Raw genomic sequence first — 72,089 nt, 5'->3', positions numbered from 1 at the left:
TAATAGCAGTGAGACACTTGTGTGAATATCAGAGTTGACAAGTAAATATAGTAAAAGCATCCAAAATTCAGAGTTACAATTACTTATGAAAATTTTGATTGTTTGGCTATGAATAAACCTGGAAAAATGTACAAAGCGCTTTAGGAGATGTAGTTCTGGCCCTTCCATTAATCAGAAGATTGCCAAGGTCTAAATATTGACTGGTTATTTGCTTTCCTCTTTTGGAGGATCTCAGAGGAATGGCTCTATAAAGAAAGCAATCTAGATTCACAAAATCTGGAGCTTGGAGTAAACATGAAATAAGAAAGCAATCCTTACTGAGTATTAAAAATCAATCCTTGTGCTAAAAATGAAATATCTGTCTCCTATATTAGAAAAACAAGACACAGATTTAGCTTTTTCACACATTTGCCATTAATTACACTTTTAAGTTATATATATGCTCTGAAATCCTAGTCATGAAATTCAAACATAGTAATTAAGTGAAATAGGTCAGAAACAAAAACACCAATACAATATATTAATGCATATATATGGAATTTAGAAAGATGGTAACGATGACCCTATATGTGAGACAGCAAAAGAGACACAGATGTATAGAACAGTCTTTTGGACTCTGTGAGAGAAGGCTAGGGTGGGATGATTTGAGAGAATAGCATTGAAACATGTATATTATCATATGTGAAACAGATCACCAGTCCAGGTTTGATGCATGAGACAGGGTGCTCAGGGCTGGTGCACTGGGATGACCCAGAGGGATGGGATGGGGAAGGAGGTGGGAGGGGGTTCACGATGGGGAATACATGTACACCCATGGCTAATTCATGTCAATGTATGGCAAAGACCACTACAATATTGTAAAGTAATTAGCCTCCAATTAAAATAAATCAATTAATTAAAAAAAGAAATTGGTACTTTTCAAGATTAAATCAATTCTGGTGATATTTTTCCATAAATATGTTTGTGCATGTTCCATAACTTTAAACTATATAAATACTTTTCTTAAGTATCCTCAAGTAATATTCCAAATGAATATATATTTGAAGGGTTTAAGCTCTTCTGTCCACATAAAAATTTATATAATAAATTATAAACACTTACCAAAATGCATATTAAGTGGAAAATCATAGTATAAATGGTAGATTTCAGTAGTGAAATATTCACACCTTTCATTCAAAACTTAAAGTGCTATTGAAGAGTTGTATTCCTTTTAACTTTTTTAATACATCTTTTTTCAAGCACAATATCATTTTCTTTGGTTATTAAATATTCATCAACATTTGTGGAATAGGATATACAACTTGCTGTGCATTGTCAATCAAATCTCTTAGCTACATATTATTGCTCTAAAGTGTTTATTGATATTAAACAAATTTTACTCTTATTTTACTTATTTTTTTCATATCTTTTTTACAAATAGATACTCATATAAAAGTGGATGAAAGTAAGATATTTTAAATAAGATATCTTAAATGAGATTTTGAATTTAAAACCGTTTCAGGCTATTAGAATAGCCTGAGAAAATTCATCTAGGAAGCACTTTTAAACTACGAGCAAAGAGTCTACCATTCCCACTCAAAGGACAGGGAGGCACCCCATCTTATCCATTCTCACATGTAAGCAAAATTTTTAAATTTGTTTTCTTTTTTTTGTTTTTTTTAAATGTATTTTTTTATTGAAGGATAGTTGCTTCATAGAATTTTGTTGTGTTCTATCAAACTCAACATGAATCAGCAATAGGTATACATTTATCCCCTCCCTTTTGAGCCTCCCTCTCATCTCCCTCCACATCCCACCCCTCTAGGTTGATACAGAGCCCCTGTTTGAGTTTCCTGAGCCATACAGCAAATTCCCATTGGCTATCTATTTTTCATAAGGTAATGTAAGTTTCCATGTTACTCTTTCCATACATCTCACCCTATCCTCCCCTCTTCCCATGTCCATGAGTCTATTCTCTATGTCTGTTTCTCCAATGCTGCCCTGTAAATAAATTCTTCAGTAGTATTTTTCTAGATTCTGTACATGTATGTTAGAATATGATATTCATCTTTCTCTTTCTGACTCTCTTTGCTTTGTATAATAGGTTCTAGGTTCATCCACCTCATTGGAACTGACTCAAATGTGTTCCTTTTTATGGCTGATTAATATTCCATTGTGTATATGTACCACAACTTCTTTATCCATTCATCTGTCGATGGACATCTAGGATGCTTGTAAATAGTGCTACAATGAACATTGGGATGCATGTATATTTTTAACCCTGGTTGCCTCTGGGTATATGCGTAGGTGTGGGATTGCTGGGTCATATGGTGGTATTATTCCTAGTTTTTTAAGGAATCTCCATACCATCTTCCATAGTGGCTGTATCAGTTTACATTCCCACCAATAGTGCAAGAGTGTTCTCTTTTCTTCACACCCTCTCCAGCATTTATTGTTTGTAGAGCTTTTGATGAGGGCCATTCTGACCGTGTGAGGTGATATCTCACTGTGGTTTTGATTTGCATTTCTCTAATAAAGAATGATGTTGAGGATCTTTTCATGTGTTTGTTAACCATCTGTATGTCTTCTCTGGGGAAATGTCTGTTTAGGTCTTTTTCCCACTTTTTGATTGGGTTGTTTGTTTTTCTAGCATTGAGTTTTATGAGCTACTTGTGTATTTTGGAATTAATCCTTTGTCTGTTGCTTCATCTGCCATTATTTTCTCCCTTTCTGAGGGTTGTCTTTTCACCTCACTTATAGTTTCCTTTGCTATGCAAAATCTTTTAAGTTTTATCAGGTCCCACTTGTTTACTTTTGTTTTTATTTCCATTACTCTATGAGGAGGGTCATAAAATATCTTGCTTTGGTTTATGTCATCGAGTGTTCTGCCTATGTTTTCCTCTAAGACTTCTATAGTTTCTGGTCTTACATTTAGGTCTTTAATCCATTTTGACTTTATCTTTGTGTATGGTGTTAGGAAGTGTTCTAGTTTCATTCTTTTACAAGTGGTGGCCCGTTTTCCCAGCACCACTTGTTAAAGAGATTATCTTTTCTCCATTGTATATTCTTGCCTCTGTTGCCAAAAATAAGTATCCATAAGTGCATGGGTTTATTTCTGGGCTTTCTATCTTGTTCCATTGGTCTATGTGCCAGTACCATAAAATCTTGGTGACTGTAGCTTTGTGGTATAATCTGAAGTCAGGAAGGGTGATTTCTCCAGCTAAATTCTTTCGGAGTGCTTTGGCTACTTGGAGTATTTTGTGTTTCCATATGAATTGTGAAATATTTTGCTCTAGTTCTGTGAGAAATGTCATTGGTAATTTGATAGGGATCACATAGAATCTGTAGATTGCATTTGGTAGTATAGTCATTTTCACAATATTGATTCTTACTACCCAGGAATATGGAATATTTTTCCCTCTGTTTATGTCATCTTTGATTTCTTTCATCAGTGTCTATAATTTTCTGTCTACAGTTCCTTTGTCTCCTTAGTTAAGTTTATCCCTAGATATTTAATTCTTTTTGTGGAAGAGGTGAATGGGATTGATTCCTTAATTTCTCTGTCTGATTTTTCATTGTTAGTATATAGAAATGCAAGTGATTTCTGTGTATTGATTTTGTATACTGCAACTTTGCAAAATGCACTGATTCAGTCCAGTTGCTCAGTCGTGTCCGACTCTTTGCGACCCCATGAATTGCAGCACGCCAGGCCTCTCTGTCCATCACCAACTCCCGGAGTCTACCCAAACCCATGTTCATCGAGTTGGTGATGCCATCCAACCATCTCATCCTCTGTCGTCCCCTTCTCCTCCCGCCCCCAATCGTACCCAGCATCAGGGTCTTTTCCAATGAGTCAACCCTTCTCATGAGGTGGCCAAAGTATTGGAGTTTCAGCTTCAACATCAGACCTTCCAATGAACACCCAGGATTGATCTCTTTTAGGATGAATTGATTGGATCTCCTTGCAGTCCAAGGGACTCTCAAGAGTCTTCTCCAACACCACAGCTCAAAAGCATCAATTCTGCGGTGCTCAGCTTTCTTCACCGTCCAACTCTCACATCCATACATGACCACTGGGAAAACCATAGCCTTGACTAGACGGACTTTTGTTGGCAAAGTAATGTCTCTGCTTTTAAATATGCTATCTAGGTTGGCCATAACCTTCCTTCCAAGGAGTAAGCGTCTCTTAATTTCATGGATGCAGTCACCATCAGCAGTGATTCTGGAGCCCAAAAAAATAAAGTCTGACACTGTTTCCACTGTTTCCTCATCTATTTCCCATGGAGTGATGGGACCAGATGCCATGATCTTAGTTTTCTGAACGTTGAGCTTTAAGCCAACTTTTTCACTCTCCTCCTTCACCTTGATCAAGAGGCTCTTTAGTTCTTCTTCACTCTCTGCCATAAGGGTGGTATCATCCGCATATGTGAGGTTATTGATATTTCTCCCGGCAATCTTGATTCCAGCTTGTGTTTCTTCCAGCCCAGCGTTTCTCATGATGTACTCTGCATATAAGTTAAATAAGCAGGGTGACAATATACAGCCTTGACGTACTCCTTTTCCTATTTGGAACCAGTCTGTTGTTCCATGTCCAGTTCTAACTGTTGCTTCCTGACCTGCATACACGTTTCTCAAGAGACAGGTCAGATGGTCTGGTATTTCCATCTCTTTCAGAATTTTCCACAGTTTATTGTGATCCACACAGTCAAAGGCTTTGGCATAGTCAATAAAGCAGAAATAGATGTTTTTCTGAAACTCTTTTGCTTTTTCGATGATCCAGTGGATATTGGCAATTTGATCTCTGGTTCCTCTGCCTTTTCTAAAACCACCTTGAACATCTGGAAGTTCACGGTTCACGTATTGCTGAAGCCTGGCTTGGAGAATTTTGAGCATTACTTTACTAGCATGTGAGATGAATGCAATTGTGCGGTAGTTTGAGCATTCTTTGGCATTGCCTTTCTTTAGGATTGGAACGAAAACTGACCTTTTCTAGTCCTGCGGCTACTGCTGAGTTTTCCAAATTTGCTGGCATATCGAGTGCAGCACTTTCACAGCATCACCTTTGAGGATTTGAAATAGCTCAACTGGAATTGCATCACCTCCACTAGCTTTGTTCGTAGTGATGCTTTCCAAGGCCCACTTGACTTCACATTCCAGGATGTCTGGCTCTAGGTGAGTGATCACACCATCGTGATTATCTGGATTGTGAAGATCTTTTTTGTACAGTTCTTCTGTACCTCTAGTAATTTTCTGATACTACCTTTAGGGTTTTCTATGTACAGTATCATGTCATGTGCAAGCAGTGAGAGCTTAATTTCTTCTTTTCTGATCTGGATTCCTTTTCTTTTTCTTCTCTGATTGCTGTAGCTAGGACTTCCAGAATTATGTTGAATAACTGTGGTGAAAGTGGACACCCTTGTCTTGTTCCTGAACTGAGGGGGGATCCTTTCAGTTTTTCACCATTGAGAATAATATTTGCAGTAGGCTTTCATATATGGCCTCTACTATGTTGAGGTAGGTTCCTTCTATGCCCATTTTTTGAAGATATTTAAGCAGAAGATATTAAGAAGAGGTGGCAAGAATACACAGAAGAACTGTACAAAAAAGATCTTCACGACCCAGATAATCACAATGGTGTGATCATTCGCCTAGAGCCAGACATCCTGGAATGTGAAGTGAAGGGGGCATTAGGAAGCGGCACTATGAACAAAGCTAGTGGAGGTGATGCAATTCCAGTTGAGCTATTTCAAATCCTGAAAGATGATGCTGTGAAAGTGCTTCACTCAATATGCCAGCTAATTTGGAAAACTCAGCAGTGGCCACAAAACCAGAAAAGGTCAGTTTTCATCCCAATCCCAAAGACAAGCAATGCCAAAGAATGCTCAAACTACTGCACAATTGCACTCATCTCACACACTAGTAAAGAAATGCTCAAAATTCTCCAAGCCAGGCTTCAGCAATACGTGAACCGTGAACTTCCAGATGGTCAAGATGGTTTTAAAAAAGGCAGAGGAATCAGAGATCCAATTGCCAACATCTGTTGGAACATCAAAAAAGCAAGAGAGTTCCAGAAAACATCTATTTCTGCTTTATTGACTATGCCAAAGCCTTTGACTGTGTGGATCACAATAAACTGTGGAAAATTCTGAAAGAGATGGGAATACCAGACCACCTGACCTGCCTCTTGAGAAACGTGTATGCAGGTCAGGAAGCAACAGTTAGAACTGGACATGGAACAACAGACTGGTTCCAAACACAGAAAGGAGTGCGTCAAGACAGTATATTGTCACCCTGCTTATTTAACTTATATGCAGAGTACATCATGAGAAACGCTGGGCTGGAGGAAGCACAAGCTGGAATCAAGATTGCCGGGAGAAATATCAATAACCTCAGATATGCAGATGACGCCACCCTTATGGCAGAAAGTGAAGAAGAACTAAAGACCCTCTTGATGAAAGTGAAAAAGGAGAGTGAAAAAGTTGGCTTAAAGCTCAACATTCAGAAACCTAAGATCCTGGCATCTGATCCCATCATTTCATGGGAAATAAATGGAGAAACAGTGGAAACAGTGTCAGACTTTATTTTTTTGGGCTCCAAAATCACTGCTGATGGTGATTGCAGCCATGAAATTGAAAGACGCTTACTCCTTGGGAGGAAAGTTATGACCAACCTAGACAGTATATTAAAAAGCAGAGACATTACTTTGCCAGCAAAGGTCCATCTAGTCCAGGCTATGGTTTTCCCAGTAGTCATGTATGGATGTGAGAGTTGGACTGTGAAGAAAGCTGAGCACTGAAGAATGAATGCTATTGAACTGTGGTGTTGGAGAAGACTCTTGAGAGTCCCTTGGACTGCAAGGAGATCCAACCAGTCCATCCTAAAGGAGATCAGTCCTGGGTGTTCATGGAAGGACTGATGTTGTAGCTGAAACTCCAATACTTTGGCCACCTCATGAGAAAAGTTGATTCGTTTGAAAAGACCCCGATGCTGGGAAGGATTGGGGGCAGGAGGAGAAGCGGATGACAGAGGATGAAATGGCTATATGGCATCACCAACTGGATGGACATGGGTTTTGGTAAACTCCAGGAGTTGGTGATGGACAGGGAGGCCTGGCTCATGGGGGTCGCAAAGAGTTGGACACGACTGAGTGACTGAACTGAACATAACTGACTGAATTATAAATGGGTACTGAATTTTGTCAGAGGCTTTTTCTGCATCTATTCAGATTATTCAGTTCAGTTCACTTGCTCATTCATGTCCGACTCTTTGCCACCCCATGAACCGCGGCATGCCTGGCCTCCCTGTTCATCACCAACTCCCGGAGTCTACCCAAACCCATGTCCATCGAGTCGGTGATGCCATCCAACCATCTCAACCTCTGTCGTCCCCTTCTCCTCCTGCCCCCAATCCTACCCAGCATTAGGGTTTTTTCCAATGAGTCAACTCTTCACATGAGGTGGCCAAAGTATTGGAGTTTCAGCTTCAACATCAGACCTTCCAATAAACACCCAGTACCGATCTCCTTTAGGATGGATTGATTGGATCTCCTTGCAGTCCAAGGGACTCTCAAGAGTCTTCTCCAACACCACAGTTCAAAAGCATCAATTCTGTGGTGCTCAGCTTTCTTCACTGTCCAACTCTCACATCCATACATGACCACTGGAAAAACCATAGCCTTGACTAGACTAAGTGAAATTAAAACAAATATCCAAAATTAGAAACCAAAGATGAACCCAAGAGAAATGGCAGTCACAAAATCAGGCAAATAGCATTTAAAATAATGAAATATACACACATACATGTACACCCACAAGCAAAGTCAAAACAGTCCAACAAAAATAAAGTATAATAGATTGACCCAGCGAACAAAGGAAAGCAAAAATTATATTTTCCAGTTAAGAACAAAACTAACTAAAGAATAAACTGGAAAACAAAACTAAAGCCAGGTGCCAAGTGGGAGATAAAACAATGAAAACAAAACTAACAAATATGTTGAGAGGAAAGGAAAGAAAGAAAAGAAAGAAAGAATAGATATGGAAAGTTAAATAGAGGTAGATGAAGAAGATTTATATCATTAAAGGTTAACTTCAAGGGGGAAAGAACAGTAGGAAAAGCAAACAAAGGAATAAATATAGAAAAAAATATAATAGATTTTAAAAAATTAAAAGTTAAAATAATAGAAAACAGAAGAAGAAAGAATAGAGAAAAAAGAGAAAACTTCACAGAACTGCAAAAGCCCAACATAGATGTAGATGTATATAACAAAAATAAAAAATGTGACTGAATATACACATATACATCTGTGTGCATGCTAAGTCACTTCAGTCACATCCGAGTCTTTGCGACCCCATGGATTGTAGCCTACCTGGCTCCTCTGTCCATGGGATTCTCCAGGCAAGAGTACTGGAGTGGGTTGCCATTTCCTCCTCCATATAGATATAGACCCATAAGCAATATCAAAACAGTCCAACAAAAATGAAATACAATAGATTGACACTGAGAACAAAGTAAACCAAAAATTATATCTACCAGGACAAAAGTAACTAAAGCTCAAACTGGAAAGCAAACCTAAAGCAAGGTGCCAAGTGGGGGATAAAGCAATGAAAATAAAACTAACAAATATGTTGAGCAGAAAGGAAAGAAAGAAGAGAAAGAAATAATAGATATACAAAGTTAAATAGAGGTAGATGAAGAAGATTTATATACAGTAAAGATTAACTGTAAGGGGAAAAGAACAGTAGGGATGGCAAACAAAGGAATAAATGTAGAAGAAATAAAATAGGTTTAAGAAATTAAAAATTAAAATTACAAAAAAGAGGAAAGAAAAAAAAGGAAGAAGAAAGAGAAAAGGAAAAAAAGGAAAACTCCACAGAATTGCAAAAGCTCAGCATAGAGGCAGAGGTTTATAACAACAATAAAAAGTGTGAGGACATGAGTTTGAGTAAACTCCAGGAGTTGGTGATGGACAGGGAAGCCTGGTGTGCTGCAGCCAATGGAGTCACAAAGAGTTGGACACAACTTAGAGACTGAACTGAACTGAAAAAAGTGTGACTGAATATACACATATACATATACACCCATAAGCAAAATCAAATAGTCCAACAAAAATAAAGTACAATAGATTGACCCAGCAAACAAAGGGAAGCTAAATCTATGTCAACCAGAACAAAACTAACTAAAGCACAAACTGGAAAATGAAACTAAAGCTAGGTGCCAATTGGGGAATAAAGCAATGAAAATAAAACTAAGAAATATGTTGAGACAAAAGAAAGAAAAGGAAGAAAGAATAGATATGCAACATTAAACAGAGGTAGATAAAGATTTATATATATTAAAGATTAACTGCAACTGGAAAAGAACAATAGGAAAAGAAAACAGGAATAAATGCAGAAAAATAATAATAGTTTTAAAAAATTAAAAATAAAAGAGAAAAGAAAAAAATAAAAAAACTCCCCAGAACTGCAAAAGCCCAACATAGAGGCAGAGGTTTATAACAACAATAAAAAGTGTGACTGAGAAAAGAAAGAAAAATAAAAAAAGCTCAAAAGCTTAATTAGATTTCATAGTGCCAATAAAATCAACAACTACAACGCAGCAGGGGAGGAGGGGCAGGAGGGGAAAAAAAATCCAAAAGAATCTACAGAGCAAGTCAAAACATAAGAATAATAAAAGTTTTTCTTGAGTCACTGCTGTCAGAGTCCTTTCCTTCGCTGGGAGTCATAGTCCACTTCACCTCCCTAGGATGCCCTCCAACACCTTGCTGATCTCTGGACCTGCTGTGTGGACAGTTCAGATTCTAATGTGGTCCTGCTGTGCTCTATGTTCTAGCCTCCAGTGTCCACAGCTATGAGAACTAGTGTGTTTTCTTTTGTGGGAGCTCTCAATGACATTTTATATATTCCATAGACACAGAGTCTGCCTAGTTGGTTGTGTGGATTTAATCTGCAGCTTGTACAGCTGGTGGGGTTTTGTGTCTTCTTCCTTAGCTACACTGCCCCTGGGTTTCAATTGTGGTTTTATTTACACCTCTTCTTGTGAGACATCCACTGGGGTTTGCTCCTAAGGCTGCCCTGGGGGACTTGGGTTTGCCCTTGTGAGGCCCAGGTGTGGAGGTGGTGTAGCTGCTTGGCTCACAGGGGTTCTGGCAGCATCAGGTTCTCAGGGGAATTGCCAGCTAGGGCCACAGGAAATATAGTGCTCTAGAAGGGTATGGCAACTAGTATTGGCCAATATGCTCCAGTATTCTTGCCTGGAGAACTCCCCTCCCCAACAGAGAAGCCTGACAGGCCCCAGTTTACAGGCTCACAAAGATTTGGACACTACCAAAGTGACCCTGCATGCATAGGTGCAAGACTTTATTAGCCTGTGGCACCTCTGCCCCAGTGAGAGTTGAGCATGAAGGTGGCACAGCTGCTTGGCTAGTGGGGATCGTGGTGGCACCAAGTATGCAGGGACATGGGCTACCTCCACCGCAGGAGTTATGGCGCTATCAGAGTCTTTTTTTGAGTCTCTTATAGCCACCAATCAGAAGGCCTCTTTGGCCAGTCTTTCTCTGGAGCTCTGCCCATTCAAGCACTTAGAGGGCTTCCTTGACCTGGGTTATTCTCTGTTGTCTGGCGCATCAGGTACATAGGGGGGCTCCTCTGCTGGGGTGCTACTCTGTAGATTGGCACATCAGGCACTTAAAGGGGCACTCTGGATGGGGGTCCTATTCTGTTGTTCAGTGTGTCAGGCGTTTGATGGTCCAGCCTCTCTATTGTTCAGCTGCCAAAGCTGGCATGTGGGGAGAGAGAGGCTATGGTGATGGCTCCACCCACTACTTGTGACTCAGCAGTATCTCCTTATTCCCATGACTGCCGGGCTTTCCTCCACAGGCAATTCCCACCATGATCTCCTCCCTCACATCCCCTTGATCTATCTCTCCACAGTCAACAGCAGCCCTCACCCTGGGATTGCTCCATAATCCCTAAACTCCAGCTCCCAGCCACTGTACCATCTGGGGTATGCATGGCTGTGGCAAGGACTATCTGATTCTCATTCCATTTAGGCTGCCACAGATCAGCTGTTTCACTCTCAGCCTTATATGTTTCTCCTCTGACTCAGACAGATGCCCCAATGTGGGGATACGACCCCTGCTTCGGTTCCCCCACCCGCCGAGGGCAGGTCCAGTCCTACTAACACTCCTGTTTTTCCCCTTAGTACCTTCGTCCTACCGAGTTTTGTGTGGTTCTATATATTCTTTTCGGCTGGTCAGGTACTCCTGTTGACTCTCAGCTGGTGTTTTGGACGCGCTTCTGTGTCTCAAGTTGTATTCCTGATGTATCCATGGAGAGAGATGTACTCCACGTCCACCTACTCCTCCGCCATCTTGTTCTCTAAACTTTGTTTTCTATAGTCTTTATGTTATTACTCTTTTTTTTTCATGACACCATTTTGGCAGTTATAAATCAATAATTCAAAAATTTAGCAAGCAGATAGCTCACTAAAATTCTTGACATCTAGGCTCTACCCCACACATATAGAACTGAAATCCCGAGTGTGTACGGAAGGAAGAGATGGAGAGGCATCACACTTCTTTATCTTTAATTAGGCAACTCTGAAGCATCCCATAGTTTGAGCACCATTTTTAGACACTTTTTACCTGTTTTCCTTTACCAAACTTGATATCCAGGGATCAACCTAGGATCCTTGATTACTCACTGTCTTCTAGAATGCAGTCACTTTGAGTCCTGTGCAAATATATTTACTCCTTGTACTTCATTCCTTAAATTTAACATCATGGCTTTCCTTCAATCAACAATTATCTAATTCTCTAAACTCATAAACTAGAAGACCTTCCCAGCTCTGGCTAACTTCCCAGTGTCTTAAAAGAATAATTTTATGCCTGTGGAATAATCCAATGTGATGATTAATTGGTGGACAATTCAGACTAGAAGGTATAGGAGAGATGTTTTATTTTAAGCTATCAAGTAATACATTTTAGGTCTTTCAGGACAGAATAGTCTATTTCAAGTTGTACAACATAAGCCAATATTAATGCTTCCTATTCTAGCTCAATCTTATTTCAGACAACCTTGACTCTGTCTTAGGTTTAGAGAACCACCCTCAAAATAAAATGGGAATTTTTCAGTAGGAAATTATAGAATTTAGCAGGTTTTATAAGACAATCAGGTTTATAAAATGAGGACAATTATTCACCTACCTTATGAAAATTTAGGGGTTTAAATGAGCTAAATTTAGTGTCTAGACATGGTCACATTTTATGCAATAACCAGGTTCTTTACTAAAGACATTCTCAGATATTTTTTATACGCTACTGTGCTTTGTGCTTAAGTGGGGTGCAGGGCATGCATCATTTTCTAAATAATTCTCAGCAGATTGCAGAATTTTCCCTACTTATTTGGAGAAACACAGTCTGGAAAAAGCCCCACATGAATCTTCTGTATTGCATAGACAATACATTCTCCATGTAGTCCAGAAAACATCACTCTATAAAATAAAAACTAAAGTAATCAACCTAAAGTGAAGGAAAACACAGTGTGCTTATGTCTGTGTCTGGATTTCAGTCATCAGTGGAAATTCCAAACTTTAACTGTTACAGTATAAGTTGGGTAGCCAAATACTATTTGGACAATGTTGGCTTAAAGAATATGACTTGTCAATATTTATTGCCCACTGTATTTCAGTATTAACTCTTCCGTGAAACTGAAAAAATCTTGTCACCCTATCACCCTCAGGAAAATACCTGAAGGTAGTTCAAATTATTTTGTGCCAATCCTCATTTAAAAGTAATCTGAAGGTTGCCAATTTACCTGGATTGCTATGTTGTGAATACTAGTTCATTTTATCAAACTTTTGATCCGTTGAAATATATTTTCCTGCCTTCTTGAAGCTAGGGATGGTCATATGACTTATCTTGGCAAATGATATATGAGCAGACTTATATGTAACTTCTGTACCAGAACTTCAAGAAATAATGTATGGATTGTGGTGTCCTTTTTGCCTTACATAGACTAGCAACCTTAAACATAATGCAGGCTCTGCAGGTCTGTTTCCCTGAATACGAATGACAAATACACCTCTATTGGTTCAATCACTGAAACTTTTAGCTTACTTTTTACTACAGAATAATCTGACTGACACTTTTTGATATTGGAAAAATGATATTTTTAAAGCTTGCTAAAATGTTCATTGTCCTAAGATTGCACTTTTATCTATCCACAAGATGAAATGTTAAGTCATTTCTGAACCTCAATCTAAGAACTAGATTATGAAATCAGTTAAAATTTTTGCAATTTATAGAAATCTGAGTAGCCAAACATCAATCTCTCCTCTTTAAATATTATCCTAATTAGGCAATGTATTCCATTTTTTAGAATAATTTACCTATAGCCATTTAAAAATTATACATTCACTTAACAGATATTACTTTTCAAGGATTTCGTTCTTGAGACCCTTTCCACTCTTAAAAATTACTGAGCACATCAAAGAGCTTTATATGTGAGTTATTGTTGCAAATAATACTGTATTCAAAATGAAAACAGAGCATTAATTAATATTTTATTTGGAGATAACTATAAATTTACATGTAAGAAACAATACAGAAAGATCTGCATACCCTTTCTATAGTGGTAACAACTTGCAAAACTATAGTACAATATTACACCTAAGATACAGATATTAATGGTCAAGATATAGAACATTTCCATCAGCATAAGGATCCTTCGTTACACTTTTATGGCTCCAACTACTTCCCACCCACTGCCACTGCCTCCTTAATTCCTGGAAACCATTAACCTGTTCTCTATTCCTGTAACTGTGACACCTCAAAGATGTTATATAAATGCAGTTATATAGTATGCAATCTTTGATAATTGGATTTCTTCACTCAGCATAAGATTTCATTCAGATTGTGGTATGTATCAAGAGTTCTTTTATGTTGTTTTTGTGTCTTTTTGTTTGTTTGTTTTTTTGAGGGGAAGCTGTTATTGCTGAGTTATATGAATGTGTCAGTTTATTTCACCATTTCATCCACTGAAGGACACCTTCTTTTTCCAGTGTTGTTTTTTTTTTTTTTAGCTCCTCAGACTTAGTAATTTTCATTGTTCTATCTTCAGGTTTACTGTTTCTTTCTTCTGCCAGCTCAAACATCCTTTTGAGTCCTTTTAGTGTGCTTTTCATTGTGGTTATTTTTTTTTTTTTTCAACTCACTAATTTCCTTTCAGTTTCTTTTTTAGGTTTTTTCTCTATATTGATATATCTGTTTCATTCATAAGTTGTTTTCTTGGCCTTATCAACATCTTTATTTCTTTAAGCATTTAAGACAGTTTTTTTTTTTTTTTTTAAGGTCATTGTCTAGCAGATATTCTATCGGGTCTTTTTCAAGGGCAATTTCTGTTGATTTTATCCCTTTCCATCAAATGGACCATTTTTCTTGTTTCTGTGTAGGTCTGACAATTTTTTCAGCTGCAAACAGAACATTGGAATCTAATAGTACAGCAATTCTGGAAATCAGATTCTCTTCCTCCACTATGGTTTGATGCGCTCTGTTTTTGCAATTTTTTTTTTTCAGTTGTTATAGCTACATCTGTATGGAAAATCACGCTGAAATGTAAACAGAAAGTCTTCTCAGGTAATTCTCTAATTCCTCTGTATATGCATTTGCTTTTGATGTCTTAGTTTTTTTTTTTAATATCTGGCTCCACAAGTAGAATAAGAAAAATGAAGAGGAGAGAAAGTGTTCCAGCTCTTAAATCCCCTGAAAGTCAATTCAGCTAGAGGAAGTGGGGCTTGTAACCATTGGATATAAAATGTAGCAATAATGCAGTAAGGTATAACAATGACGGCCACATTTTTTTCTGCATCTCCATTATGAGAAGGCAATGGCACCCCACTCCAGTACTCTTGCCTGGAGAATCCCAAGGACAGAGGAACCTGGTAGGCTGCAGTCCATGGGGTTGCTAAGAGTCGGACATGACTGAGAGACTTCACTTTCACTTTTCACTTTCATGCATTGGAGAAGGAAATGGCAACCCACTCCAGTGTTCTTGCCTGGAGAATCCCAGGGATGGGGGAGCCTGGTAGGCTGCCGTCTATGGGGCCGCAGAGTCGGACACGACTGAAGCTACTTAGCAGCAGCAGCCATTATGAGAAGCAGAATTCTGTATTCAAAAGACAGATTCCCAATATTTGGAGGACAGAATCTATTTGGTTCACCCTGGCTCTCCAAAGCTATGTACAAACTGCTCCTGAAATGCACACACAGCTGAAATGTGTGCCATGGGACTGTCGACAGCAGTTGGGTAGCTGCTCCTGTGCTGAGATCTGAAATTGGATGAAATTAACTACAGTTTAACATCCAATCCTTTCTTGAAAAGTGGCAAACCTTCAGTAGACTCCAGAGTTCCAAAGCAGTTATGTCAGATAGATTCTACCAGTGCAAATGTTGTCTAGATGGAAGACAGATTACTGGTACTTTCTACTGTGCCCTGCCCTCTTGCCAGAATCCTCTTCCCCGTTGCACTTATTTTTAAGCTCATTTTTATTTCAATTAGGAGAAGGCAATGGCAACCCATTCCAGTACTCTTGCCTGGAAAATCCCATGGACAGAGGAGCCTGGTAGGCTACAGTCCATGGGGTCGAAAAGAGTCGGACACGACTGAGCGACTTCACTTTCACTTATTTCAATTAGATCAAGCACTATTGTAACATTTATGAATAACCTATCTTATAACATGTCCTATAAACAATTGGTTACAATTTATTTATTCATTGTCACCCAGGAAAACTGTTACCTTCTTCATTGTTGTGACCTTAGCTAATCTGTCTTTATAATACCAGCATCTGTCATGAGGTAGGTGCCAGCCTAAAGGATGTTTATATTAACTTAATGGAAATGAAGAGACAATGTATATCATTTACTGCATGACCAACTCCTCGCATTCTAAAATCATAATCTTAAGAAAAAATACCTGTGAACTGATGAACAAAAGGATTTTATGTAGAAAAAAGGACATATTCTTTAGACTAATTAATTTGGCCAATCTAATTGATCTGCTTTATCTAAATAGCTTACGTGCACTTTCAATTTCCTGAATCATTCTTTGAGCTCAAGTCTCATTCTCCATCATTTAGACTATCTTTTCAATGCACTTATGCAGATTAGTAAATAAATTCTGTATAGGGAAAGATGAAGGTAAATCACACCAAAATCAAATAAATAAAGCGATGCACAAAAAGGCTGCAAAAATTTAAGGCAAAGGTACAGAGTCATGCTAACATTTCTCAGTCTGTTCAGAAATGAGGACTAATAACCAGATAACCCAACTATCAGATACAAGGAAAAATCTATTCCTGGAGTCAGACCAAATGTGCCACATTTGAGGCATCAACCAAGCATACAGGCACAAACAATTCTTCACTCTTGTGCTACTGCCATTAAATCCACAGTGACGTCCAGCCTGTGCTGGTACTTCACTTCAATACTGGCAATCATTCTGGCCCAGTTTTGGAAGCAAAACACAGATGAATCTCTGTCATACTATGTGGAAAAGAGGCTAAGAAACCTAAATTACAGTTATGTGTGTGCTCAGTCGCTTTAGTCCTGTCCAGCTCTTTGCAACCCTATGGACTGTAGCCTGCCAGGCACCTCTGTTCATGGGATTTTCCCTGGCAAGAATATTGGAGTGGGTTGTCATTTCCTCCTCCAGGGGATCCTCCCAACCCAGGGATCGAACCTGCATCTCCTGCATTTCAGGAGGATTCTTTATTGTAGAACCACCCCAGGAATCCACATTGCAGTTTGATTTACTCTAATTTGAGAAATATATACAATGTCAGTTGACTTATAAAATCTAATTATTAATATATCCAGAGGGATGGGATGGGAAGGAAGGTGGGAGGGGGATTCATGATGGTGAACACATGTACACCCGTGGCTGATTCATGTTAATGTATGGCAAAAATCACCACAATATTGTAAAGTAATTAGCCTCCAATTAAAACAAATAAATAAATTAATTAATATATATATATATTTCAAAAATATTTGCAGAGGAAATGGAAATAGGAATTGTAATAGGAAAGGGGGCTTAAATTTGTTGAAACCAAGTAAGAAAATAGGTATTAGAACTTTAAAAATGTTTTCCAAGACTTGTTTGGACTCTAGGATAGTACCTTGCTGGGTTTACTACTCAAACTGAAGAACTCATGCTTGAGGTAAATGCTTATTCATCTGCTGCACTTCAATTTGCTTTTCTCTTAATTGAGCTCAGCATGAGGTAAGACTGTACAAGCAATATGTATATTACCCTTTTTTAACTTTGACTTTTACAATACCTATTCCCCTGGAATCATTTTCCTGACCCTAGTGGTTGAGGAGGAATTAAAGAATAAAATAAACCAGTGCTCTAGGAAAACAAACAAAAAACAAACCATAAAGAACTTCTTAAGTGAACATGTTATCCTTTCTTAGCTTGCCAGGTTGCAATATAATGAAAAGGTGGTAAACTTCAGTGGATAGTGCTTCCGATTACCATTAAAAAGGAGCAAGATCACTTCTATTGGGGAGCAATCACTCCTTCAAATTTCTAAGAAAAATAAATAAATAAATACTGGTATTTATATTGGTGCAACACAAGACAGTCCTAAAAGTAACACACTTTCTGCTTTGACTGTATTTTAAGGTGAACCATTTTACACAGAGTTTGAACAAAGTATGAACTGAATGCCAGTTCTTACTCTGTTACTATTATAGTTCTTTTGAGCTAGAACCGTGATTTAGGGGAAGAAAGGCTTTTCTCTTATGGCTAATAAAATTATAAATAAATGCTAATATAGTTTTAAAATCCAAGCCCCCTTCTCTTTCATTTAACTTGTGTTTGTTTCCTACACCTGGTAAGCTTATTGTCAAAATCCTCAGCTAAAATTCTCTCAATTTCTGAAAAGCTAATCCAATGCTATGAGTTATTTAAAGACAACTGACATATCTTTTAGTATGAAGACAGTTGGTGAGAATTTTAAAATAATTAACTTTTAATCATTCATTATAATTTGATTATTTTTAAATCAAAGTTGATAGAAAAAATGTGGATTTCACATATCTTAGAGAACTGGTAGAAGTAGTGAGAAATCTCTTGTGCTATTTGATTCAGAAATCAATACATGTTAAGAGCAGTTCTGAGAAAAAATAGAATTTTAATATGTAAATATGGTTAAATTTGAAAGTATGAGAAAAAGCTTCATGATCTATGTTATTTTCCTTCTCATGGATAATCAAAAGTGATATTACAACTCATTATTACATTTATTACAGTTTTGAAAGAGGTACTTAGATAAACCCTTCATTTGTGAAATGAAATTAGATGAGGTGTAACTGTTCAGCCTGTCTTTTCAACTGGTAGATTCACATACACATGAATGGTGACTTTTTTAACACAAAATTATATGACTGAATTTTTCTGACCACTTCATTATTCAGTGATGCTATCCCTAGCTTTAGAACTAAAATCAACCTACTTAATGAATGCTTACTTAAATAGCAGAGCCATTATTACATATGTAACAGTTTGGAAATACTACATTACACTTGGAAAATGCCCAGCACCAGTGAATCAATTTTCTATCTGCTTTGTAAAAACAACTTCTGCTTTATTGCTTTTTGGAAACAGAATTGAAGCAATACTTCACAAAAGCCATTAAACAGAACTGTGACACAAAATGTAAGATCTAACCAAGCTACATAATTTCTCGATTTCTTTTGAATACCTAATGGCATAATGAAAACTGAGTAGACTATTCATGTGTTCACATTTTTAGTTATGATGTGTGATAGCCTCAAATTAAAAAGTTAATTTGTAAAATGAAACCGTGGTACAACTGAACAATCAACCTTATAAACAGTCTTTTGCTGAATAATCCAAAATTTTAATTGGTCAACTAAAGTAGCATTTAGCACTAAAAAATATAGAAAATTATCTATAATTAGAATCATTAACCCTGATGCTGGGAAAGATTGAGGGCAGGAGGAGAAGAGGACGACAGAGGATGAGATGGTTGGATGGCATCACCGACTCAATGGACATGAATTTGAGTAAACTCCAGGAGTTGGTGATGGACAGGAAGGCCTGGTGTGCTGCGGTTCATGGGATCGCACATAGTCGGACATGACTGAGCGACTGAACTGAACTGAACTGAAGAATCATAACACAAAGATGATTCTTCTATAGCAGCAACACATTAAATATTTAACCATGGGGAAAGAAAACAATTTCAAACTGGTGAATGAAGGGAAGATACTTTGGGGGCTCTTTACATTTGATTTTTTTTTTTTTTCAATAGTTCCTTTGGGACATAGCTGGAAATTTCATATTGTTAATATTGCCAAAGTTTTACCAGGGAAGAAAAAGAGCAGAGCCTTTGATTTTATCCCTTTCTAAAAGAACAACATAGATACTGGGAAAGTATAGGTTTATTAAAAATACATTAGTTTTATTACTTTGTCTAATATTTATATATTTTAATCAGAAAGAGATGTATTATGTTTAAGTTACATTTTATCACATATTGTATTTTCTAAAACCTTGCAAATATAATCAAGACTGGTGATTTCTTTCATTGCCACTGGAGCAGAGGCAGAAAGATTCCAAATAAATCAGCTATGTGGGTCTGTGGAGCATGTTAAGCACAGGCATACTGCAAGTATTAGAATTAGTGCCAGTCTTATATAAGCTTCCTTGTTCATCTTTGCAACTCCAGATTGTTGCCCAAGATTAAATTGTGAATTTTCTCTACACTATAGTGAAGTAGCTAAAGGAGAAGTAGAGAAGTAATTACAAAAGGTAGCGGGCTTTAATTGCAATGTTATACTAATATACATTTAAATTAAGTTAAGTAAAAATAATTATACAAATGAATTTTTTTTCCCCGTGATAACTAACAGGATAAAGGCCAGTTCCAGACCAAAAGAAATGGTCCAAATAAGTTGTTTAAAGAAAAATCCATCACTTCTTGGATGATTTTTTTTTCTAAGTAGGGGGAAATAGAGATCCATAATTTAATACCAAGTAGGATATAAAATAATGATTAAAAAAAACTATCAGTTGGGATCTAACTAGGAAAATGACTTCAATAATTTGGAACAAATCAATGCAACCTGAAGAATCAGTTATACTTAACTTAAACATTGATGAGAGGACCTTGAGATAAGCCATAAATCAACATCAGAAAGACATGGCCACTATAAGGCTGCAGAGAAATTGGAAACCAACAAAAGCTGAGACCCTCCAGTCTGTCTATGAGAAATGAAACAAAGGAATACACAGAACCCTTATCCTGATAAGCAGAGAAAGAGGAGGGCAATATTTTAACTCCTTCTTTCTTCCCACCTTCTAATCTGCTGAAGCCTCCCAAACTCATCCAGAGATCAGCTATTACAGGAACAGTCTTTAGGATTCAGCCCACTTTTAAAACTGAAGAGTGGTAGAAAGAGTGGGAGGTAATCTGAGGGCAAACATAAACTCAACTGGCATATCCTTCCATGATACACTATCCAGATGAACTATGTTAATGATGTTTGACAACTTAAAACTATATTACCATAGGGGAAAAACTTCCCTGGTGGCTCAGATGGCAGTAATGTGGGAGACCCAGATTTGATCCCTAGGTGGGGAAGATGCCCTGGAGAAAGGAATGGCAATCCACTCCAGTATTCTTGCCTGGTAAATTCCATGAACAGAATAGCTACAGTCCACAGAGTCACAAACAGTTGAACACAACTGAGTGACTAACACACACACATATGGGGGGAAAATGCCATAAATTCTACGTCTTCATATGGAAAAATAAAGATCTCAATAAAGATAAATGCATGAACAATTATAAAATGAAACAAAAAGCTAATTCACTTTTTGTTTTCTACATGATTTAAGAAACTAATACATTTAAAGAAGGGAAAACAATTATTAGTACAAAAGGTAATATTGCTGTGACTTTAGTTTTTAAGTACAAGTATTCTTTTTCACACAACTTAAAGGACTAATGCATTTTAAATAGTTATTAGTTTTATAGAGGGAACACAACATACAAAAATGTCATTCTGTGACATCCAACAACCAAAAATGGGTAAGGATGTAGCTGTTTTTTTACAGTTTGTTTTATGTTCAGTTTGTATGTTATTGAAGTTAAACTGGTATAAATTCAAACTAGAATGTTATAAATTTAGGATGTTATTTAAATGTAATTAATGTGGTAATCAAAAAGAAAATAGCTGCAGAAGGTATACCAAAGGAAATGATAAAGAAATATAAACATTTCACTACAAAAAATTCAACTAAACACAAAAAATAGCAATTAAAGGAGTGAGGGGGAAGCTATAAGGTGTCTCAAGTAGTACAATGACAGAATTTCTTCCTTATCAATAATTACTTTAAATGTAAATGGATTAAGCTCTCCAATCAAAAGATGGAGATTGGCAGAATGGGTAAAATCACCTGATCCAATAGTATGCTATCTACAGGCAACTCCTTTGATATCAAAAGACACAAAAAGATTGAAAGTGAAAGGATAGAGGAAGATACTCCCTGTCAATAATAACTGAAAGAGAGCAGAGATGGCTATACTAATATTCAACAAGTAGACTTTAACTCAAAAAAAAGGTTACATGAGACAAAGAAAGACCTCATATATTGATGAAGTTTCAATAGGGTAAGAAGATACAAAAACTTAGCAGCAATTAAAGATGAGCATAATATTCAGTGGGGAAAGACAAAGATTTTCATCTAAGATCAGGAACAAGGCAAGGATGTTTGTTTCTACCTCTTCTATTCAACATAGCACTTCAAGTTCTATATTAGAGAAATTACATAAGACAAAAGAAATAAAATATATCCAACTGGAAATAAAGATATGAAATTATCTTGTTTGCAGATGATATGATATATTTAGAAAAGCTTGAGAATCTGATTAAAAATGTAAGCTCTAATAAATGAATTTAGTAAAGCATCAAGATACAAAATGAACACACAAAAATCAATGACATTTCTACATGAAAAAACATAAACAATTTGAAAAGAAAATCACAAAGAAGTTCCATTAATGATAGAATCAAACAGAATAAAATACTTAGGAATTAACCAAGAAGGTAAAAGTCATAAAATAAAAGCAACAATACTTTGCTGAAAGAAATTAAAGAAGACGTAAATAAATGAAAACACAACTCATGTTTATGGAATAGAAGACTTAATATTGTTAAAATGTTCATATTATCCAAAGTAATTTATAGATTCAATGAAATGCCTTCCAAAACTCCAAAGATGAAACTGAATAGCCAAAACAACCTTGAAAAAAAAAAAAAGAATATAACTGAAAGACTCATGCTCCCTTATCTCAAAATCTACTACAAAGCTACAGTAATCAAAATAATGGTACTGGCATAATGTAGATAATAGAGCAAAGGAATTTTATAAAGTTCACAAGTAAATCCTTTGTCAAATGATTTTTGACAAGGGTGTTAAAACCATTCAATGGGAAAAGGATGGTCTTTTCAATATGTGATACTGGGAAAAATTGGATATCCATATGCAAAAGAGTGAATCTGAACTCTTACCTAATACCATATATAAAAATTAACTGAAAATGAGTCAAGGACCTAAATGTCAAACCAAAGACACAAAAAAAGAACTCTTAAAAGAAAACAAAGACCAAAATCTTCATGACTCTGAAACTGGCCTGGATACCAAGGAATAGACAACAAATGTTAAAAAAAAAGTAGATCAAACGGACTTCATAACATTTTTTTTAATGTATGTCAGAAGACACTGTCAGCAGAATAAAATGGCAGCCCACATAATGGGAGAGATCATATATCTGACAAGGGACTAATACCCAGAATGATGAAGAACTCCTAAAACTCAATAACAACAAAATTAAAAAAAAAATGGCAAAAATCTTAAATAGATATGTTTATCTATACAAGATATATAAGTGACAAAAAGTGCTTGAAAAATGCTCAACATCACTAACCATTAGGGAAATGTAAATAAAAACTAAAATGAAGTGCCATCTCACACCCATTAGAATAACTATTACTGAAATAAAACAAAAGTGTGGGTGAGGATATAGAGAAATTAGGACTCTGTTCACTATTGGTAGGGATTTAAAATGGTACAGCTGCTGTGAAAAATAATATGGCAATTTCTCAGAGAATTAAAAATAGAATTACTATCAGTTCAGTTCAGTCGCTCAGTCATGTCTGACTCTTTGTGACCCCATGGACTGCAGCATGCCAGACTTCCCTGTCCATCACCAACTCCCAGAACTTACTCAAACTCATGTCCACCAAGTCAGTGATGCCATCCAACCATCTCATCCTCTGTCGTCCCCTTCTCCTCCTGCCTTCAATCTTTTCCAGCATCAGGATCACATGGACCACAGCCTTGTCCAACTCAGTGAATCTATGAGCCATGCTGTGTAGGGCCACCCAAGATAGATGGGTCATGGTGGAGAGTTCTGACAAAACATGGAGGGAATGGCAAACCACTTCAGTATTCTTGTCTTCAGAACCCAATGAACCGTATGAAAAAAAATTACTGTATTATCTAGCTATGCCATTTATGGGTATATACTCAAAGTAACTGAAAGCAGGACATCAACGAGATATTTTTGCCATGTTAATGGCAGCATTATTAACAACAGTCAAAAAATGTAAGCAATTCAAGTACTTATCGACAGATAAATGCATGAACAAAATATTATGTATATAGAAAATGGAATATTATTCAACCTTAAAAAGGAAAGAAGTTCTGCAATACGTTACATCATGGATGAAGCTTAAGGACATTATGCTAAGTGAAATAAGCCAATCATAACAAGACTAACACTAAGAGTATATGGTGGATTCCAGGGGCTGGGGTGGGGAAGAAAATAATGGGAAGTTATTGTTTAATAGATATAGGGTTTCAGTTTTACAAGATGAAAAGATGATGATGATGGTTGCACAACAATGTGAATGTATTTAATAGCATTGAACTGAACACTTGAAAGTGGTTTAAATGGTATATGTTATTCTGTGTATTTTGCTACAGTAAAAACAATCACAATGAGATTCCACTACATGCTCACTATGATGACTATTTAAAAAAATAGATGGAAACTTATCAACTGTTAGTGAGGATGTGGAGACATGCTAATCCTCATGCACTGCTGATGAAAATATAAAAAGATCTCAACTCTGTGACAAACAGATTGACAATTTCTTTTTAACTTTTTAGTTATACTGGAGTGGGTAGCTGTTGCCTTCTCCAGGGAATCTTCCCAACCCAGGAATCGCAGGGAAGCCCAAAACATTCTTACTGCATTACTTAAAATCAATCACAGGTATCAAACCAAGAGTAACCAAAACATATGCCTACATTAAGACATGTCCACAAATATTCAGACATTAGTAATAACAGCCTAAAATTGAAATTGTGAAGAATCCAAATACTCACCAAGTTGTAAATATTACAAAATATGGTATACATTAACAACCGACTACTCCTGGTAATTAAATTGGAACATTTCTCCAAAGAAGACATATAAAGACCAACAGATACATTAAAAATGCTCATCAAATCACTAATCATCAGAGAAATGCAAGTCAAAACCACAATGTGATATCATCTCATACTTCTCAGGGTGGATATTATCCAAAAAAGAAGAGTGTTGGTAAGGATGTGAAGAAATCAGAAATCTTGTGCACTGTTGGTGGGAATGCAAAATAAGGCAATATTATGGAAAATACTATGGAATTTCTACCCAAAATGAAAAATAGAACTTACAATACGACTCAGCAGTCTTGCTTATGGTATTCACCCAAAAGAATTGAAATTATGACCTAAAAGAGATATGAGGATTCTCATGTTCACGGCAGTCCTAACCACAACAGCCAAACCACAGAAACAGACAAAATGTCCATCAATGGATAATGGATGAAGAAAATACTATGTCTACACACAATGCAATAGTTTTCTGTCTTAGAGAAGAAGGAATATCTGAAAGCATGTGACAACATTGATGAAATTTTGAGGACCTTATGCTAGGTGAGTTAAGCCAGTCACATTAAGAACAAACAGCAAGAGACCACTTTAATGACATATTTAATGTAGTCAAATTCACAGAGGCAAAAAGTAGAATGGGGGTTTACAGGTGCTGGGGGAGGGACAAATGGAGAGCTGCTAATTAAGTTTTAGCTCTCAGTTCAGTTCAGTTCAGTCACTCAGTCGTGTCCGACTCTTTGCGACCCCACGAATCGCAGCAAGCCAGGCCTCCCTGTCCATCACCAACTCCCAGAGTCTACCCAAACTCATGTCCATCAAGTCGGTGATGCCATCCAGCCATCTCATCCTCTGTTGTCCCCTCTCCTCCTGCCCCCAATCCTTCCCAGCATCAGGGTCTTTTCCAATGAGTCAATTCTTCGCATGAGGTGACCAAAGTATTGGAGTTTCAACTTCAACATCAGTTCTTCACCTCTAGAAATATGCTAAACAACATTTTAGCTATAGTTAAACTATATTCTACACCTAAGGTCTATTAAAAAGGTAGATCTTGTGTTTTATTTTCAATAAAAATATAAATTTTAAAGGATCAAAGTACTGCTGTGTGCTAATATTACTTTTCTATTTATAACACATCACTGCAAATTTAGTGGCTTAAAACAATAGAAATTTACTGTCCTACAGTTTACAGAGGTGAGAAATCTGAAATGGGTTGCACTTAGTTAAAACTCACAGAAGTATTACGTTCCTTTCTGAATGTTATGGGGGAGAATCTGTCTTCTTACCTTTGCCAGCATCTGGAGATGGCTCATCTCCCTTGATTTTATCCCCTTCCATATTCAAAGCCAGCCATGGCCATTGAAATCTTTTTCACCTCTCTTCACTGACTCTTCTGCCTCTCTTTTCCACATTTAAGCTCCCTTGTGATTAACCTTAGAATCATTAGATAATCCAGGATAATCTCTTTGTTTTAAGGATAGTTGACTAGTAAACTTAATTCCAGGTGCTACATTAACTCTTCTTTTCCATGTAATATAAAATGACCACCGTTTCTAGGGATTAGGATATGGATATTTTTGTGAGGCAATTATTCTGCCTACCACAATGCTACAACATGGATGAACTGAGTATCATGCTAAGTGAAATAAACCATACACAGAATACTAGTTATTGTACTATACCATTTATATGAACTATCTAGCAAAAGTAATTTTAGTGGCTGAAAGCAGACCACTGGTTTCCTAAGGATAGAAATATGAGAAGAGATGAATCAAAAATGGGTAAGAGGGAATACTTTTAAGTTATGAAAATGTTCTAAAACTGCACGGTTCTACTAACTTACCAAACCAACTTGACTAGCAATTGGTATATTTCGTGGTCTGTAACTTATACCTCAACTGAGCAGTTAAAAAATTGAGGTACATATTGCAGAGGACAGAAATATGTTTTAAAGCAGTAAATAGACCTTACCTATAAGGTGGCCTATTTAAATAAGCCTTCTTTTTAAGAAAGTTATTTGTTAGAAATGTGAAACAAACAATGTATGTTAGAAGTCAAATATATCTCAAGGGATAGTTCTAATATTAAATATAAAATAAAGCTTATTGTTATTCATAAATCTACATTTTTGGTTTTTTATAAATCTTGAGAGGAGGATTTTCTTATTGAATCATAGTGAAAGAGAAATCTCTTTCCCTAGCTCTGAAATCATTTAATAAAGCAGAAAAGATTGCCTGAGAATACATTATGCCAAAGATTTCCACTTCCAGGAAATAATGATGATGACATTTAATCTTTGAAATATTTATGTTGAAATTTCTTTCAAGTATTTGAAGGAATTTGCTTCTGAAATTCTTCAATATGGAATAAAAAGGAGTAGGCAGATGGGAAACTGTGGACATAGTGATCAGAGTAAACAAATGGATATAACGTAAGAGGATGTTTTTATTCATACATAGTTTACTGTACTTAGAATCATGTAAAGCAAATCCCAATTCTGTAATCTAGATTTAAGTTTTAAAAATCAACTTTTATGGTTCTTTATTTATTTATTTTTTTTAGCGTATGTATGGGGGGGCATGTGTTGCTGCCATCCTTTCAACAAAACATAAATCCCCAGAGAATTTCTTTAGCCCTTCGTAATTTATAACCATCCAAAACCCTCCAAAGTTGCAATCCTCTGTTCTAAGAGGTTACTCCAGTCATGGTCACTGGCAGTTCTCCAAGCCATCTAGGCTAGCACAGAGCAGAAGGCTAGCTCTCCAAGGACCTAAAAACTCTATGTAAGAACTGAATGTGTTTGCTGCACAGTTATTATTTGTAAAGTTCAGACAGAGCCCCTGTGGTCCTCTTGAGATTTCACTCCCAGTCATCACTTACAGGACTCAAACACATCCCACAGGCAAGGCAGTCAATACGCCAGTAATCTAGCAATTATTAACAGCAAAGGAAATGTGGCCATGAAGTGTGGACAGTCACTGTTTTAAATCTTCCCTCTTTTTTCCCATAACATTTAGGAATCTGTGACAAAATCCACACTCTTACTACATGTGTAAAACATATACGTATATCTCAATGTATCGAGGGTAATATTTTGAAATTTTAACAGTATCATCAATGTGTGTGTCATGTGTTTTTTCTCTTACCAGAGAACATTTACCTTTGAATGTGACCTGTGGCAGCAATAATTAATCATTTGGAGGAGAATATAAAGCACAATAATGAATTTAATTGTAGATACTTCAAACTGGTTCAGTTTCAAATTAAACTAGAACAAAAAAACTGAAAGATTTCTTTTGGTCTCTTTTTGTTTTTTTCTTTTAAAAAAACATTAGTTAGGTGAATGAGTTTTATACTTTAATAAACACTGCTAGCATTTTCCACTTCTTACAGAAATGCATAAGGTTAAGAAACTCATTGTTTTTACACTATTGAAATACAAAAATAAATAAATAAAATTATTCAAACTCATAGCTAATTTCAAAATGATTGCAAACTGAATGCCAAAATAAGGAGGTAACTCTTCACATAAAAAGGCTAATCATGGTTAATTGTTTTCCTATTCCTTTTGATGATAATAGCCATTATAAACTCATTTGAAGTATGTAGATGTAATATGCAATTACCGTAAGACTCAGCATTCCAAAACTCAAACAAGAAGAGTAAGATAGCATTGAGCACTGTTTATTGGTGAAGCTGCCAACCAGTTTCATTTTCATAGGAAAAATAAGTGTGGAGCCCAATCTTGTTTACATGCACATATTTTCTCTTTATGTGTGCTGATACAATGACTATATCTAAATCAAGCTGTTCACTGTTGCACAAAGCAGTAGGTGGCTGTCACTATTGTCTGGAAATTTCTGAAGTAATGGTACTCAATTCACAAAACATTTAATTCAGATCTTTTTATTTTTTTCTGGAAGGTGAAAAATGTGATCTCCTGGACATTATAAAATGTACACAGTCTTCTCAAGATCAAGATCAGGGAGACTTGTTGTACATTAAACTTGTAGTAGGAATATGTGCTTGGTTTTTTATACAAAAAGTTGATAATCCTTCTGTATAAGATATTAAATGAAGCTATTGAGTTAACTTCTGACCTTCATCTAGGTTGGTCCATAAAAAGAGCTTGTCTTAACACTTTTAATCTATAGATTCTGTAGCCTTCAAATTTATATTGGGAAGATAAGTGATTATAGAATTCTATGAAAGGGAGTGTCAAGTCTCCCACAGAGTAGTCATCTTTTCATTAAGGCTTTTCTTGAAAATAACAGGATAAGTCTATGCTACTGTCTCATTATGTTTGAAGAATATGTTATTCAAACCTATTCCCTCTCTCCTTTGTTGCTTTTACTGTGCAGCTTGGACTCCTTGGCCAGTCATTTCAGTGACTTTCTTAGCACACAAAATCCTCTCTACAGAAAACATGCTCTGCTCTCCCTTTTAACCCAATAGTTTCCCTTGATCTAATTCCCTCTGAAAGTTCTTCTCTAATTCACTACCAAACTTCTTGAATGGGTAATCTTCAATTATCCCCTCAATGAAAATCAATCCCAATCTCTTTTGACTTTAACATGTATTTCATGTCTTCTGGAAAACACTATCTTTGGTTTCCCTGGAACTACAGCGACTAAGTGACACCCAAATTCAGCTTGTCTTCATTCTCAAGTTCCTTCACCCATTATAATTATACAGACACTCTGTGTGATGGAGCCTATATGCCTATATACTCAATACCTAGTGAACTGTAGAGGCTTTTTTTCCTGACAATCCTAAGTTGCAGAACCAACATCAAGAACTCTCTACATTAATGTAACTAAAAGACAGCTTTGTCTCAATTACTGCAGTTTAATGCCAGTTACAAGTAACTGAACAAAATCCCAAACTGCTACATTACTGATCCCCAAATTAAAAATCATTCTGAGATTAAAAAAAAACTTGTTTAACACAAGGCAATATGAAAATAATAGGGAGTATATCCTGTTTTACAAAATACTTACTTGACATATATTGAGTTTTGTGATAGCAAACTGGAAATACAAATGGAGAACAATTCCTTTCTAAAAGAATGATTTTTGCATGATTTTGATGCCATCTAAAAAAACTTGGATTCTTTGTAGACACAATTAGAATTATTCAAGCACTTCCTCTCTATTGGGAAACATGTTTTGAGTTAGTGGAATATTTTTCATAATAAATTACTAAATATTTGAAGTCCATTAAATATAAGCTTAATAAAAACCTAAACATGAAATAACCCTCATCCAGATGTGAAGTCTACATATATGATTATATAGTTTCAATTTTCAAAACTGGTGCTAATTACTTCTCTTCTTGAAGAGAAGCATGACAAAAATAAGTGAGATACACACCCTATATGTGACAGATTCTTAGAATTTACAAGCATAATGCTGTCTCTTTCTCCAATTATGCCATTTTGTCTTTGTGTCTTTTGTTGTTTAGCGTTTGTCTTTGAAATCAATATGAGGGTTAACCCATATACTGAACTACAGTATTTTCAGCTTTGGTTCTTTTGTGCAACTATCTCCTCGGCTGTTCTCTACAACTATTGCTCTTGTACTTTTACCTTTGGCTACATGGATTCATGGAAGTTGTATCTCTCAACTCAAGTTGTACAAACCCAGGTTTATATAACAAATGCTCTCATCTATAGATTTACCTGCTAGTTTTACATTCTGGTATTTGTTGGTTCACAACTTTGGGGGTACCCTGGTTGAAATTCAAAACTGGCCCCAGGGAGAGACAGAGCACTTTGGATTGGTGTGTGGCAGGTTTAATAAGCAAGGGAATTTATGAATTAAGCTTGTCTAAGGTGATCTCAACATAAGTAGATCTCTGCACATTAGAATCTGAAAAGTTTACAGAGACCTTAATGGGAATTAGTCATGTATTCAGTCCTGAGTGTCTCAACAACACATTACTCACTCAAGGCTGTGTCCTTGAAAGATATGCTAATGTGGGAACAGTGGATAGAACACACATTCCGAGGACTGGGGAGGAGGGAAGGCGTCACTAGTTGCCCAGGTCCAGCTTGTAGGTTAACTGGTGGTCACGTTTTCTCAATGATCTCCTCCAATAATGTTCTTTTGACTTTGCCAACACAGCAGCAGGCATCTGGCCTCCAGAATATTAATATTGCAACTTCAGATGGTCGTGGCTTTTGTGGCATCATCAATAAATGGAGAGAGAGAGAGATTTAAAGTTTATCGGATTAGCCTGTACACTATTTACCATAGCCTGATCAAGGAAATGAATCTACAGTGGGTTGTATGGCTTAGGTATCACACAATCACTGAGGTTAAACAGTGTATGACATAGTCCAAGACTCCTCTTATTGACAAACCAAGCTTCTTCTGCTTGTACTCCTTTAAGAATGGCACCTGGTGGTGGTTCAGTCGCTAAGCTGTGTCCGACTCTTGGGATCCCGTAGACTGTAGTCTTTCAGGCTCCTTGGTCCATGGGATTTCACAGGCAAGAATACTGGAGTCAGTTGCCATTTCCTTGTCTAGGGAATCTTCCTGACCCAGGGATCCAACCCATGTCTCCAGCATTGGCAGACAGATTCTTTACCATTGAGCCACCAGGGAAGCCCATAAGCTCAACAGTCCTACAATATTTTGAATCTGAGAGAGGTTTGCCTACAAGAGGGATCATTAGACAATAGAGTCAGATAGTAAATATTTTAGACTTTGTGGGCCATGTGATCACAGTAGCAACTTAGCTCTTCCACTATATCAAGAGATTTGCCATAGACAATATATATAAATGAGTACAATGTCTTTATTTTAATAAATAAAAAAGATGTCAGTTCAATTTGACCAATAGACTGTGGTTTTGCAGACCTCTGGCTGAAAAGAAGCTACCGACATGATACTTTTTAACTCAGAAATTTCCTCCTTATCTGAGCATTACAATTAATTAAATTTCCTGTGATGATTGTCAGTTTATTTATTTTGACATTTTTTCTAATAAGTCAAGATGGCTTATTTACTGCAAATAGATATTGTATTGTTCATTTAGCAATTAAGCCTTATTTTATTTTTAAAATTTATATTAAACATTTTTAATATTATAAAACAATCAACAAGAACTTTTCTGGTCCAAAATCTTTGTACTATCAAGTATCATTAGGCCACCCTCCACCTATTCTCTGAATTAAATATGAGGATATTTTAATAGAAGTCTCAATTAAAAAGTAAAAAAATAAGCTTTTTATCTTAAACAGTTCACAATATGTATTTTGGTAGGTTTCAATAAGAAAGTATCTAGAGCCCTATGGTAGGGCCAAAAGTCAGCAGAGCAATCTGGTTAAAGTAATTGGGTAAATTATTTGTATGCTAATGAGTAGGAAGTGACAGAGTAGGTATATATCCCAGGAAGGACTGATAATGAACTCTTTCTTATCATTTTCTCTAGAATAGTAATCAATTGCATAAGGTAAATTCATTTAAAAAAATCAAATAAAAGCATGAATGTCACAGGGCAAAGAAGGGTCAAAAGTATTGTTCATCTGAGAAGTTTCCCTGCCTTTGCGACCCCATGGACTGTAGCCTACCAGGTTCCTTCGTCCATGGGATTTTCTAGGCAAGAATACTGGAGTGGGTTGCCATTGCCTTCTCCAGGAGATCTTCCCAACCCAGGGATTGAACCCTGATCTCCCACATTGTAGGCAGATGCTTTCCCGTCTGAGCCATGAGGGAAGTCTCATTTTCTCTAGAATAGTAATCAATTGCATAAGGTAAATTCATTTTAAAAAAATCATTAAAAAAAATCAAATAAAAGCATGAACGTCACAGGGCAAAGAAGGGTCAAAAGTATGGTTCATCTGAGAAGTTTCCCTGCCTTTATAGACCACAACTCTAAGGTAGACATACAGAAGATCACAGGAAATCTTTCATGCTTATAAGCATAATTTGCAAAATTTGCTTCACCTAAACACCGAGTAAATTACCGAAGGTTCATGGGTAAGAAATAAGACCAATGTGAGACCATTAACTGGCTAACACTTATAGTTTATATAGTCAAATTCACTCCATTTATAAGAAGAATAGAATTTTGATAATATATGTTGATAAAGACTGTATTTTGATAATGTATTTTGACAATTAAAAACAGAAGACTTTCTTGTTGGTCCAGTGGTTGAGAATCTGCCTGCCAATGCAAGGGGTTCAGGTTCGATCCCTGATCCAGGAAGATCCCACATGCCACAGAGCATCTAAGCTCACGCAACACAACTACTGAGCCTATGTACCTAGAGCCCTGTGCTCTGCAAAGAGAAGCCAGTGCACCACAACTAGAGAGTAGCACCTGCTTGTTGCAACTAAAGAAAGCCTGCATACAACACAAAGACCCAGTGCAGCCAAAAATAAATATATTTAAGGAATAAATCATAGTGTTAAAAATGTAAAAAAAAAGAAAGTGAATTGTATAATACAGCAAGTTAAGAATAAAATGAAAATATTCAATAGAGGGTGTGGTTATTTGGGTCATGTTCTCTTTTGGATCAAAGACAATGATTCTTACATGACTTACCAACAACTTTTCTAAATTAATAATAATAATAATAAGTACATTGGTATTATCACATTTGAAAAAATGGTAAAAAAAAAATTCATGATAGTTTTATAGCAGAGATAGAAACATGTTCATGAGATAGTCTGAAGAAATGAGCAGCACATTTCAAGGTGTATTTGGATTTATTTGGGTGTAATTAAATTGGTAGAAGGTGTAAAGCCTTACTTCTAGCAAAAATGGGGAGAAAATTTCCAGCCATGACAAATACAAATATCACATCAATAAGGCTACAATATGATAAAATATATTAATTTTGTTACAAGTAACAGAAATCTTTTTTAAAGACAAAAACAATCATTCATATATTCAGAGAATCCAATGATGCATAAACAGCAATATCAAACATTTTATGGAACAAAAAGAAAAGCAGTTGGACTTTAGGATGAGTTGGAAGTATGATCCTCAAAACTGCCAGATCATTTTCTATCTGTGGTGGCTGCACTGTTTAAACACATATATGTTTTCTCTATATTGAAGGTTTAACAGAGCATCTTAATAATCTACCCAACATTTATTCTTCTTCTCATTTGTTAACTATCTTGATTTCATGAAGTATATGTTCTCTTTTGCATGCCCAAGAATATTAGGAGAAATGCTCTATTCTCAACTCTAGAAAGTTAATTCTGATTGGCCTTCAGCCAACTATGATGGCATTAATACCTTTGACAGTGATTAATCTAGGCATGGGATGATTATGTATTCTAGACAATGTGATAAAAATTGGCTGTGTCATTCTAAAAAGTTTTCCTTATCTCTAAAATTAAATACAAAGGAGGAAATGATTTCTTTCTGCTTCTGAATAGCATAGTTTCTGAGTAAGTTGCCCTGAACTGGTACAACCATCTTATGGAAAGCCCAAAGCAAAAGTCAGCATCAAGGGTAAAAGAATGGAAATGATTGTGAAGATTTCATTGAATTGCTGCTTTGATATATCTTAGGGCTGCATTATGTCATAATAATGAATTTTTATGGTTATTTAAATTCTTTGAATCTTAATTTTCTATTATTTTCAGGTGAAAATTTCCTAAATAACATTGAAACAAACATGCCATTGATAGATCTCAAGGTATAACTTTTGTTACTGAAGAAATAACAGTGACAGAATACTTGGTGTCAAGTTCAAAAGTCCAGGGGAAGGGCTCTCGTTAATCATGAGGAAAATTCCTGGGCCAGTTGGTTTTTTTGAGTAGAATCAAGTGAGAACATGGCATTATTTGAGGGAACCAAATATGTGAACCTGGAAGAAAAGAAATTCCAAGAGAGATATGATATATCTTGATGAAAAAAATAACAAATTTCTACTCTACAAGGTAAAAACAGTAATGTGTTTTTAATAGAAAGACAACATATTCAGAAAGCAACACGATTATACAGCAAAAGTGAGAAGCGTAAGCGTTAGGTATGTATCAACCTGTCAGTTCAGTTCAGTTCAGTAGCTCAGTCGTGATTGACTCTTGTGACCCCATGGACTGCAGCATGCCAGGCCTCCCTGTCCACCACCAACTCCCAGAGCTTACTCAAACTCATGTTCATCAAGTTGGTGATGCCATCCAACCATCTCATCCTCTGTCATCCCCTTCTCCTCCTACCTTCAACCTTTCCCAGCATCAGGATCTTTTCAAATGAGTCAGTTCTTCACATCAGGTGGCCAAAGTAGTGGAGTTTCAGCTTAAGAATCAGTCCTTCCAATATTCAGGACTGATTTCCTTTAGGATGGACTGGTTGGATCTCATTTCAGTCCAAGGGACTCTCAAGAGTCTTCTCCAACACCACAGTTCAAAAGCATCATTCTTCAGCACTCAGCTTTCTTTATAGTCCAACTCTCACATCCATACATGACTACTGGAAAAAACCATAGCTTTCTTTGACTATATGGAATTTTGTTGGCAAAGTAATGTCTCTGTTTTTTGAAATGCTGTCAAAGTTGGTCATCACTTTTCTTCCAAAGAGTAAGCGTCTTTTAATTTCGTGGCTGCAATCACCATCTGCTGTGATTTTGGTGCCCAAAAAAATAAAATATGTCTCCATTGCTTCCCCATCTATTTGCCATAAAGTGATGTGACCAGATGCCATGATCTTAGTTTTCTGAACGTTGAGTTTTAAGCCAGCTTTTTCACTCTCATCTTTCACTTTCATCAAGAGTCTCTTTAGTTCTTCACTTTCTGTCATAAGGGTGGTGTCTTCTGTGCATCTGAAGTTATTGATATTTCCCCTGGCAATCTTGATTCCAGCTTGGGCTTCATCCAGCCTAGCATTTCTCATCAAGTACCCTGCATATAAGTTCAATAAGCAGGGTGACAATATACAGCCTTGATGTACTCCTTTCCCGATTTGGAACTAGTCTGTTGTTTCATGTTCAGTTCTAACTGTTGCTTCTTGACCTGCATCCAAATTTCTCAGGAGGCAGGCCAGGTGGTCTGGTTTTCCCATCTTTTGAAGAATTTTCCACAGTTTGCTGTAATCCACACAGCCAAAGGCTTAGGTGTTGTCATAAAAGCAGAAGTAGAAACATATAAATTGAATTAGTGAATTTTGGACAAAACTTTAGAGATTGATACTTCATGGAGAATGAGAATTAACTAGAAAACAACCACACAAATAATGGGAGAAAAGCCCATATTAGTTCTTTTATAAAAGAAGTTTGAAAGTTTCTTTTATGTTGGACTACTCATTACCCAGGTAATTAAACTTCCACATTACACTAATGGTATTATTTTTTAAAGTGTAAATTAAACAGTAATTAGTGAAGGAACCACAGGATTCTAATCACTCCCTCCTTGGGAAAGAACTGCAATGAAGTTTTGAAGGGTTGCTACCTCAGAATAAGGATGATGTTATGAAGGTAATAATTTGAACATAATGTAGGGTGTGATCCTTTGTTTGGGAGAGAACTTCTGAGTCTGCAGAGCTGCTCCTTCTCCTCTGGCCTCTGTGAAGACAATTATGTATTGAATTAGGTCCCCCATAAAAGATAAGTTGATTTTCTAACCCAGTAATTCAGAATATGACCTTATTTGGAGATATGGTATTGAAAAGCAAGTTAAATGATGTCATTAGGGTGGGCCCTAATTGAGTTATAAATGGTAATCTTATAATAAGGGGAGGTTTGGACACAGAAGCAGACAAGCATACAGGGAAAATGCCACGTGAACATGAAGACAGAAATGGGCATACTGCACCTGAAGCCAAAGAACATCAAAGATAGTCAGCAAGCCGTCATAAGCTACAACTGAGGCATGGGACAGATTCTCCCTTATAGTCATCAGAAGAAAGCAACATTACTAATACCTGGACTTTGAATTTCTATCCTCCAGAACTCCAAGTCAATACATTTCTGTTACTTCAGCCACCCAGTTTGTGGTGGGCTTCCCTGGTAGCTTAGCTGGTTAAGAATCCATCTGCGATGCAGGAGACCCCAGTTTGATTCCTGGGTCAGGAAGATCTGCTGGAGAAGAGGTAGGCTACCTACTCCAGTATTCTTGGGCTTCCCTGTGTCCCAGCTGGTAAAGAATCCATTTGTGGTATTATGGCTCAGCTGACAAAAAAATACCAGTTTGTGCTATTATTGCTAAAGTCCTTGTAATCTAACAAGTAGTTACATATGAGTGTTATCTTGCCTCTTCTGTTCATTAACATCACTACTGGAAGGATCCATGTATTGGGAGAAGGCAGATGCTCACTCTGTTGGTACTCCTAATATGGCCTAGATTGAAGAATGCTCTGCCTGTCCTTCACCTCACAGGTACAATAGGAAGTCATTATATTTTTGATCTCAGCTTTAGTTCTTAGTAGATCTTTAAAACTGAGTAAATTCTTTTAACTTTTGGATACTGGTTTTTCTTTTATAAATTATAAACAAGATAGATTAGAAATATTAACATAGTGAGCATGTCATGTTAATCTGGGTCACTTTTAAAATATACCCGAGCTTGGACCTCAGGTCTCATGAACGTAATTCAATAGTGAGAATCTAGACAGTCATATTCTAAAAGGATCTAGAGTTAAAACTAATGTAAAATCTTTGATGATGACAAAAATTTTGACATCAAAAATTGCCCTGATCCTTGGTTTCATTCATCCTATAATTACTGTACTCTAGCTTCTATGTTATGAGTAACACAAGCAGTAGTAAGAGCCAAAATGGATCAGAAAATCACTGCTTGGAATTCCCTGGTGATCCGGAGATTAGGACTCTGTGCTTGAACTACTGAGAGTGTGGGTTCAATCCCTGATCAGGGAACTAAGATCTCACAAGCCACATGGCATGGCAAAAAATGAAAACAACAGCAACAACAAAATCACTTTTCTACAATAAATATCTAAATAAGTAAGAACTGTAAGCATCCCTAAACAGAAGAGCATAGATTTGGTACAATGACCTGGAAAACTATTCTCAGTTTGCAGCAATAGCTAAATTTGTAATTCTTACATTTCATAATATTTTTCTACCTTAAGCTACCGCTGCTGCTGCTAAGTCGCTTCAGTCATGTCCAACTCTGTGCGACCCCATAGACGGCAGCCCACCAGGCTTCCCCGTCCCTGGGATTCTCCAGGCAAGAATACTGGAGTGGGTTGCCATTTCCTTCTCCAATGCATGAAAGTGAAAAGTGAAAATGAAGTCGCTCAATCGTGTCCGACTCTTCGCGACCCCATGGACTGCAGCCTACCAGGTTCCTTTGTCCATGGGATTTTCCAGGCAAGAGTACTGGAGTGGGGTGCCATGAGTACCTTAATCTACTAGCAAGAGGTTATTTGTTACTCTGTGACAGTGATCATTTAATATAGCGTTTGTATTATCTTCTAATTATACAAATTTCTTTTGTACAATCATATATAAAGCAGCAAGTTTATAAAAATCTTAGCTTGACAAATATCTTATAAAATCTTTCTTTAAATGCTGAGAGCTACAAAATAGAATTTAGTACATATGAGCTTCTAGGAGCTATTTACCACTTTAACATTTAACAAACCATACATTAACATTTAAAAAGTCATAAAAATTTACATCTATAAGCGATTTTACTTAATAGGCTAGCAATATGCATTCTGTGCAGTAGAAAAAGAACAGCACTAATAAAATATATACTGAACTCAGTAAAAGTAATTTATACAACTAGTGCTCAGTTGATTATGAGGGCACGTTATAGGTTATACATAATGGTTTCATCTGTCCCTAACAAATGATTCTTGCTACAGTGCCCCCAATACTTAGGAATGACACTCTGCTTGGAGGCAAAGGCATGCACACAGTGGCCTTTCAAAATCCCTCTGAGAGAACCATGATAAATTTCAGAATAACATCTAGTAAATGGCAGAGTGAGACACAGATCTGAGTGGAAACCATTTCAAATTGAAGTAATCAGGGTATAGTCCTTTAAAAAAAACTGCTTTGCATATCATCTTGTAATATAAGATGAGCAAATCAACAGTTACTTAGTGACAATAGTACATAGAGAAAATAAAAATCTCTGAATAAACAAGTTCGTGAGAATAAAACAAATCAGTCCTGCACAATTTACATCTTTCTTTCCTCTCTGAAGTTAAGATGTAAACTGGTAAGTTATAGAAGGGTAGAATAATATTCAACTGCAAATTTCATCACATAGAATTCTAGTATACAAATTTTACTTTCAATGTGAGAATTTTTGTGGTAATTGATTAATAAAAGAAAAAAAAACCAGAATCTAAAATGGAGATAAAGCAGATGGCAATAAATCAGCATAGGTTTTTTTAATAAAAGTTTAGGAAAAAAGAAAAAGCATAAGAGAAAATATTCTTAAGTTTTACCTGTGCTGCCTGGTGCTAAAAGAAAGAGAACTAGGAAGGCAAAATAAACAATGGAGTCATCTCATAATGAAAAAGTCATTAAATCTGTGTGAAGAAACAAACTCAGAGAAAAAAGCTTTTTACAATGTTTATTACAATAATATACATTTCTAAATGTTTCCTTGATATAGAGGTGGACTGAGTATCAGACATAAACTACTGAGGTAAATTGAAAAAAAAAAAGACAATTATTATTAATTTAAGATGTAAAAATTGCCCTAATATGGTCTTTGTGGAGCTATTATTTTAACACATCTAACACACACTGTTAATGGCCTTTATATGTCTACTCTCAACTTGAGTCCCCATAGCTTTCTTTTTCCCCCTGTAGAAATATTTAATCAACTAAATATAAATAGTTTTATTGTACTATCTGATGATGACAAAAGTAATTAATGCTTTTTTGTAAGACACTCAGAAATAAACTATAACTGTCATATATTGCTAATGGCAATGCAAATGGAATAGTTACTCTGAAAGAGTTTTGCAGTTTTTTTATTTAAAGCTAAATATATCCTTACCTTATGATCCAGACATTCTACTCCTAGGTATTTACCCAAGAGAAATGAATATATCCCTATAAAATTATCTGTATATTACTGTGTATAGAAGTTTTATTTATAAGAGCTTCAAATTGGAAACAACACAATGTCCATCCACTATTGAAAATATAAAGAAGTTGTGTTTAAGCCATACAATGAAACATCATGCAGCAACAAAATGGAATAAACTACTTATGCATGTTAAAATATAAGTGAATCTCAAAAACATTATGCTAAGTGAAAGCAAACAAATATAAAGGCTACATTTGCTAAATTTCACATAAATTTCATTTATGTGAAATTCAGGAAAAATCTGTAAGTGGGGTATATTCTGTATCATACTTTGTAAATTTTTTTAAATTAAAAATATATAGTACACATCTATTGAAGCTTCCCAGGGGGTGCTAGTGGTAAAGAATCACTTGACAATGCGAGAGATGGAAGAAACATGGGTTCCATCCTTGGGTCAGGAAGATGCCCTGGAGCAGGCAATGGCAACCCGCTCTAGTATTTTTGCCTGGGAAATCCCATGGACAGAGGAGCCTGGCAGGCTACAGTCTATAGAGTCTCAAAGAGGTAGACACAACTGTGCGACTGAGGACACACATAGTACATATCTATAATAATAAAATCAAAAGCATTTTGACAGCAGAGTATTTTATAGATGTGTCATAATTTAAATAAACTATTAACATTTTAATTTGATTGTAAATTTTCTAACCATGAATGAATATTCTCATATATACAATATCTGTATGCATCATATACAGCTGTCTGATAGTTTTCTTTCCTTTTCTCATCTGCTTTTCACTTCTATTCTTTCCATAGCTATTTGTAAGGCCTCCTCAGGCAGCCAATTTGCTTTTTTGCATTTCTTTTTCTTGGGGATGGTCTTGCTCCCTGTCTCCTATACAATGTTATGAACCTCTGGCTATAGTTCATCAGGCACTCTGTCTATCAGATCTAGTCCCTTAAATCTATTTCTCAATTCCACTGTATAATCATAAGGGATTTGATTTAGGTCATACCTGAATGGCCTAGTGGTTTTCCCCACTTTCTTCCATTTAACTTTGAATTTGGCAATAAGGAGTTCATGATCTGAGCCACAGTCAGCTCCTGGTCTTGTTTTTGCTGACTGTATAGAGCTTCTCCACCTTTGGCTGCAAAGAATATAATCAATCCGATTTTGGTGTTGGCCATCTGGTGATGTCCATGTGTAGAGTCTTCTCTTGTGTTGTTGGAAGAGGGTGTTTGCTATGACCAGTGCGTTCTCTTGGCAAAACTCTATTAGCCTCTTCCCTGCTTCATTCTATACTCCAAGGTCAAATTTGCCTGTTACTCCAGGTGTTTCTTGACTTCCTACTTTTGCATTCCAGTCCCCTATAATGAAAAGGACATCCTTTTTGGGTGTTAGTTCTAAAAGGTCTTGTAGGTCTTCATAGAACCGTTCAACTTCAGCTCCTTCAGCATTACTGGTCCGGGCATAGGCTTGGATTTCCGTGATATTGAATGGTTTACCTTGGAAATGACCAGAGATCATTCTGTTGTTTTTTGAGATTGCATCCACATACTGCATTTCGGACGCTTTTGTTGACTATGATGGCTACTTCATTTCTTCTAAGGGATTTCTGCCCACAGTAGTAGATGTAATGGTCATCTGAGTTAAATTCACCCATTCCAGTCCATTTTCATTCGCTGATTCCTAGAATGTAGACATTTACTCTTGCCATCTCCTGTTTGACCACTTCCAATTTGCCTTGATTCATGGATCTAACATTCCAGGTTCCTATGCAATATTGCTCCTTACAGCACCAGACTTTGCTTCTATCACCAGTCCCATCCACAACTGGGTGTTGTTTTTGCTTCGGCTCTGTCCTTTCATTCTTTCTGGAGTTACTTCTCAACTGATCTCCAGTAGCATATTGGGCACCTACCGACCTGGGGAGTTCATCTTTCAGTGTCCTTTCCTTTTGGCTTTTCATACTGTTCATGGGGTTCTCAAGGCAAGAATACTGAAGTGGTTTTTCATTTCCTTCTCCAGTGGACCACATTTTGTCAGAACTCTCCACCATGACCCGTCCGTCTTGGTTGGCCCTACATGGTATGGCTTAGTTTCATTGAGTTAGACAAGGCTGAGGTCCATTTGATCAAATCGGTTAGTTTTCTATGATTGTGGTTTCAGTCTGTCTGCCCTCTTATGCCCTCTCTCAGTGCCTACTGTCTTACTGGGGTTTCTCTTACCTTGGCTGTGGGGTATCTCCTCATGGCTTCTCCAGCAAAGCACAGTCACTGTTCCTTACCTTGGACGTGGGTTATTTCCTCTCAGCCACTCTCTGCTCCAACGCTGCATAGCTGCTGCTTGCAGAGTTCCAAAGAATAGCAAGGAGAGATAAGAAAGACTTCCTCAGTGATCAGTGAAAAGAAATAGAGGAAAATAATAGAATGGGAAAGACTAGAGATCTCTTCAAGAAAATTAGAGATACCAAGAGAACATTTCATGCAAAGATGGGCTCAATAAAGGACAGAAATGGTAGGGACCTAACAGAAGCAGAAGATGTTAAGAAGAGGTGGCAAGAATACACAGAAGAACTGTACAAAAAAGTTCTTTGTGACCCAGATAATCACAATGGTGTGATCACTCACCTAGAGCCAGACATCCTGGAATGTGAAGTCCAGTGGGCCTTACGAAGCATCACTACAAACAAAGCTAGTGGAGGTGATGGAATTCCAGTTGGCTACTTCAAATCCTACAAGATGATGCTGTGAAAGTGCTGCACTCAATATATCAGCAAATTTGGAAAACTCAGCAGTGGCCAGACTGGAAAAGGTCAGTTTTCATTCCAATTCCAAAGAAAGGCAATGCCAAAGAATGCTCAAACTACTGGAAAAGGTCAGTTTTCATTCCAATTCCAAAGAAAGGCAATGCCGAGAATGCTCAAACTACCACACAATTGCACTCATCTCACATGCTAGTAAAGTAATGCTCAAAATTCTCCAAGCCAGGCTTCAGCCATACATGAACTGTGAACTTCCAGATGTTCAAGGTGGATTTAGAAAAGGCAGTGGAGCCAGAGATCAAATTGCCAACATCTGCTGGATCATCAAAAAAGCAAGAGAGTTCCAGAAAAAAACATCTATTTCTGCTTTATTGACTATACCAAAGCCTTTGTCTGTGTGGATCACAATAAACAGTGGAAAATTCTGAAAGAGTTGGGAATACCAGACCACCGGACCTGACTCTGGAGAAACCTGTATGCAGGTCAGGAAGCAACAGTTAGAACTGGACATGAAACAGCAGACTGGTTCCAAATAGGGAAAGGAGTACATCAAGGCTGTATACTCTCACCCTGCTTATTGAACTTACATGTAGAGTACATCATGAGAAATGCTGAGCTGGATGAAGCACAAGCTGGAACCAAGATTGCCGGGAGCAATTTCAATAACCTCAGATATGCAGATGACACCACCCTGATGGCAGAAAGTGAAGAAAACCTAAAGAGCCTCTTGATAAAAGTGAAAGAGGAGAGTGAAGAAGTTGGCTTAAAGCTCAACATTCAGAAAACTAAGATCGTGGCATCTGGTCCCATCACTTCATGGCAGATAGATGGAGAAACAGTGGAAACAGTGGCTGACTTCATTTTGCTGAGCTCCAAAATCACAGCTGATGGTGACTGTAGCCATGAAATTAAAAGAGTCTTACCTCTTGGAAGGAAAGTTATGACCAACCTAGATTGCATATTAAAAAGCAGAGACATTACTTTGCCAACAAAGGTCCGTCTAGACAAGGCTATGTTTTTTTTCCAGTAGTCATGTATGGATGTGAGAATTGGACTGTAAAGAAAGCTGAGCACTGAAGAATTGATGCTTTTGAACTGTGGTGTTGGAGAAGACTCTTGAGAGTCCTTTGGACTGCAAGGAGATCCAACCAGTCCATGCTAAAGGAGATCAGTCCTGGGTATTCATCGAAAGGACGGATGCTTAAGCTGAAACTCCAATACTTTGACCACCTGATGTGAAAAGCCGACTAATTTGAAAAGATCTTAATGCTGGGAAAGATTGAGGGTAGGAGGAGAAGGGGACAACAGCGGATGAGATGGTTGGATGGCATCACTGACTCAATGGACATGAGTTTGGGTAGACTCTGGGTGTTGGTAATGGACAGAGAGGTCTGGCGTGCTGCAGTCCATGGGGTCACAAAGTGTCAGACATGACTGAGCAACTATACTGAACTGAATTAATGATTTTCTTAGTATAAATTCCTATACATTAATTTACAGATTATAGATCTAGATACATTTAATTTTTGATACTTATGCCAAATTTTTCTTCACAAAAATTGAACAAAATATACATTTCTACCAACAATATCTGAAGTTATTAATTTCTATACCTCCCTCAGAGAACATTGCTTATTACCATTCAGAACAACTTTTAAAAGGGTAAGATCCCCAAACAGTAGTTTTACGTTCATGAACAATAGCCTGCTTGTGGAAAGGCCCAAAAAACGCTTACTCCTTGGAAGGAAGGTTATGACCAACCTAGATAGCATATTTAAAAGCAGAGAAATTACATTGCCAACAAAGGTCTGTCTAGTCAAGGCTATGGTTTTTCCAGTGGTCATGTATGGATGTGAGAGTTGGACGGTGAAGAAAGCTGAGCGCCAAAGAATTGATACTTTTGAACTGTTGTGTTGGAGAAGACTCTTGAGAGTCCCTTGGACTGCAAGAAGATCCAACCAGTCCATCCTAAAGGAGATCAGTCCTGGGTGTTCATTGGAAGGACTGATGTTGAAGCTGAAACTCCAATACTTTGGCCACCTGATGCAAAGAGTTGACTCCTTGGAAAAGACCCTAATGCTGGGAAGGATTGGGGGCAGGAGAAGGGGATGACAGAGGATGAGATGGTTGGATGGCATCACCGATTCGATGGACATGGGTCTGGGTAAACTCCGGGAGTTGGTGATGGACAGGGAGGCCTGACGTGCTGCAATTCATGGGGTCGCAAAGAGTCGACTGAGCGACTGAACTGAACTGAACTGAAACCCCTGAAGAGCTCACTATTTAATAAAAAGTAACATTATTCAATTTCACATCTGGAATCCAATGATTGACATTTTTTGAAAGGCTTTCCTATGCTTTTTTATGGATAGATTTAAATATGTAAATGATTTGAAATCTTTCCTTCAATGTTCTGAGCCAGTTATTCCCTCAGATTCATTTTTTAGTCTCTTTGACCTCTATGATTCCTTATGTGAACTCCTTGCCCCTCTGATCTCTAGATGGGATTGAGTAATGGTAGACATAATTGTCCTAAGAGCAGAAAAGGGAGGTCAGGGTAATTGTACTCGCAACACTTTTGAGCCAGCTTCCAGTTTAATCAACAGACGTTTTCCCAACCATCAGCACTGATCCTCTTATCCAGGGCTATAGTTTTGCTAGATTCTGGCTACACCATCCTCTTCATGAAAAGACGTCTTAACAAATATTAATCATTGTTAGCCTCTGGGGCTTTGCCATTCTTCTTTGGTCTCTTAACCCTGTTCACATGTACGTGAAAAGCCTTTTTTTTTTTTTTTTTTTAATTATCTTCCTTTCCTGAATTGTTTTATCTTTTTTTCTGCTGGGACTCTAAGTGATACAAGAATCAAATACAGGGTGATAAGATATCCAGCACTTAAATAATTAGTTCTCAACTAGGCCATAAACAAATTGGAGAGTATTTAGTCAAGGAAATAATCAAGGAAATAGTCAGTGTTTTTTTTGTTTGTTTTTTTTTTCCAGAGCTCTAGTCCTTGAAATGATTTATGCAATAATAAGCACACAAACAAAGGGAAATTTTAGGTAGGAAACTAAATCTAACAGAATTACACAAAACTAGATACAATAAATATTAAGGAAGAATAAAGAAAAATTATGTGCTGTGATCACACTATGATGAAAATTCTTGATAAAGAGTACTCTCCTCATAGGGTTACCAGACTTAGCAAATAAAAATACAGGATGCCCAGTTGTATTTGAATTTCAGATAAGTGGTGAATTATTTTTAGTATGTTTATCTGAAAAGCAAATTTAACTGAGCATTCTATATTTCATCTAGCAACCTAATCCTTGTGCATAATTCATTAACACAGTCTACCATTTGACAAAATCTCTTGTGATTTATCTACTGCATGATCAACAACCTGTGAATGACCAAGTGACAGAGGAAGTCAAATAGATAAAGAACTAGTGTCTAGGAGACAAGCGTCTAGATGAAATGGTGAAAGATAGTAAGTCCCCTAAACAAAATGTTACAATCAGAGTTATCTATTGCTTGATGGCCAGAGAGATTGTGCATATAAGGGCCACTAATATGAATTCTGACAATAAGGATAGCAAGAGTGCTTTTTTATTTTGGTAGAAACTTTAATCAACAACAACAAAAATGTTTGATAGTTAAGTATCTGTGTTATGAAAACCAGATAGTGAAAACTATGGTCTGAGAATATAAATAAGTATGAAATAGAAAATCTAGACCAGTTAAGAATAAGGTCACAAAAAGAAGTATCTGTAAATATGTAAAAAACAAGTTAAAAATGTGTAATGAAAAGCATATTTTCCTGAGATTAAGGACAGCTGATTTTTTATTTTTTTCCTAGCCTGGCCTTGAAGAAGACTTGATCTTTCCAGGATCCATTATTTTAGCTACAAAAGGAATATTTAGATATATAAATATTATATTAAACTATATACATATTACATAATTAAATTATAGCCCTAAAAACCAGTGTTTTATAATCCAAGATTTTAAATGAAGCCCAAGAGAACAATGAGAGAAGTTTATCCAGACAATAAAACCATGCTATTTTATCACAACCAAGTATAAGGGGATAGGTTCCAACAACACTAAATCAGGTAGACGTCAGATGTTGATTATTGGAACAGAGCTCATGGATGTCTGCTTTTTGCTTCTTTTCTGAGCGCTCTTCCAAGTGTGGGCAGACCACCAAAGGAAGGTTTTCCTTCTCTGTGGAATAAGACACACTTCTGTAATTGTGCCAGGTTGGTAATTGTGGCACAAGTAGAGCAATAAGCCAGATGAAGGAATTGTATTAATTCACATACAGAAGAGAAAACTAGGAAACACTAAAATATAATATAGTTGTTAAAATATTAAATACTTTTATGATAAAAAATCCTGAAGAAGACTAGATGCATTGTCAGATTAGAAGAAAAAGAAAGTGTCTTCATTCTCTGTGTCTTTGTTCCTGATATGACATTATGCTTTGAATGAGACTTGAAAGGCTGTAAAAAGAAGGCTTTAATTATACCCAAAATAGTTGGGAAATGTGAATAAAGAAAATGTGAGCAAATGTCTCAGTATATTGCAAGAACAGTTCCAATATGATGAAAGTGAAAAGCCATAACAAAAATGCACCCCAATTTCTTTACACAAATAAAGAAATTCATTGACTTATCCATTAAAAAAAAAGAAAGAAAGAAAGGTAAGAAGAGATCCCAGAATGTCACAATGACAAAAAGGAAGATGGAACTATAACAGTATATTGAATGGAACTTTCCATTAAGAGGTCAAGAAAAAAAGACAACATATTCCAAAGTGACATGTCATAATGTGATATAAAATTTTAAAGAAATTATTTCCAAACTGTTAAACCTTTTACTGAAACCAATAATGCAAAAGGATTGGGAGTAGGAAATAGGTCAGAGAAAGATTTTTAAAATGCATTTTTTGGAAGGAGCTTTTCAATAAATTTCATCTTCCTCAAGAAAGTATAATGGGGGAATCCTTTTATTGTTAGCTCAAGAAAGCAAATTCTTAGAGACAATAAAAACAATTCTGAGATCTTAATATGTCTCCTGTGGAGTTTGGGGTAGCCAGCAGACAGGTATTTGCTTTGTATCAAAATCTGAAAGACTAGAGATTGAAGGAAAATTTCTGTTGCTGCCAATAAAAGGACATTTTTTAAAGTATCAAACTTTAGAAGTAGTACATTGATTGACTGTACAAGTGGTTTCTATGGTCCAGATTTCAGTCATAACTAGAGAGATAAGTTAAGGATTTTTTTTTATATACAATTAAAGAAAGACCATTGAAATAGGTTAATTAAAAGATGAGAGAAAAATGCTGGAACTATTGCTAGAGTTCCAGGGATTTCGTAAAGAGTTGCAAACTATAAGCCGTAAGAGAAAGCATGACCCTCATCAAGAGAACCACAGGTAAGAGATCCCTAAAACACAGGTTGGATTCTGTGAAGAAAACTCAAAGCAACCCATAAAAGTGGGATTGAGTTTTAAATAGCTGATATATCCAGAAAAAGGATAAATGAACTCATGACAGCATTAGAAAAGTAAAAACCTTCATAAGGCTATTTCTTCCTTAACCTCTTTGTCCTAGAAAAAGGAATAGAAAGTAAGTATAGAAAGATAAAAAGGAGTCAATATATCTGAAGAAAGAGAAGATAGCTAACCAAACTCCATTCCTAGACTCTAGACTCACCATGTATAGGGGAATAAACATGGGAGAGGGCTAGCACATCTTCAACATAAAATCAAATTGAAAATCTGAAGTAACAGTACTTCCCATTTATTGCTGAATTGAGATGATTTGCAACTTCAGATAAGGTTTTATTTTTAAATCTGAGAGTGGCCACAAATGTCATGAAGCCTACCCAAGTTTTAATCCTGATAAGAGAACTAGCCCTTCAGAGTACATTTTAAAGAACAATCAGAAAATAAAAATAGAGTTGCTTTATACATCGCATAAGTCATTTTAATCAAACTACCAGTTACATTAGCTTAAAAATAAAATTACTTCTGAATAAGCAATCAAATTATTATTTTTATAGTATGATTGCTTCAGTTAGGATCTTGTTATCTCTCGAGATAGCACATTCAAGGGTTAATTGAAAAAAATTTAATGGAGAGTTTATTTATACTTCTGGTTTCTGGTTCTGAATATAAGGAACCTGGAAGTGTGCACTCTGTCCTAACAACAAACATAAAGCTGTTGACTAAAAAATTAACAACTCCTCTAGGATTTTTAAGAGAGGAGAGGACACAGGACAATCCACAGCTCCCAATATTGGAGACTCAGACAGGCAAATACAGGGAAGCGTGGTTTCCCTGAGTAGCGATCACAAGCAGAACCTGCTGTGGGAACCAGTGCTGGGGTAGCAAAACCTGAGCTGTAATTGACAAACTCCTGGAGGCTCAGAGTGCACAAGCCTGAGAGTTAAAAACTCCAGGGGTACCAAGTCATAGTGGGACCCTGAAATGTTGGGAGACTTACCTCCAGGCGACCAACCAGGTTCCCGTAATAAATAAAGGAGAAAAATCCACTTGAGCTTGTGTCACAGAAAGGGAAAAAGGGATTATTTTGAAATATGCCAAAGCATTCTGTTTTTCTTAGTAAGGCCTACCCTCAAGGGAACCTAGTTAAGTAGAGTTAAATCTAGTTAAATATATAAGGGGTATTATTAGAGCCTAACTGACTAGGGGAAGAGAAATATCCAACTGCAGCTTGCTCTATCCTTCCATGTGGGAGAAGGGAAATAGCCAAATCCAGCCCACTCTAGCCATCTTGTCCCTCCTAAGTGGGGAGATAAAAAAACGAATTACACATGTGAAGTTCACGGTCCAGAGGTACAGACTCACCAAAAAACTGTGACCTAAATCATAGAACTATAAAATGCTTTCCTTCCCTCTACACCTTACCATCACATTACATATAATGTGTAATGATATATGTGTATATAATAAAGATCTATTTGTAGCAGTTGCTTTTGCTGAGTCTGTTATGTCCAGCTATCAAAAAAATTACAATGCATACCAAAAGACCAAAAACAAAATTTGAAGAAATAGAGCAGGTATCAGAACCAGACATAATGGATATGTTGGAATTATCAGGCTGAGAGTTTCTCTTTTAACTATAATTATTATGCTAAGAGGCTCTAATGGATAAAGTAGACGGCATACAGATGGGCAATGCAAATGGAATTTCTAAGAAAGAACAAAAAATAAACGCTAGAGATTAAAAAGTACTGTGAGAGAAATGAAGAATGTCCTTGATGAGCTAGCTAGTAGACAGGGCATGGCTGAGGAGAGACTCTCCAAGCTAGATGATATAGCAATAGAATCCTTAATAACCAAAAGGCAAAGAGAACAAAAATAAACAAAAAGAACAGAATATCCAAATATTCTAGGATAATGACAAAAGCTTTAACACATGGAATAGAAATACCAGTAGTAGAAAAATGAGAGAGAGGAACAGAAGAAACATTTGAAACAATAAAGACTGATAATTTCCTCAAATTAATATTAATGCAAATTAATTTTAATTAATCATTAATGCAAACTAATGTTAATTCTTCAAAATTGAGCATACATCCAAGAAATTCAGAGAATATCAAGCAGGATAAATGCCAAAAATTTTTCACCTCAGTAGATTATCTTCAAACTACATAAAGTCAGAAAAAGAAAAAAAAAAATCCTGAAAGAAGCTGGGGACCGGGTAGTGAGGGTAGAGAGAATCTTACCAGTAGAAGAACAATGATAAGTATTATATCTGACTTTTCCTCAGAAATCAAGAAATATTTGAATTACTGGAAGGAAAAAACACCAACTAAAAATCTGTACCCAGTGAAGTTATCTTTCAAAAGTGAAGGAGAAATAAAGGCTCTCAGATAAACAAAAATTGAGAGAATTTGTTGCCTGCAGAATTGCCTTGAAAGAAATGTGAAAGGGAATTCTACAAAGAGTAGGAAAATAAAATAGGTCAGAAATTCAGATCTTCATAAAGAAAGGAAGAACATGAAAAAAGAGTGAAGTTAAATCAATTTTTTTCATTCCTTTATCTAACAGATCATTAAAAGTCAAAATAGCAACAGCGTATCAGGTGTAATTTATGGGTGAGAGGAATTAAAGTACTATTTTAAGGAATGAGAGGGAGGAATTGAGAATACTCTCTTATGAGGTAGGAACACTACCTATGCAACATATAAAGTTATTTGAAAGGGAACTTAGGTTATTTGTAAACATATGTTGTTTACTTGTGTGCTGCAGTCCATGGGGTCGCAAAAAGTCAGACAAGGCTGAGTGACTGAACTGAACTGAAACATATGTTGTAAACTCTAGGACAACCACTAAAGTATTTTAAACAGTAGTATAATTGATATTAAAAGAGAGGAGAGGAAATGGAATTATATAAACTTTTAAAGTAAAACCAAGAAAGGCAGAAAAAGAATGAAAGATAAAACAAATATAAAAATGATATAAAATAAAAAAGAAACAAAGAGCAAGGGCAAAAAATAGGATATAGTTATAAAGAGTAGACTCACTCAAAGACTTGCACATGAATGTTCATAGCAATTTTAGTCATAGTGGTCAAAAGCTGAAAACAAAAATCTCTATCAATAGAAGAATGGAAAACAGGTTGTATATTTATAAAATAGAATACTACTCAGCAGTGAAAATGAACAGGCTGCTAAAAAACTTGGATAAATCTCAAAAGCTTTATTTTGACAGCAAAAGACAGACAAAGCATACCATATGGTTCCATTTATAGAAAAGCTGATAAAACTAATCAAACCAAAAAAAAAAATTAAGGTTTTTAGCTTCTTGGATGATTGTCTAGAAAGCAGCATGAAATTACTTAATGCATATATATGGAATTTGAAAGATGGTAACGATAACCCTATATGCGAGACAGAATAAGAGACACAGATGCATAGAACAGTCTTATATGTCTTAACAGTCTTATAAAACTCTGAGGGAGAAGGTGAGGGTGGGACGTTCCGGGACAATAGCATTGAAACATGTATATTATCATATGTGAAACAGAACACCATTCCATGTTCGATGCATGAGACAAATGCTCAGGGCTGGGGCAATGGGATGACCCAGGGGGATGGGATGGGGAGGGAGGTGGGAAGGGGGGTTCAGGATGGGGAACGCATGTAAACCCATGGCTGATTCACGTCAATGTATGGCAAAAACTACTACAATATTGTAAGTAATTAGCCCCCAACTAAAATAAATAAATTTATTTTTTAAAAAAAAGAATAACATATCTTGATGGTGATGTAGTGAAAGAGTTAGTCTCTCAGTTATGTCTGACTCTTTGTGACCCCATGGACCATACGTAGCCTGCCCGGCTCCTCTGTCCATGGAATTCTCCAGGCAAGAATACTGGAGTGGGTTGCCCTCTGGAGAAGGGTTCCCCCTTCTCCAGGGGACATGGGAATATGTAAATATTAAAACTTATGAAATAGTACAATTGATATTTATACAATATACTTATGTAAATTTACCTCAATTGAGAAAATGGAACTGGAAACAAATATAGAAATCTGGTTAGTAGGTTTCTGGAAAAGAGTTTAATTGGCTCATTGGATAGACAGTTCACTTCTGTTCAGTTCAGTCACTCAGTCGTATACGACTCTTTGCAACCCCATGAATTGCAACACGCCAGGCCTCCCTGTTCACCACCAACTCCCAGAGTGTACCCAAACTCATGTCCATTGAGTCGGTGATGCCACCCAGCCATCTCATCTTCTGTCGTTCCCTTCTCCTCCTGCCCCCAATCCTTCCCAACATCAGGGTCTTTTCCAATGAATCAACTCTTCGCATGAGGTGGCCAAGGTATTGAAGTTTCAGCTTCAACATCAGTCCTTCCAATGAACACCCAGGACTGATCTCCTTTAGGATGGAGTGGTTGGATCTCCTTGCAGTATCTTTAGTAGAATTTATTTTAGGGGAAGTTTCGTACAGAGTGAATACAATTTTATGAATAGCCTGATGTCTCTGTCTTTCCACAGCAACATTCTCTGGTTTTAACTCTTTATTCTCAGTTCTCTTGGGCAGTCCACTTGCAATACCAAGTTCCCCCCCTCCCTTTTTTTTGGCACCAAAGTGAATACATTGGCTTGAGATCTTATACTTTTATGCTGCTCTATCTAGAAGGAAAGGGAAAAGGAAACGAGGAGCTTCTGTTTCATGAAAGTCCCAGGAAATATTATTCTGCATCTCTTTGGGTCCCTTCTGCTATGCCTACATTTGGAGATGGGAATAGGGTCACTAACAATAAATAAGCATGGGTAGGGAAATCTCCAGGTGGCGCTAGTAGCTGTCATGAACCTGCCTGCCAATGGAGAAGATATAAGAAATGTGGGTTCGATCCCTGGGTTGGGAAGATCCTGTGGAGGAGGTCATGGCAACTCACTACAGTATTCTTGCCTGTAAAATCCCATGGAAAGATGAGGCTGGCAAACTACAGTTCATAGGGTCTCAAAGAGTCCAACGTGACTGAAGTGACTTAGGACCCTGGGAAATCCCACAAAGAAAATCTAAGCTCTAATATCAGAAGGGTGGGAAGTGAGTGCTAACAAGAGAAATATTCCTGTTGAAAGAAATTAATTTATTGCCTTTCACCCTAAACTCAGAACATTGGTTTTAAATTTTAACAAGTCTAGCATTTGAATCAGCATTTGAATGTTACTGAGATGCAACTTAAAATTCAAGTAACATGGTGACCCAATTAGGTAGTAAATGTTAGGCTCACTTTAGACTTACAAAGCAGGTGGGTAGAAAATAAGAAACTATTAAATTAACTTAATTGCTCTATATGTTGGCGATGGATTAATAACATGATGATTATCAGGTCAGGTCAGAATCATTTTTCATTTTCCAAAATAAGTACAATATAATACTTAAGGTAAATGGAAAAGATTAAATGAGATCAAAGTTAAAGTGAATTCCTGAATGTAAAAATCTCTAATATTTATGAATTGATTTCACTGTGAGAGCTATGAAACCAATGCAGAATCCTATCATTTTAGCATCATACTTTCTCTTCCTGTACATTCAAGCTATATCTACATAACCAAATTATACTATGATTTATTCTATGAACAGTAGGTCCAGAAATTTTGATTAAAATTTTTTGCTGTAACTTCCATCAGCATAAGCAGTATATCATTACAGCTTTCCCTGGGATGTTAAGGAGAATATTGAAGTAATTATCTATTCTTATTATGATGTCAGACAAGACCTTTGAAATACCAAATACCAGTTAGAATTTTCTATGACAGAATTTTGATTTCATTGTATTCCATACTATAATAAAGGATCATATAATTTCTAAATCAAACGATGGGCTTAAAATATAGTAGAGTTAAAGTGCTTGGAACAGTTTACTGGCCAACAGAATAGAGTAATATTTTTTTTTATGAATCAGAAACTAAGTTGTTTAAAAATAAAAGACATCAAAATTTCTTTCATAAAAGGAAAAGGAACTACAAGACCATAATCAACTATTTTATAATATGATGCTAATTTTCTGGTTAATTTTCAAGTCAAGCAATTAGTTTTTAAGAAACATACTAACTGGCCTCAAAATGACTATAAATTATTTGCAATTTCCTGTCATCATCAATTCTAATACAAGCTAAATGTAACTCAATATTCTGTAGAAAAAAAGCAATAGAATGTAGAAATGTAGAAAAACAGTCACATAACTGTTAAACTCCATTCAGCCCTCTGTACTATTTGAATTCCTCAGTGGAAACATATGCAAATGGAAGCATTAATTACTTTCGCATCTTCTTTCAAGTTCTCCTGACTCTGCATTTATATTATTTGCTATGATTTTGAAATTAGTTTTTATAATTTGATAACACTGCCGTCTAGACATTTTGGAGTATAACTCTAAAGTAGGGTTACTTGCTTTGAAGTCTCAACTCTATCTGTTACTACCTAGGATGTCAGTTTTCCCACCATAAAATGGGATAATAGTAAGACCAAACTCAGAGGGCTTTCCGTAGTGGCTGCATCAATTTACATTAGAATAGGAGAGTGTCGTAAACCCTTCAGACTTCTATAACAACATACTACAGACTGGATTGCTCATTAACAACAGAAATTTATTTCTAACAGTTTTGGAGGCTGGAAACCCAAGATCATGCTTGTTTGTTGGCCCGTGACTGGGTTGCAGATGATTGAATCTTCACCTTACAGAAGAAACTAGAAGGCTCTATGGGATTTCTTTTATTAGAGTATTAGCCCCATTCCAGAGGGCACCACCCTCTTGACCTACTCTCTCCCAAAGCCTGGTTTTTAATATAATCAAATTTGGAGGTTAGAATTTCAACATATGATCTTGGGAGGACACAAACATTCAGACCATAGCAGAAAGCTCTACAAGTTTCTGACAGACAACATGGAACTGAAAGAAGAAGTTCTGTTTATTGTTACAACCTTAAGAAAAGTGACACTAAGTCTTGGATATATCAAATTAAGATTAACAGGAGAGCACAGCTTCTCCTGGGCTGTGAAAGTGCATGAACCAATTATAATCCCTCTTCTCTCTTTCTTTGAGCTGTACCAGTCTGCGTCAGATTTTCAACTACTTTTGACTAAATACTGTTACGAAGATTTTCATAAATAAATGTTTATAGTTCATTTTTGTCTGTTCTATTAGGGACCCTTTTTAATCACAAAAATTTCAGTGTTCTGGAATTAATGTTTAATTGAACTCTTCATGGTTGGGAATGAATGTTTTTGTGCAGGTTGTTTAACTCTCTTGTTAAAATTATGCCAGTTGAAAACAAAGAATGTTAGAGGTGGCAGGAGTTGTATGAACAATTCCATTCAAATCCCTGTTTATACTGCTTAGGGAAGTGGGGAGTGAATTGTGTGAGATCCCTCAACAACTGAATCGGTGCATTATTCACCCTGAGTCAATGTGAAGTCCCTCCTCCAAGCTGCAAACCTGTGTTCGTAACCTAGATCCTTATCATAATTACTAATTGACATGTGTGTGCATGCTAAGTGGCTTTAGTAGTATCCTACTCTGTGATCCCATGAACTGTAGCCCACCAGGCTCCTTGGTCCATGGGATTGTCCAGACAAGTATATTAGAGTGGATTGCCATGCCCTCCTCCAGGGGATCTTCTCAAATCAGGGATAGAATCTGCATCTCTTATGTCGCCTGTAGTGGTAGGAAGGTTCTTTACCACAAGTGCCACATATTCCCTATTAAAAAATAATGCATTTCCAGTGGCGTCCTCATACTTCCTTGGAACATACAATTAGCACCATTATTTCTTCTTTTTAAAAGATAGCAAATTTTGTTTTCCTGTTACAACTAGCCTACTCTTTAACTCCTCATAACCACATTATCAAAGAGATTTCATTACTGAACTTTAAAAGTGAAGATATTACACATCTGAGAGTATAAACAAATTACCTAAGGTCATACATTTAATAAGTTGCAAAATGTGAAATTCATATCATGTTTGTTTGTTTACAGAACCTCTGCCCCTGACTTCATGTTATTCAGCTATATTTATAGTATAAAATCTAGAAATATTATTTGTACAGTTATATTTAAAACACCTTTAACATTAATACATCAAGTATTTTCAAGGAGGATTAATTGGCTTTGGTGAGAAATGTGCATAAGTTGCTGTTATTTTTAAATGTTAATCCTCTTTTTTAAAAATGAAACCTGCTTTGATTTTATGTTAAACATTGGGAGAAAATATCCCCTAAAACTTTGATCTGACAATATAATTCTAATTATGCCCAAGAAAACCTAGGATGTTCAAAGGCATGGAAATTAGAATATTAAGTGGCAGTTCAAGGAGTTCAAAAATAGTCAATGACAAATAAAACACAAAAACATTCCTGTACCTGATTTACCCCTCCTTCCTTCCTCCAGGCTTGGACACACTGCAGATTAAACTGCTATTTATGCAGTTCACTGAGCATAGGCTGAACTAAAACCTCCACTGGTTCACACAGTTTTGCTTTCAAGTTATCTTGTCAGGAAAGCTGACAGTCTCAATGATGCTACTTTATAGACTCCTTGGCAAAAACAGGATGCTGAAAATCTACCCATCAAAAACTAAACTCACAGAAGTGTGCTGTCCTTGGGTCAAAGAATATAAAATGCACTTGACCGCATATTGTTTGAGATGTGACTGTGTGTATAAACTTTTCACAGACAGTAAATTAGATGCAGTAGGAAATGAAAAAAGAGCCAGTTATTTTAGCTCAAAACTTTACACAAAAAAACAGATTGGCGTGCAAAACCTTTCACCTAAACATGCTGGTTACATCTTTTATATAGTTTGCCTTTTATATAGTTCACTTACTTAACAACCTTGTTAAACACTGGTCTGTTTGATTTAGATATGCTTAATAAGAAAATAAAGAAAAATAAAATACTACCCCCTCAAGTTATATACAAATTCCTAATATTGGATTGACTCTCAGAAAACAATACTGCAGATATATAAATGTGTTTGTGTATAGGAATTATGACATTCATCTCTGTTGAAAAGGATAATTATCATTAACAATTGTATATTGGTTGCTTCTGACCTTTATTCATCTAGTGCTCATGCTGTCCAACTTGTATTTGGTGGGATCTTATTCTTTACACATTTTAAATTATTAATCACAATTTAAATCTAGCACTGGGTTATTCATGCACATTGTTGAAAGCTGATTGCAGCATTGTAATAGGAGATAAAATTAGTGCTGTAATAATCAGTACCACTGTCTTCCATTCCATTTTTTCACAAGTAAATTAAAACACTGTTTAATTATGATATTTTTCAGTATTCATTTTCTGGTTTAATAAGGTTTCCTGATAGATAACTGCACTGATTATGCGTGCATGATAAATGTTTAATAGCAGAAAAATGAACTCAGTTATAAGCACATTCTGATTTTTATATTGTCAATAGAAAACAAATGCATATTTTTTCTTACTACTTTTCTCTTTTATTTATGTATGGGGACAAAAATATGTGAGGCTGCTTACAAAAATAGATATGACTACATTCTTTTAGATGCTGAAAAGTTCATGGTCATTCTTTGTGTACAAATTGTTAATGTTATTTCCAAATGCAAAAGAAATCCCTATATATCCTTTCCAAACTTTTAATATACATTCGGTGTGTCGGGAGACAGTCATGGTTATGCAGTGTTAAGGGCAGTTGAACTCTAGTCCAGGTTTCATTTGGAAACGTGAATAAGCCTGTGATTATCAACTTAGCAGTAAGACTCTTCCCAGGGTAGTCTTCAGACAAAAGTAGTTAAAAGGTGTGTGAAAAGCAATTAATCATGCTGCTACTACTTGCTCTGAACAGAATTTAATTAAATACAGTTCATACCTCTATATCTACTTTTATCACGTCTTCTAACTTTTCAAACTTCTTGAGTTGTCAGCTTGCCAAAGAGGAAAAGCAAATGGGTTTCTCATTAAAATTGAGACAAAGAGGACTTCCCTAGAGGTGCAGTGGATAGCAATCTGCCTGCCAATGCAGAGGACATGGGTTCGATTCTTGGTTCAGGAACTAAAATCTCACATGCCATGGAGCAACTAAGCCTGCAACTAAATGCACCACAACTTCTGAGCATGCTCCAGAGCCCATGAGCCGTAACTACTGAAGTCCCTATGCCTAGAGCCTGCACTCCACAACAAGAGAAGCCACAACAATTAGAAGTCCATGCACTGCAACGAGGAGTAGCTCCTGCTGGTGGCAACTAGAGGAAGCCTGGATACAGCACAGAAGACCAGTGCAACAAAAGATAAATTAATTAATTTAAAAAAAATTGAGACAAAGAACCAGTGGAAGGAGCCAGGTCATGTAAGTACACTGATATCTTAACACTAAGCAAGCTTGCTGTTCTCAGTCACTTTAGTTGCATCTGACTCTTTGCATCCCTATGGACTGTAGCCTGTCAGGCTCTTCTGTCCACGGGATTTTCCTGGCAAAAATAATGGAGTGGGTTGCCATTTCCTCCTTCAGGGATCTCCCCAATCCAGGGACTGAACCTGCCTTTCCTGCAGTACAGGCAAACTCTTGACCGCTGAGCCACCAGGGAAGCCCATAAGCAAGCTTATAACACTTTAAATGGCCTCTCTCTGTAGAAATATAGTGGTGGAGTCTCCTCAAAAGATTAATACTGTTTATAATGACTTTTAAAGGAAATTATGCAACTCAGTATCTTGAAAGCAGTGTCTAAGCGATCTTAAGAAGGTGAATAAAAATAGTTATTGGGTATATGAAGTTTGATTTTATATAATATCTGAGGGAAAGGTCCCACAGTTCTTAACAAATATCACTCCTACAAATATACATCATTAAAACTGCTAGGTCTTTCTCTATTTAAGCCCTATAATGAAATAATGTTAATGGTCTTGCATTAATAAACTTTCTCCCAGTAAAGTAACTGAATATTTTTTTAATATGTGAATTCCAAAAACTTTAAAGTGATTTTTTTTATTTTGATGCTTCCAATATTTTTCATGAATAAGCTATATCTATTGTTTTCAGATTCAATGACAGTAAAGAAGGATTTAGAGACATAAAAAATACACATTTCTATATATCCATGTTATCCATTTTCACCGTGAATCACTCCTCCTGATAACCTTTTTCTTATTGAAAAGTCTAAGCTTATGTTATAGGCGTTCTAAATACTTTGGTCTAAATACATTCAATGTGTCTTTGGAACTGCTATTTAATTTATTTAATTCAATATATATTCACTGAGCAAGAACTCTTTCTTCAATGCTGTGTTGGCTTCTGGAGGAGATGCAAAGAATGTATACAACTTCAAATGGGAACCCACTCCAGTATTCTTGCCTGGAGAATCCCATGGACGGAGGAGCCTGGTAGGCTACAGTCCACAGGGTTACAAAGAGTCAGGCACGACTGACCGACTTCACTTCACTTCACTTCTTCTGTTCTTAAACGGGGAAGACAATGTTAGGAAAGTCCATAAAATAAGTATGTAGTACATAAGGCACATGAATGATAAGAATTCAGAAAAGGAAAAGCTTAATATGGTATACATTTTGCAAAGAAGAAGAAGAGACAAAGGTTATCAAACCTTATTGATGGGAGAAATAACAGACTATAGTCTAGCATTTGTGAGCAGAATCAGAGTAATCATTTATAGCAAATGTGTCTTTGAGAAATGCTTGGAGTTCTACAGCACAAGACTAGGATGGAATGTAACAGGCATCCATTTCTACCTTTCTTTTCATCAGCATTCACTTTCCACAGGCATATAACAGAAGGCAGACATTTTTTATTTCAGACTATTTTTTAGCATCATGTTCTTCTCCATCTCATTCGGCTGGCCATGTACTCCTATTCACTTTCCTGGAATAGTTGAACATAATCATTTGCATAGGACCTGTGCTTTGTCAATGGGACATATAAAGTGGACTATCATTTCTCTTTATTGATTTTCACATTTGTTCCACAGTACCACTCCAAAGGTTGTGCGTGTATATTTGAATTTCTTTTGATATTTAATTTCCTAACATAATTCTATATAATTTATCAAAATTTTCAACAAACTGGTACCAAAAATATGACTTTTTCTACGTCCATAGAAACTTAACTAAGACATTCAGCTATCTGTAAAAGGGTCCTTTTATGAGTATACTTGCTGTTGGATACCTTATTCTCTTTCTCAATGTACCTTCTTCTCCCAATCTCCCCTATGAGAATTGTCACCCATCTTTCAAAAATTCAGAGCATTCAACCACATGACAGATTTGAATTTTTAGTCTAGAACAATTAATCCCCCAATATGCATGTATATATGAGATGGGGAAGATGGAAAAATTAGGAGAGAACTTTAGAAATACAGTAGAAAATAGAAATAAAAATAAAGAAATAAATAAAATAGAAATAAAGAGGGCAGAGCCTTAGCATGATATTGAGCAGTTTCTGTTGATATCCTTAGTTGTGCACACAAGGTCTCCTTCAATCTCTCAATCATTCTGAATTGGAGGAGGTCAAGGACATTTGCTTTTTTCAGTCATTCAATGTAGACTCTTGAAATCAATTGTGTGTATGTGCACACATACACAAACATGCACTCTCCTAAAGAAAAATATACTAATTCTCAAAAATGATACAGTCAAAGTTCTGAAAAACAAGTGAATGTTCTTTGTCTCTTAGTTTGCTAGGCATTTATCTGCAACAGAGAAGTAATCATTTGTATGCAGAAAATATACACATTAGCTGTTTGATATTCTCTTTTTTAATTAGGTGATATTTATTTGAGTTAGGAAAGAGTGAGATGTTTGCTTCCATTTACAAGAATATCAACGTTCCTGTTTCAGTCCTTTCTTCCAATAAACGTCTTAAATTTTGGACATTTTCCCAAAAATTTTACCCTTAGTTCAGTTCAGTTCAGTCACTCAGTCATGTCCAACTCTTTGCAACCCCATGGGCTGCAGCACGCCAGGCTTCCCTGTCCATCGCCAACTCCCAGAGCTTGCTCAGAGTCATGTCCATTGAGTCAGTGATGCCATCCAACCATCTCATCCTCTGTTGTCCCCTTCTCCTCCTGACTTCAATCTTTCCCAGCATCAGGGTCTTTTCAAATGAGTCAGTTCTTCTCATCAGGTGGCCAAAGTATTGGAGTTTCAGCTTCAGCATCAGTCCTTCCAATGAATATTCAGGACTGTTTTCCTTTAGGATTGACTGGTTGGATCTCCTTGCAGTCCAAGCAGCTCTCAAGAATCTTCTCCAACACTACAGTTTGAAAGTATCAATTCTGCTGCCCTCAGCTTTCTTTATAGTCCAACTCTCACATCCATAGGTGGACATTTTGGACATTTCCCCCATTATTTTACCTTTTTTTTTAATGAAGCTCTTTTGATTATTCTGTAAAAGACATTCATGGTTTAGTTGTCCATCTGGTATTCATTTGTTCCTCATACTTTTCACTTGCTAAAAGAATCTTCACTTTTTTCTTTTTTTAAAGAGTGGTCACGTGGAAATCTGAAGTACTACATCATAACTGATTTCCCATTCCCTTACATTTTCCCTTAGTTATAGACAGTTTCAGCCAGTGAAATCTAAATGAAATTCCACTGTAATTATTTCTAGAAATCCTTGATTTCCTGAGAAGTGGAACACGTTTGGCTGAGACCATTCTTCCTGCTCTGGTGTGTCCAATCAACAAAATGTTTTCCGGAAAAAGACTGATCACCTTACATTGTGAAAAAATACCTCTCTGAGAGAGTCTTAGGAGTGTTTCCTAAAGGGCAGGTTACAGGAGGATATTTTTAGGATTTTAGGGCCTGAAATAAGCAGAGTAAATGATATGATATTTTTGGAATTGATGAACGTAATGAGGTAAGGGTCTTGAAGTAGGCCTTGATAAGCAGAGTCAATTACCATAGTTAGCTTATCAAGGAACAAGTATGTCCTGAAACAAACAATTAACTTATTATTCCCTGGTCCCAATTTATTTAGCATGTTATTGTCGTTTAGTTTCTCAGTCATGTCTGACTCTTTGTGACCCCATGGACTGTAGCCCGCCAGGCTCTTCTGTCCATGGGATTTTCCAAGCAAAATTACTGGAGAGGGTTGCCATTTACTTCTCCAGTTATTTGGCATAGAAATGGGAATATATGCTTCAACTTAGAATCGACTTGTACACAAAAAATGGAAAGCATACTTAGAATTGTTTAGCATAAAGACAGGAATGCCTATTAACTGAATCCCCACTACATTAATGATATAATGTCTGCAGCTGTGTTGGAATAAAACACACACTGCAAGGGCCACTAGAATATTAGAGACAGCTGCCCAGAAATGTTCTGTCACTGAACCAATGACAGCATGTTTCTTTCTCTGTTCTTGTCATTTGAAAAAGAGAAATACTAAGTTATTTAACCCATTAATTAAGGTTTCATATTACTCACAGTTGAATGTATTCCTAAATAATATTACATGTAAGACTAAGCATATGACTTTTTAAAAATATTAAGAATGCTATCAATCTTTTTTTTCTTTTTATTTTAAATTAAATTTCTTTATTTTAATTGGAGGCTAATTACTTTACAATATTGTAGTGGTTTTGCCATACATTGACATGAATCTGCCACAGGTGTACATGCATTCCCCATCCTGAACCCCCCTCCCACCTCCCTCCCCATCCCATCCCTCTGGGTCATCCCAGTGCACCAGCCCCGAGCACCCTGTCTCATGCATAGAACCATGAACTTTTTAAATCTACCGAATTTTTAAATCATGTCTTCAATATTTTCATGACAAAATATGGAGGAAGACAAAAATCTCAAATATATGGTCTCCCTCCTACACTACTTTGACATTTTCCAAGGTAATTACACCAATATGAATTTAATGCTTTACTGCAGAAAAAAAAAAAATGAACACCTAGAATCAATATGTTTAAGGAGTGTTGAAATAATTTCAGAAAGATAGAGTTTGTTTTAAAATTTAGTTTCATGTATATACTATTTATATGTCTGCTTTCACATTTTCACAATCAGTCTAACTCATTGTTTAGTCTATGTTAAATAAACATTAGGTTGTTTGACTAAATATGCGCAGAAGTATAGGGAATGTAATATGAGTATGTTTAAGAATAAAATTCTCCAAGGAAGAAACCATATACTGTTCCAGCTATGTCTGCATAAACTAGTAGATTAGTACATTGCTGAATGCTAATAAGTACCTATTTGTTGGTTGAATAAGTAAACAAGAGTAAGTGAATGAGAAAAAGGAAGACCTAATCTTGTGTTTATCCTTAAACTATCCTTGTCTCCAGAATAAAAGAATTGACACAATGGGTCATTAGTGACGTTTCATTCCTGCAGAGTTAATCTACCATGTTGGCACAGTTTGGTTAGGAGGCATGTCTCTTGAATGTAAAATTTTCTCCTTTCTTAGGAGGACCTCTTCTCTGGGAGGAATGAGTTATCACAGGCTTAAGCTCAGAGCTGGCTACATGGACATGTAACCAATGCAGTCTGCACCAGGGCCCCATGCTCAGAAGAGGCCTTGCTGCTTGGGGTTTAATGTTCTGTGGTTATTGTCTTGACATTAAAAAAAAAAAAATTATCTTTTGAATCTAGATTTTGTAAGTTAAGTCTGATTGGATAATGGAACATATAGCAGGGGAGTTGGAGCCTTGGTTTACATGTGGTCCTGTACTCCACTGTCTCTATACTCCCCTGGGACAGATTCTTGGCTACTTGCTGCCCAGATCATTAAAGAGGAGAACTGAACCTTGAACCCTGCTTGAAGAAGGACTACTGCTTGTGGAAGGCAGTTTACCCCATGCACCAGAGTTCCTAGTTTGTCCTTCCTGATGGTCTGCCATCAGTTTATAGTTTCATAGCTTATAAATTTTATAGTTTTATTGTTTATAGTTTATAAATTTCAGACTTACCTTTCTAGCTCCCACAATCATATAATACATATTTCTTAATCTATAGCTCCTACTGGTTCTGTTTCTCTGGTTGAACTCCAACTGACACTACATGCTAAACTCTATGATACAAGCAATATGGTCAGACTCAAGAGAATGAAAGTTGAGCTAAAGAATTCATTTATGAGCAATACTAACCATGGACATTTATCATTTGTTTTAAAAAATGAAAGTGCTTCTTTAACTTTGAAAAAATCATAATTATTCTTGGCTTTATTTCCTCTATCAAGTGAATCTGTGCTTTAATTTCTTCAATTAAAGTACATGCAGCAGGGTGAGAAGACGGAAAATTCTCACTCGCTAGAGGCCTCCTACTTTACCAGTTAGAATATTTTGTAGTGTCTGTATCTACAAAAAAAAAAAAATACATACATTAATCTACTTATTCAAATAGATTACTGAATGTTTAACTTAATTTTGTACTCTTGTATTAGAAAGCGAGACATAAAATTTCATCTCTCTAAATCATCTAAGATTAAGAAAAAGAGTGAGTTAATAAAAATGATAAATGTATGCTGGAGAAATATCTATGTCCAAAAAATCATCTCTAATAATAAGCACAAATTTGTCGGATGTACAGAGAAAAAGGGAAGAGTGATTTAGACAAATCATGGAAGATAGAAATCCTACCTTAGGCAGAACCCTCCTCCACTGTTGATGGAAATGTAAATTGGTGTAGCCACTATGGAAGCTTCTCAAAAAACTAAAAACAGAGTAACCGTATGATCCAACAATCCCACTCCTGGTCATATATCTAGGAAAAAAAAAAACAACAACTCTAATTTAAAAAGAAACACACATCCCATTGTTCACAGCAGCACTATTTACAATAATCAAGACATGAAAACCATCTAAATGTCTACTGACAGATGAATAGATAAAGAAGATGTGTCTCTGTGTGTGTGTGTTTGTGTGTGTGTATACACACACACAGCCCCACATATACACACTGGACTACTACTCAGCCATAAGAAAGAATGAAATAATGCCATTTGTAACAACATGGGTGGACCCAGAGATTATTATATTAAGTGAAGTAAGTCGGACAGAGAAAGACAAATTTTATATGACATTCTTTATATGTTGACTCCAAAAAAAAAAAGTGAAATAAACTAACTTATATACAAAACAGAAATAGAGCCAAACACAGAAAACAAACTTATGTTTACCAAAGAGGAAACAGACAGTAAATGGGTAAATTAAGAATTTGGGATTAACATATGCACACTATTATGTATAAAATATATAAACAATAAAGACCTACAGTATGGCACAGGGAATTATATTCAATATTTTATTATAACTAATAATGGAAAATGGTCACAAAGAGTTGGACACAACTGAGCAACTGAACAACGGTAATATAAAATAATCTGAAATATATATATACATATATGTATGCACAGAAATATATATACACCTATATCTAATTGAATCACTTTGCTGTACACCTGAAACTAACACAACATTGTAAATCAATTATACTTCAGCAAAAATAATTTTAAAAATCATACCTTGGCCAGATGTTAAAATTTGAAACTGAGTCATAAATTCTAGTTTTTAAATTACAGTCACAGAGCCATGAGTAAGCAAAACCTTCCAATAAGCCTTTTCAAGATCATACAATCAAAGACAATCATACATATATTAGTTACCTTTATTAATTTAAATAAAAATGATGTCGTGAAACTCTCTCATCCAGAAAGGCACTTGCTATTTCTGAACATCAAGACTCAGCCTGGCTTCTTTCACCATTCATTCCAACCTTCCTTCTTGTACCAAAATCAAAAGAGTAGAAAGAAGATATGGCTTTCCTCATGACAAAAATATCTCTTAATCAGAAGAGTGAAATACCTTAATTATGACTATAAAATTCTTAGTTTTGCAATGTCACAAATTCAAACACATTTTAGAAAACTTACAGTAAAGTGAATGAATGAAGCAGGTTAGACAGAGGACTTGCTATTGACAAGTAGAACTTGCTATTTCTAAATGGAGTATGTATTCCATTTTTTCTGCTTAAGATTCTTTGTACTTACTACATTTGAAAGTTGTGTCACCAAAATTTCTGGAAAAATTCCAATCTAGCATAATTTCCAATATGACCTTTCATCAATCTTTTGGAATGCCTATTAGCTATGTGAGACTTTATTACTTTTTTTTTTAAATATATTAACCTAGCTTTTTGCTTATTTAACTTATATGCAGAGTATATCATGAGAAATGCTAGGCTGGAGGAAGCACAACCTGGAATCAAGATTGCCGAGAGAAATATCAATAACCTCAGATATGCAGATGACACCACCCTTATGGCAGAAAGTGAAGAAGAACTAAAGAGCCTCTTGATGAAAGTGAAAGAGGAGAGTGAAAAAGTTGTCTTAAAGCTCAACGTTCAGAAAACTAAGATCATGGCATCCAGTCCCATCACTTCATGGCAGATAGATGGGGAAACAGTGGCTGACTTTATTTTTTGGGGCTCCAAAATCACTGCAGATGGTGACTGCAGCCATGAAATTAAAGGACGCTTACTCCTTGGAAAGAAAGTTATGACCAACCTAGACAGCATATTAAAAAGCAGAGACATTACTTTGCCAACAAAGGTCTGTCTAGTCAAGGCTGTGGTTTTTCCAGTGCTCATGTATGGATGTGAGAGTTGGACTATAAAAAAAGCTGAGCAGAGAAGAATTGATGCTTTTGAACTGTGGTGTTGGAGAAGACTCTTGAGAGTCCCTTGGACTGCAAAGAGATCCAATCAGTCCATCCTAAAGGATGTCAGTCCTGGGTGTTCATTGGAAGGACTGATGTTGAAGCTGAAACTCCAAATACTTTGGCCACCTGATGCAAACAGCTGACTCATTGGAAAAGGCCCTGATGCTGGGAAAGATTGAGGGCAGGAGGAGAAGGGGACGACAGAGCATGAGATGGTTGGATGGCATCATTGACTTGATGGACATGGGTTTGGGTGGACTCTGGGAGTTGGTAATGGACAGGGTGGCCTGGCGTGCTGTGGTTCATGGGGTTGTGAAGAGTAGGACACGACTGAATGACTGAACTGAGCTTTTATATTTTTTCATCTCTTTTCTTCTGAGTAATGCTTTCTGGATTCTTCAGTACTTCTTTTCATTTTTCTGATTCCTTCTTCAGTGTTGTCTCATTTGCAGATTAATTATCCATTCAACTTTCATATTTTAACAATTACTTTTTTGTCAGAAGTGTTAACATGTTTTGGCTTTTTTTTTATATCTTTCTAGAACTTTTTGGAACCGTATTTTTTCTTACTTCTCCTGCCTATCATTCCTTTCGATCATTATTTTCTACCACTGATGCTCAGATGGTAAAGAATCTGCCTGCAGTGCGGGAGACCTGGGTTCGATCTCTGGATTGGGTAGATCTCCTGGAAGAGGGCATGGCAACCCACTCCAGTGTTCTTGGCTGAAGAATCTTCATGGACATAGGAGACTGGCAGGCTACAGTCCATGTGGTCACAAAGAGTCAGACACAACTGAGGGACTAAGCACTGCACAGTATTAATACTACAGTTTCTATCACTAGGCCTTATTCAGTCGTATAGGCTTTCTTATTTTCACAGCTACCATTTCAGGACCTCTGCATTTTTGATTCCCACTGCCTGGAACATTCTTCCACCAGATACCGATTTGACTTGCTCACATATCGCCTTTACGTTCAAATATCCCCTTCTCAGTGAAGCATTCCTTGATCTTCAATGTAAAGTTGGAAGCACACTCTTTCACTGTATTCTTAATCCACCTTCATTGTTTTAATTCATAGTACATTTCATGATAAAACATGTTTTTCTTGTTTTGCTTCATATCTCTCTCACAATTAAAATATAAAAAAGAGTAGTGGTAGTGGTGATGGTGGTTAATTTTTGTGTTTCCAGTAATTAGAAAACTGTGTGATGCCTGATATAAATGGTCTTCAGTAATTGCTAGTTAAGTGAAATCAGTAAGTCTTATTGAGTGATTATGTCCCCCCTTTTATTTCTTTTTAATTCTTTTAGATTTAATTGGTAGTCTAGTCTGATAATTCTATTGCATGTAATTCTTGAAGGTTTAGTGCAATTGTTTGTTTCAAGCTACAATATTTGGTAAAGTGTATTTGACCTTGTTGACGATTTATAATTAAACTTGAGAAGCTCCATATTCACTGAGGCTGAGATATTTGTCTCTTCAGTAATCTTTCAAAGTTTGAGTTAAGGATCTCTTTAGAGGTTTTGCTATTGATCCAGAAGTGTCATCAGCCTTTGATCATTTTTATGTTAATCTCTTAGCTTGCTAAGTGATTACTGGAGTTTAAAGTACAAGCCTAGAACCAGGGAAGCTATAACCCTATTGTTTGAAAATCTCAGGTAATTTTTTTTTTCTTGAAATTTTAGGGAGAAACAAATGAGTGTCTTACCTCCTCTGTATAATCTCCTTTGCCAGTGAGAAGACTGTTTCTATTCCATTCTTTTAATGATAATCATGGATTTCCTTTATTAGGGGTCAATTTGTTTCTTGCCTCTTGCATACCCATGCATATCCATGCCTCTTGCATATCTTTCATCTGTGAGTGGACAAGATATTTTTAGATACTTTATTCAATAATTAATTGATTTTTGAAGAGAAATTTTGATCATCTATTCAACTATATTTTTACATGCAACTGTCTGAAAATCCCATTGGTATTAGATTTCTAGGGCTTCCATTAAAAGAACCACAAATTGGCTAGCCTAAGACTTCAGAAATATTTTCTTTCATAAATCCAGAGGTTAGAAATCCAAAATCAATGTATTGGAAGTACCATGCACCCTCCAAATCCTGTAGGGGAAGATTCATCCTTGCCTCTTCCATGGCCTGGTGGCTCCATGGGTTTCTTGCCTAGTGACTGCATAACTCCAATTTCTGTCTCCATCATCTTCTCCATCTCTTCATATGATATTCTTTTTATAACTATGCCAGTCATTTTGGGTTAGGGGTCCACCTTACTCCAGTATATCATCTCAACTAATTACATCTATAATGACTCTATTTTCAAGTAATGTCACAAGTTAAATTTCCTAGAGTTAGGACTTTAACAAATCTTTTTAGGGGACACAATCCAACGCAAAGTTCAGTTCAGTTCAGTAACTCAGTCGTGTCTGGCTCTTTGCAACCCCATGAACTGCAGCACACCAGGGCTCTCTGTCCATCACCAGTTCCTGGAGTTTACTTAAACTCATGTCCATTCAGTCGGTGATGCCATCCAATCATCTCATCCTCTGTCATCCCCTTCTCCTCCTGCCTTCAATCTTTCCCAGCATCAAGGTCTTTTCCAATGAGTCAGTTCTTCATATCAGGTGGCCAAAGTATTGGAGTTTCAGCATCAGCATCAGTCCTTCCAATGAATATTCAGGACTGATTTCCTTTAGGATTGACTGGTTGGATCTCCTTGTAGTCTAAGGGACTCTCAAGAGTCTTCTCCAATACCACAGTTCAAAAGCATCAATTCTTCAGCACTCAGCTTTCTTTATAGTACAAATCTCACATCCATACACAACTACTGGAAAAACCATAGCTTTGTCTACACGAATCTTTGTTGGCAAAGTAATGTCTCTGCTTTTTAATATGCTGTCTAGGTTGGTAATAACTTTTCTTCCAAGGAGCAAGCGTCTTTTAATTTCATTGCTGCAGTCACCAGCAATGATTTTGGATCAGTGATTTTGGAGCCCCCCAAAATAAAGTCTGTCACTGTTTCCATTGCTTCCCCATCTATTTGCCATGAAGTGATGGGACCAGATGCCGTGATCTTAGTTTTCTGAATGTTGAGTTTTAAGACAACCTTTTCACTCTCTTCTTTCACTTTCATCAAGAGGCTCTTTAGTTCTTCTTCACTTTCTGCCATAAGGGTGGTGTCATCTGCATATCTGAGGTTATTGATATTTCTTCCAGTAATCTTGATTCCAGGTTGTGCTTCATCCAGTTCAGCATTTCTCATGATGTACTCTGCATATAAGTTAAATAAGCAGGGTAACAGTATATAGCCTTGACTTACTCCTTTTCCTATTTGGAACCAGTCTATTGTTCCATGTCCAGTTCTAACTGTTGCTTCTTGACCTGCATATGAATTTCTCAGGAGGCAGGTGAGGTGGCCCGGTATTCCCATCTCTTTCAGAATTTTCCACAGTTTGTTGTGATCCACACAGTCAAAAGCTTTGCCATAGTCAATAAATCAGAAGCAGATTTTTTTCTGAAACTGTCCTGCTTTTTTGATGATCAACAGATGTTGGCAATTTGATGTGGCAATTTGTTATGGCAATTCAACCCATAACACCATCAAAGGAAGCAGCTGCCACTTAGCAGTCATCTGTTGTTTTCATGCTAATATATATACTTCCAGTGTTGCCAGATTTTTGTTTCAAGAGAAGCCAGAGATTCAGCTTTACATTTAAAGTATTTTAGTTCAAATATTGACTACCAAAACTTTAAAAGATATTGCCTCAGCAAATATTTTCTTGGCCAATTAAATCACAATGGCTAGCTAAGTTTAGTTTACAGGTTACTGATTTTCAACCTCTGCAACAATTTTCAACTGCTGACACAATTTGCTCCTTATTTCAGAGAACAAGTTTTCAGCTTTCCATCATTGAATATGAGGTTGGCTGTGTCATATATGGCCTTTATTATGTTGAGGTATATTTCCTCTATACCCACTTTGTTGAGAGTCTTTTTTTTATAAATTTTTCGAAAGCTTTTTCTGTATCTAGAGATAATCATATGATTCGATCCTTTGTTTTGTTAATGAGATGTACCATGTTGATTTATCTGTGAATGTTAAACCATCCTTGCATCTCTGAAATTAACTCTACTTTATCATGGTGTATGATTCTTTTAATGTATTGTTGAATTAAATTTCCTAATGACTTACTCAAGATTTTTGCACCTATGTTTATCAGGGATACTAGTTTGAAACTTTCTTTTTTGTAATCTCTTGTCTGCTTTTCTTTTCAATGTAATGTTGGCCTCATATGATAGTTTGGAAGTGTTCCTTCCTTTTATTTATTTATTTTTAATAATTTGAGAAGGATATTCTTGAAACACTTGGTAGAATTCACTTGTGAAGCCATCTGGACCTGGATTTCTTTTGTTGGTACATGTGATTTTTTCAGTAAGTTTCCTTGAAAATAAACTCCTGTGGCAATCTTACTTATCTTTTCTCTCATGTAACAGAATATATGCAATAATATTACTTTTTAATATATGTAGTCTCTTATTTAGATTAATCAAAATGGATTTAAACTCCATAAAATGTTGTGGAATGTCCAACATATTTGAGTGATTTGGGAGGTTGGCTGAGGGAGTAATGGAAGGATAATGTAGTATACTCAAGGCTATTTAATGTTTCATGAGTTTGCATAATTTTGTGTTTCCTTGGATATGTTTTCTGTGATTTCTTTTTTTCTTTTCACGTGGGTGTGTAACTAGGGATATAAGAAACTATGGCAACAGTGTCTTACTCAAAGATATTAAGTTGAATATAGTAATCCCTTGATCTCCTAGGTAAACCAGCCCTATGTTGAGGTGTAAGCTGGGCCTTTGTCTCTACCATATATCATTTTCTTTGTGACAGTGGTTTTTGTTGAATATATACCTCAGAAACATTTACACAATTGAGGAAGTTTTAGAAGTAGTTTATATAGGCCCATTAATCTCAAATCAATAAAATGAATTGTAATTCATGTGATTTATATAATGGAGAAAGTACTAAGCCATCAGAGATGATTATTATGTATAAAACCTCACCTAGAGTAAATACAATATCAAATTGTAAAATCGATTTTTCAAGGAAAATGTTTTCGATTTCACAAAAGGGCAAAAATGTCACCATTGTTTTCATAGACTGTCACAATGTCCTTCCCTATGAAAATTGCTTTTTTATTAGAGGACAGTTACTGTGTGTTGGAATAAGAAAAAAAGATAGTGAAAGATATTAGAGACAAACCACACCCACTTATGTATCTGCCCTCTTCTGATTCTTACTCATTTACTGTGTGGAGAGGGTGGTCCTAGGCAATAATTCAAAGGAGAAGTTTGTCTTTATCTCCTGTTTTGGTTCCCTTTTCTTTGCCGTTTTTCCTTTTATACTCTGCCACAGCTGTGGCCAGATAGTAATCATTCTATATTTAAGTTAAGAATGAATCAAAAACATTTTTTAAAAAAATTCACACTGAATAATTTGTTTCTGTATATGTATTTTTAAACCATTTGATCTGGAAGCACTTACATTTATTACTTTTTAAAATTAAGTAACATTTAAACATTTTTAAAGTTACTTTCAATTTAAAGCAAGAGATATTTCTT

This window comes from Giraffa tippelskirchi, chromosome 3 (assembly GCF_054371585.1).
Source record: "Giraffa tippelskirchi isolate mGirTip1 chromosome 3, T2T-mGirTip1v1.2.pri, whole genome shotgun sequence".
NCBI lineage: Eukaryota > Metazoa > Chordata > Mammalia > Artiodactyla > Giraffidae > Giraffa > Giraffa tippelskirchi.
Note: the sequence above shows the minus strand (reverse complement) of the source record.